The sequence below is a fragment of the Panthera tigris genome, chromosome B1, assembly GCF_018350195.1.
Source record: "Panthera tigris isolate Pti1 chromosome B1, P.tigris_Pti1_mat1.1, whole genome shotgun sequence".
NCBI classification, from domain to species: domain Eukaryota; kingdom Metazoa; phylum Chordata; class Mammalia; order Carnivora; family Felidae; genus Panthera; species Panthera tigris.
Window position 1 is genome coordinate 132,143,111 of NC_056663.1, and position 72,089 is coordinate 132,215,199.

Here is a 72,089-nt window from a genome sequence, read left to right on the forward strand (position 1 = left end):
TTTAAAAAAATTGTTTTCTTTAAGTCGACTGACAAAACACTCTTCAAACATGGATCCTTAAACAAGCTCTTGTGAAACAGAACTTGTTCCCAGTGTGTAGCTGTGGCTTCCTTAGTTAACCACCATGTGGAAAGTAATATGGTGGCTGTAGAACTATGGAAAGTCATCAGGTCACATAGAAATCAGTCTCTGTAAAAGGCAGAACAGAAAGTGTAACAAGGAAATGAAGAAGGAACCAAAGAAGCAAAAGATGAAAGTGCAAAAGGAGCAGAAGGTCACAATGGGCTGATTTGAGATGTGTTTGCTGCCTTATGTTTCCCAAAGGTTTGGGTTCCAGGAGATTATCCCCCTGTTAATAGGATTTTCAGTTAGCAGACTTTGTAAACAATAATCCATGAGTCTGTAGTGTTCTACAGAGTTGGCTTTTGGGACCCGTTTAGTGTTGAGTTCTCTCTTTACAGAGACCCAGACTGTTGAAAAAAATGAGCCTCTTCCAGAGAAAGCCCCTCAGTTGAACAAACGTTTTATAACAAGAGGTGCGAGAGTGAGAGATCATTGAAGATGGAGAATACAGGTGCAAAAGTCCCCCTCTGAACTCCCCAGCCTCCCTGTGGCCAATGGAAATGAGTCTCCACTCTGACTCTCCAATGTATGGTCCTACAGGGATGATGTAGTTTTGAGTAGATGATGAGAATTTAGTATTTCAGTTTACTCTATCTTGTTCAACTATCCCTTACTAAAAACACGTGAGAGTAAGTCTTAAATCAGTTTGCATGTATTTCTTTGTCAAAATAATGTTTATAGTTTTTCTGATCATAAAAGAAAAATTTAATATATAAACTTATGAAGAATGTAGAAAAACATAAAGGAAAAATCACACAGGCATCAACATAGTTTCCCTTCTAGTCCTTTTTGCATGTATACATTTACATACATTTCAAGAAAACTGGTATCATAGTTAATATTCTGTTTGGTATCCTATTCTGTTAACTCATTGTGTCCTTTCACCACAGGACGAAATTTTTTTTTTTTTTTTTTTTTTAACGTTTATTTATTTTTGAGACAGAGAGAGACAGAGCACGAACAGGGGAGGGGCAGAGAGAGAGGGAGACACAGAATCTGAAACAGGCTCCAGGCTCTGAGCTGTCAGCACAGAGCCCGACGCGGGGCTCGAACCCACAGACCGCGAGATCGTGACCTGAGCCGAAGTCGGCCGCTTAACTGACTGAGCCACCCAGGCGCCCCCGAAATATTTTAAAACCATTAAAAAAATTTCATTGTGTATCCCTACCACAATTTTTTCAATTTACTAATGAAGGATATTTAATATTTTCTGGATTTTCTCCATTATAAACTCTTTTTGGTTTTTCCTTTTTTTTTTAAGTGTATTTATTTTGTGAGACAGAGAGAGCGAATGGGGGAGGGACAGAGAGAGAGGGAGAGAGAGAGAATCCCAAGCAGGCTCCATGCTGCAAGCCTGGAGCTCAACATGGGGCTCAAACTCATGAACTGTGAGATCATGACCTGACCCCAAACCAACTGAGCCACCCAGGTGCTCCAATAAACTCTTTTTTGGTTTTTAAAATTAATTTGAATGCCACTGGTATTTCACCATTATTCATAAAATTAGTTGTTTTTAAGATATACATTCTTTATCCTATTTAGGAGTATATTACTTTCTGGTATTCCTTGTTTACTAATAATTTGAAAATCAGAAATTGGTGTTGAGTATTTTAGAGTGGCATTTTGCATTTTACCAGTTTCTCAGTCCAAAAATTTAAAGTCACTTGTGCCCTTTTTCTTTCTTTTAAAACCTCATATCCAGTAATCAGTAAATTTTGTCTATTTCAGCACACACATAGAAGCTGACCACTTCTCACCACCTCCTTCATCTGGATTATTAGAACAGCCTTCAGACCTTACCCTGCTTCTACCTTTACCAGACTACATTCTGTTCTCTAACACAGTAACCAGAGTCATCCTTTTAAGATAGTCTGGCCATCCACTTTTTGCTTACAATCTTTAGATGGATTTCCATTTTATTCCTTAGTCTACAAGGCTCTGTCTTTTATCCTTCCATTGCTTTGACTTGATCTTCTGCCACTGCCCATTTGCACATCCACCCAAATCATGTTTGTTTTTCTTAGTACATCAAATGAGATGCTGGCTCAGGGCCTTTCTACTTGCTATTAATTCTACCTGGAATGCTTCTTTCCTTCATATCTACATAGCGAGCTTCTTCCTCTTCCTCTGGATTCTGTTTAAATGTCACCTCTGTGCAGCCTTCTCAGACCATCCAATTTAAAATTATAATTCCTGTCATCCTTCCCTGCTTTACTTTTTCTATGTTTATCACAATCTAACATATTTTATCTCTTCTTTTTATCTGTATACTGCTTGTCTTTCTTCCATTGGAATGTAAGTTCTGTGAGGGCATCCTATGACGCCTGTGACAGTATATGGCACATAGTAGACAGTCAACAGATATGAACTGAGCTCAACCCAACTCAAATATTTGTTGAATAAATGACAATGTCATTGTTTTTTTATGGGAGTGGAGTTACTGATGTGATATATAATTAAATTTTATTGTATTAATTATTAATATTTTAATATTAAATACTTATTCGGGCACCTAGGTGGCTCATTCTGTTAAGCAACCAATTCTTGGTTTCAGTTCAGGTCATGATCTCTCATTTCCTGAGTTCAAGCCCCATGTCGGGCTCCACACTGACAGCATGGAGCCTGCTTGGGATTCTCTCTTTCTCCCTCTTTCTCCCCTTCCCCCACTCACTCTCTCTGTCTCTCAAAATAAATAAATAAGTTAAAAAATTAAAAGAAAATGAAAATACACCTCTATGTTTATTGAAGTATTATAATAATAGCCACGGCATAGAAGCAACCTAAGTGTTCATCAATAGACACACGGATAGGGAAAATGTGGTATATCTATCTGTATATATATATAGGTACACACACAGAGTTAAATATTACACAGCCTTAAAAAAGGATGAGATCATACCAGTTGAGACAACAAGACTGGACCTAGAGGGTATTACACTAAGTTAAGTAAGTTAGACTGAAAAAGACAAATACCATATAATTCCACCTCCAAGTGGAATGTAAAAAGAAAAAAATACAAATGAATAAACAAACAAAAAGCAGAATCAGACCTATGAATACCGAAACAAACTGATGGTTGCCAGAGGCAAGGAGGGTGAGGGGTTGGTCAAAATAAGTGAGGGAGAGTGGGAGATAACAGGCTTCCAGTTGTGGAATGAATAAGTCATGGGAATAAAAGGCACAGCATATAAGGAATACAGTCAAGGATATTGTAATAGCAATGTAACAGGACAGATGGTAACTGCTCTTGTGGTGAACAAAACATAACATATAAACTTCTCAAATCACTGAGTTTTATACCTCAGACTAATGTAACATTGTGTGTTAACTATACTCAAACTAAAAAAGGTGAAACAAATTTTTAAAGTACTTTTGCTGTGTTTGTAAGTCACGTTTGCCTTACAGTTTTCTTATTTTGTTCATTTTTTTAAAGAGTTTGATGTCAAAGTCATTTTGGCTTTATAAAATGAAGTGGACGGTTTACCATCTTTTCCATTACTTCCCAAACAGTGCGTGTGCATGCATCATGACAATCATCTATTCGTTGAAAATATGAGAGGATATACTAGCAAAACCACTTGGCAATGAGGATTTTTTGAGAGCTAATTCTTTGATAACACTTTCCAATTTCTTTCACGGTTAGTAATAGTTTCAGGTTTTAAGATTTTTCAGGATTTATATGTTTCCAGAAGGAACTACTTCAGAGAAATGTTCTAATTTATATTTATATAATTGTTTTTGTTATCATCTTACATTTTAAATATCTCTCTACCCAGTGCTATATTCTTATTTTCATTAGCAGTTTTCTTTACATTATTTCATCTTTTCTTTGTCTCTCTAAGATCTTTCAGAGGCTTCTCTATCTTATTGTTTTAAATAAAAATTGTAAAACAAAAATTGTTTAAATTCTATTACTGATCTATTAATCTAACAAAAGTAAAAATCTACTTAAAATTCAATATAAGTAGGGACTGTACATGCTATTCTAAACTGTCCCCATAAATTAATAAAGTATTGTCCATTTAATACAATAGTCCATTTGACTATTATCTAAAGTCAAAACCACATAATTTCATGTAGATTTTCTTACAGATATTGTGTTAACTCACTCATCATTTTTAGTTTTTCCTCATCTGGGTTTCTAGCCTTGAGATTACAAGGAGTTCTCCTTCCTTTCCAGATTTCCTCAGTAAGTTTTTTCTGAACGTTTATTCCCCATTTCCCGTTCTGTTTTCAATTCCCCTTTCCATGACTTTTATCCAGACCCATCTGTTTCTTCTCCTTTTCCTTTGGACTGTCTAATAACACCCATGATTCCAAGTGTTAATATCTTGACTAGCAGAGTTTACCTTATCGGAAGTTGTTTTTGAAACATGGGCTTCTGTGAAAGCATCGTAGTGTCTTTGAAACTGTTGCCATCTTGAGTACCTACTTAGCTCAAAGCAGGTACTAAACACTGAGTGAGGAGACGATGTTATGTTTCTTCTGAATTATAGCAATAACCCTTGGGTATTCTTTTTTTTTAATTTTTTAATGTTTATTTTTGACAGAGAGAGTGAGTAAGCAGGGGAGGGGCAGAGAGAGGGAAGCAGAGAATCCCAAGCAGGCTCCACAGTGTCAGCATAGAGCCTGACACAGGGCTTGAACTCACAAACCATGAGATCATGGCCTGAGCTGAAATCAAGAGTCAGACACTCTCAACCAACTGAGCCACCCAGGTGCCCCTAACCCTTGAATATTCTTACTGCTAGTCTTCTACCTTCCAATTCTCCCTATGTCTCTCACCCCCCTGCCACTCCCCATCCTCTAGCTGCAGTGATCTTTCTTAAGCTCTAAAATACATGTAGTACATTTAGGTCATTGACTGTCAGGCCCTCATTTGCTGGTTGGAACTATCTGCAGCTCCTCTGAATGTGTAATACCTTAAGGAAAATGGATTTTATTATGTTTTTGCTCTACCTTCAGCTCGAGTTCATCTTTTCCCTCAGAACTCCTATAATCTCGGTATTTATATTTTTATTACTGAATGTACCACAGTCACCTTGTATCTTTTGAATGCCTTTCTCCTTGACTAAATGATAGCCTTACTAAGGGCCAGGAGCATCTCATCTCTTCTCTCCTTTTGATTCCCATGGAATTTTGTGAAATGTAGTCATTCAGCAAGTGTTTTATCACAGAGCTGAATGTTTTGCCAAACAATCAGACATATTGCTCTGACTAGACAGATTGCCAAGAACAGATTAACTCTGGCTGTGAAATCAAGGTAGATATTGATAAGCAGAGAGATCTAGGAGGGTGAGGTTGGAAAGAGGAGCCAGCGTTGACATAAATGCCAGAGCCTGGAGCGATGTTTTCCTTTTGGGCACAAGGTGGCAGAATATACCCATTTGAATCATTGCATAAAAGGCAGCTTTGTGAGGCTGAAATTTTCTGCCCTATTTTGGAAATCTATGTTTGTTTAAAAAAAAAAAAAAAAAGCGAAGCAGTGCAGCTTGTTGGCTGAAACCTGTATTTGGATATAGTGCAAACCACAGTCTGACTGCAGGCTGTGGTCCTGGATCTCTGGTCCTTTAGTTTTGGGCTAAGCCCTCTATGTCAGGATCCCATAGCACTGCATCGAGGATGTTGAAACATTCTGAGTTTCCCTTAAATGGATGAAGAAAATCTGAACATTGTCAGTGTTTGAAATGAATATGCATATATACTGAAGCTTGGTGAGAGAAAGCAAAATTCATCCAGAGAATTGAAACATACAATTTCTCCACTAGATAGCAGACTGACGAACTTTGGAAACTCCTGCCTCTAATAACCCACCCAAAGAAAACCTTTATTTTCTCTATCAGTTCATTTTTTTTCTTTACAATGCCAACTGTTTTTCATGTGATCAGACCATTTGCATGTAAAAGTCTGATATAATTTGGGATATAATTAAAAAGTTGATTTTGGGGCACCTGGGTGGCTCAATAGGTTAAGTGTATGATTTTGGCTCAGGTCATGATCTCACCGTTTGTGGGTTTGAGCCCCATGTCAGGCTCTGTGCTGACAGCTCAGAGCCTGGAGCCTGCTTCAAATTCTGTGTGTGTCTCACTCTCTCTCTCCCCCTCCTCCCTCTCTGCCCTTCCCCCTCTCAAAAATAAATAAACATTAAAAAAGTATATTTCAATTCATTTATCTGCAAATTAAATTCTGATATAGTTTTCTTCATTCATTAATTGCTTCCAGTTTGTGTGTGTGTGTGTGTGTGTGTGTGCATGCACCAAAATTGTCTTTTATGTAAAAAAAAAAAAAAGCAAAGTGCTAGATATAGTTTATTCTGGAATTCTGATGTGACTAATTTATTAGATGGTATATTAACTCTTTCCATTGATATTGATTTATGTTATACCTAGAATTCTGATGGAGAATAAATGACAGAAAATATATAATCATTGTTTTCAGGTTCTACTTTCAGGTTCTCTTTCTTGCTGTGTGTGTGTGTGTGTGTGTGCGTGCGTTGTGTGTGTGCATGCATGTGTATATATATGGGTGTGTATATATCCACACACATACACATATTTGTATATGTGCATGAATATATACACATACTCTCTCCATTTGTGTCTATATATGCATACATTCATATATTATATGTATCTATTGTTGTGATATATGGCAGTACAGTGAATATTTAAGAATAAAGAGTCTAGAGCCTGGCTGTCAGTATACAAATCCTAGTTTACTAGTTGGAACACCTACTAACAGTTCTATGCCCCCAGTTTCCTCATCTGTAAAATGGGGATAGTAATGGTACCCATTACAATAGAATGATTGTGCAGATTAAAAGATTTAACAGAGCATGGCACATGCTATTATTATTTGTATGTGGAGAATCTGATTTATTCCATAGCTTATATTGCAACTTTTATTTAGTAAGAAACTGCCTTCTATCAACCTAATATGCAGTTTAGATTTTCTGAAGGCACCATAATGATGTATTGACATTGATGTTTTTCATTTGTGTTATATAGAGAATGTATAGTCATGGTTTCTGCTGTGGGGGAACTTACATCTTCAAGAGACAAGAGAAGTAATAGGCACCTTTTTCTTTCTTCTACCTCTTCTCACTGAGAAGAATGTCAGAATGCAGAGGTATATCAACTAGGAATTCTGTCACAGACTCTGAGTCTGGAGTTCTCTTTTGTCCAGCAAGAGAACAGATGCAGAATTGAATATAAAATCTGTCCAGAGAATTGAAACATACAATTTCTCCACTAGATAGCAGACTAGGACTGATGAATTTTGGAATGTCTGAGAGGAGACGAGAGCCCCCAAACACGAGTTTCATCTCCATATTTATTGAGCTCACAAGATATTACCCATGTGGTGAACGTGGAAGAAAAAAAGATTTTACACATGTGGACGTGAGAAAAACAATCAGACAGTAATCATTAACTTGTGTGTGTAAGAAGGAAAGGGTCTGGGAGGCTAGTGGAGTTTGTGATCAAAGTACAATAGTATATTGGCATCAGATGGACGGTAATTTCCTGCAGGTGATATAACAAGTTACTCGTGATCTCCTTACAATCTCCCGCTAGCTAACCTTGGTTGCTTTTGCCCCGTGGTGGCGGCTTTCCGCCCTAAGCTTTTTTTCTAACCTATTTATGTAAGTAGAACCTATTTCCCCACAGAATTCAATTCAGCTATCAACAACCAAAGAAGAAGGAGGAGAAGAGGAAGAAGAGTTGCTTAAGAAGAGAATTGTTTTATTCACAGAACAAGCACTCTGGAGGTAGGAAGCTGATGGAGCTGGTATCTCTGTGATTATTTTGTCCTTTTGTGTTAGAAAACCTACACTTCTGTATGTCTGTTTTACTGTCACACTTCTACCACACTCACGATTCTTTTCGCATGAAATATGTGGGTTTCCCCCCACAATAAGTACTTCTGTGACACCAGCTATGTGTCCTACAATTGATCTCAATTCTGACACTATCTACCCAGAGATCCATCAGATCCCACAGGTTCCATAACACTCTCCCCCTCCCCAATTCAGATGCTGATTTTCAAGTCCATGTTATTACCCATGCTTCTCACCTATTGATTATAAATCAGAGTTTTTCCTACAAACCCCTCACTGGGTTTGGTTAATTTGCTAGTTCAGCTCACAGCATTCAAGAAAACAGTTTACTTGCTGTTGACCAGTTTATTATAAAAGAACATGATAAAGGACATCAATGAACATCCAGATAGAAGAGAGGTGAAGAACTAAGTTTGTGGGGATGGACACAGACCTTCCATGTCTTCTCCAGGTAGGCTGTCTCCTGTCACCTCCATGTGTTCACCAACCTGAGAGCTCTGTGAACACCATACTTTTGAGGTGTTTATAGATAGAGGCTTCATCATATAGGCATAACTATTAACTCCATTTCCTGCCCCTTTTCCTTCTCTGGAGAATGAGTAGGGGGTAGTGGGGGGAGGACTGAAAATTTCAAGCTTTTAGTCTAGTCTTTCTGGTGACCAGCCCCTATCCAGGAGCCCACCGAGAGTCACTTCATTAAAACAAAGGCTGAGGAAATTGCAAGGAATTTAGAACTCTGTGTCAGGAACCAGGGTCAAAGACCAAATATTAGAACAAAACTATCTCCTAGTGCTTTTAGGAAATTTCAAGGGTTTTAGGAATTCCATGCCAGGAACTGGGGGCAGAGACCAATATGTATATTTTCTGCTATCTCATGCCTTTTCTTCATGGTCACAAAATGGCCTTTGCACCTCCAAACATCATGTTAATGTCAAGCAAAGGAAACTAGGGTAAGAAAGGAGGAAGCATGGTACTAGCTGTATAAGCTTTTCTTATCAGGAAGAGCAAAAGCCTTCCAGAATTCCACATCCCTCCCTTACCAGGTGGCTTGGGGCTAATTTCCAGAACAATGTCATAAGGCCATTAGCTGGGAAAGCATCTATATGAAAGATTGGGAAAGCAAAATAGGCTGGAAATGATTTATGCATCTGCCAAAGTAAGTTTTTGTCTAGGCTTTGCATTTGTCCTCTCCTCAGATTCTCCCTGTTCCTCTCTGCACCCCATCCCCTTCTTTGTCTGGAAGGAGGTAGAACTAATAAAAGTGATAACATGGAAATTTGTTTCAGGAACTAAAATTTGCCTTATAAGAAGTTATAAATGTACGACAGAGGAAGGGAGTGTAGAGAGACGTGAAGCAGGGTATCTTCGCTGCAGCAGAGGGGGGTCAGAAGAAGAAGGAAATGCTGGCATAAACACAGTGGGATTCGGGGAAAATGGTTGAGATTTACTCAAGGGATTAACTTCATAACACTGCCTTTGCCAGAAACAGAACTAATCTTGTTGCCTCTGAAATGAAGCACCACAGACAGCAGACTTTCTTATAGATTATTTAATTACAGATTATCATAGGAGAGAGATTGTTGATTTTCATATCTATAGAGCAAACAACAAAGGAAGGCTTTTGTGGCATTCACAAACTATTTTTAAATGACTCCTATTCCACAAATCCTTAATTTTTCTTCTTTAAAAAAAGCGTCATAACTTTGAATTTCTTACTGTGACCATTATGATCACAATAAATCTCATGAGGAGGCCAGGTTTCTTGGCTTACTCAATTGTCCGCTCTGCCCTTCCTCATCTGGTCTGCTCTCAGGTGACTCTCCTTTTTCATCCCATCATAGACGACTAGGTATTTGAACTTTCATCCTGCTGGAAACTTCTAGTGGGCTAGTCACCATCACTCTCACTGGAACTGCCACTATCAGATGAGTCACTACTGTCATTCTTTCTAGGAGGGCTAAACCTTCTACTGGAATGGGGTTTTCTATAACCCCAGGAGCCTTTTCTTTGTGGCACACCCTTATTCCGTGTAGAATTTTGCCTGTGGGGAACATAATGATTTCTTCTGCTGTGTGTTATTATAGTCCCCTCATTATTGAGGCCATTATGGGAACCTATTTCATTTTTAATTTCATTATCTAGATCTTGAGAAGGAACAAGCCGGCCCTGACTTTTGCCCTTACTGGGAAATCTTTGTTTTTCATTGGGGATTGCTTGATTCCTATTAGAATGCTCTGTGCCTTTTCTACTAGTACCTTTGCCATTTTTTGGAATTTCATTATAATTAGTACTTTCAGCTATATCACTACTGCCTTCCTTTTTTTTCTCTTTTGAGGGTGGATGAGGGTAATGAAACTCTACTTTTCCTTGGTGAGCATTTTGGCTGCTGGCATCTACTCTGTTTCCTTCTTTTCCAGGGAGTTCCTTAAAGTTGGTGCTACCTATGATGTCATTGCTGCCCTCCACTACTAGGCTTACATCAGCTGTGTTTGCTTCTTTCCTTGTTTCATCCCTGGTTCCAATGGTATTTCTGCCATTTTCTTCTTTTTCTGGGATCTCATTGTAACCTGGTCCTCTTGCATCGGCTTCACTTGGGCCAGAAAACTCTGTTTGAATATCTGCACCTTTTAGGTCAGGACCAATAGGTTCCTCTTTACCAGAAATGTCCTTAAAAGGTTGACCATCTCCACTGAAAGGAGAGATATCATTGTCCCCCCTCCCTTGAAGATCTGGGTAACCACTGCCTTCAAAATCACTGGGGATTTTTTTGAGTTTTGGGAGCTGTTTTGAATGGTCAGTGTTGTACTGAGTAAGGCGTGTGCTTTTGTTTTTAACTGGAATGTTCTGAGCTTGGGGATCTCTTTGATAATTCTTCCTATCTTTTGAGGGGACTTTAACATAATTCACACTTGCTGGGATTTTGCTTAGAACATTTCTGTGTTGGTTCTCTTTGTTTTCTTCTGCCAAGAGTTCAGTCACAGTCCCTGGCTCCATTATATGTTGCATACTATTTCTAAAAAGAGCTGTACCATATTCTTCTTGGTCACGTAGTTTGCTGATAGCATTGTCTCCATCATCAATCCCATTATTCCCAGTGGATTCAGGATAAATGTATCTCTTTTGGTCACTGTGGGCATTTTCTTTGTTATTAATAGTATCGTCTTCATTTGTTGCCTGTCTGTTTTCAAAAGGAGTTTGGGTTTTGCTACTTTGATTATTTTCATTGGCTCCAACAATGGACAAGCTTTTCTCTCTTTCCTGGACAATGTTTTCTTTAGGTGCTGGTTCTTGATTTCTTCTTTTACCAGAATTGTGATGAGCAATACTGTCTTTCTTCTTTTCTTCCTGCTAAAGTGTAATTTTCAACATAATGTTAAATTTTAAAAATTTAATAATTCTTAGGCAATTTAAAAAGAATTACCCACCAGATACTTAAAAGAAAAACTATTAACTCAATAGAGGTTTGTTGGTAGAGATAATTCTGGAATGGCCAAAGTAAGTTTCATGGACAAAGAATGAGCAAGGCTGGAAGGCTGGGTAGGATCCAGATATATGGTAGGAAAGCAGGGAGAATATTTTAAGAATAAGTGGCACATTTAAATGTTTGGAAATAGGAAACATCTGAAAGAAAATACGAATAAAACTGTGGTTTGAATGTAGAAATTCTAAAGAAACAAATAAGAAATAAATTTGGAAATGTAGATTAGGTCCTGATTTTGAAGGAGGACCTGAATTTAAGGAGCATATGCTTCAAGAGTGGTCCTCCTCAAACATAGAGACATAATTGATAAAATAAAAGAAATTGAAGCCATAGTTAAAATTTCAATGACAACATTGTTGTTGAGACAAAGACAGATTTAGACTAAAAGTGAAAAGTTCACTATTAAAATTTTTATGAGTACTGCACCAAATAGTAAGATGTTTAAATGAAAATTGGTTATAGTAATATTTTTAGCCAAAAAAAAAAGTCCCCATCTTGTGACTAGTAAGTCATTGCAAGTGAAATGTAGTTCATATTTTAAAAAGTAATTATTCTTTCTCTCTGCTCTTGCCCTGGTCTTCAGAGGTATTCATCTGCCTAAAGGAAGATTTTCTTTTCATTTCTTTTTTTTTTCCTTCTTGTTTTCAGAAAATAGACAAATAGATGAATCTAGGTGATACTAAGTTTTTGACATTCAAAGAATTTTCAGTGTTCCAAACCCAGTCATTGTCAGAAAAAAGGATTCATTAATTTTCTTTTCTTCCCTGCTTGTCATGCAATAAGCCAAATTGGATAGTCTAGATCAATAGTTCTCAAATTTAACATTTATCAGAACCATTTGGAAGTCTTACTAAAACAAATATTGTTGAAACCAATGGCCAGAGTTTCCTAGAGTGGGGCTCTAGAATTTGCATTTAATAACATTGCCCAGCTGATGTTGATAGCTGCTGGTCTGTAGACCACATTTGAGAACTACAGTTCTAGATCATAAAGTTTAAGTAATGGAGATCTGGACAAGGAATGTCCCTGAATGATAACAGAATGAAAGGAGAAAGTGGAGAAGGAAAATAAAGTGTTTATCCATATATCTCAATTTATCCTTCTTTTGGGCAAGTCTGCAAAGATGCTGCTTCACAGGCTGTATTTTACCAACCTGGGGTACAGCCCAGTTGCAATAAGCTTGACAGAACAATGTGGTCAAAAAGAGGGGCTGAGATCAACTTTGCCCATGCCACTCAACAGTTTCCCTGTGGCACAGGCTAGATATGGAAGCATCTGCAAGTCTGTTCAGGAGCTTTCCAGAAGGTGTCACTGTGGAGGGAATGAGGTGACTCTAAAAGGAGCAATGTAGACGGAGCATACATGTTATGGACTAAAGTGAGTCATACTCAGACATAGAGGGGTCTAAGCCAAGAGAGGCTAAAACACTACTGGGCCCCAAATAAGACTGTACTATACTGATCCTAAGCGATGGTAGCCAGAGACTTCATCTTAGGATACAAGCAGGGTAGGAAGCACACAAGTGGTCAAGCAGCATTGCCCACGCATGTCTGAGGATTCCACGTCTTTCCCTCCACTATGGTGTTACCCATGTATGTTCATATGGTATATGGTATGTAGGGGGTATGTATGTAAGCCATATCCTACTGTCTCATATGCCTGTATGCCACCTTAGAAAAGGAGGGAGAGTGAGGATCTGAATGTTTTTATCCAAAAGAAACTAAAATACTTAAAGAACTATTACAGTGATTTAATAACCTTAAGTTTAAGCAGGTTGAATTGAAATTAATTTCTGCATGCTCCCTCCTCCCTTCCATTAACCCATGGGTAGGAGCTCTTGAGCAACAGAGCAGTGATAGATGAAACAAATAACATACTTTCTCTTCACCTCAAAATCGTAGCGTAAGATAAAATTGACAACGCCATGACATAGGCCTTTGAACTGGTAAGTAATACAAAATGAAGAATAAGAGATATTTATTGAGGGGCTGGAACATGTAAGAAATTGGGCTGAGTGCCACATGTTCTAAGCAATACCTGATGACTTATGGAATGGCAGAGACAATAGTCCTGCAGGGGCATAGAGGGTGGGGGGTGGAGGAGTGGGGGAGGGACCTCATTTCCAACTGGGGCTCTCACAGACTTACAAAGTGCTGGAGATCTGTAGAGCCTGAGCCTCTAGGGCAAAGAATTTGGATTTATTTTGCAGAGAATGAAGAGTTAGTGAAGATTTATGAGCAAGGGACTAACAATAAAAATCAGCGTTTAGGAGGAACAGCAGTAAGAAAGAACAGTTAGGAGGATGCTGCAATGTCCACACCTGAGATACAATCACTTGGATTAGGGTAATGCCAGATGAAAACATTACAAAGAAAAAACCTTCTGCTGGTGCCCAAATAGAAGAAAGGTTAATAACGATAATGGGCTGAAGTAGTGATCTGTAAAAATGAAGACAAGAGAAAAAAATACTGGCTTTACTTTTAGACATATTGGTGTTGTGAAAATGTAGAACCTGAGCTTGAAAAAGCAATATTCAGTTGGAGATAGTCAGGTATCACAGCCTTTCAGGGTAACCTAGTACCAGTCCTTCCTGGCTTCATGACCTATGGTCAGCTCTTCCCTCCTTGAACACTTTTTGGGCTAACTGCTTGTTATGTTTTATGTGAGATCTTTTCATTTATATTCTAATTTTCATTATATTCTATTTTTTCAAGTTTTTTTTAACCTGCAACTAGTAACAGGTATTTTTTCCTAAAGCAATAATGATTAATTTATTTCCTCTTTCATGTGCAAACTTTCTAATGTTTTGAAAAGTTAAGATTTCCTCCAAACTCACTGCTTTCTCTTCTCCAAGTTGACAATTGCAGTTGTCAATTATTAGGTCACTATGTTCAGTCCTGTCATCTTACCGTGGATCTCCTTTAGCCTGTGGGGTCCCAAACAACCCCAGACTCTGATATAGCCTGAGCAGCCCAGAGCACACAGCATCTAGTAGCTTCCTTGCCCTGGCAGCAGCCCTGTTTTTACTAATGCAGCTTAATTTTGTCTCTCCCGCCCCCTTTTTTTGGCCACCACTTCAGTCTGTTGGCTCTTGTTGAGCATGTGGACATTTTCTTGGATGTATTAACTAAATATGTGAAAATACATGAGAACTCCCAGATGGAGGAAAACAGTGTAGTCAGCTGGAAGCTTGCCCTCACAGAGCAAGTGTGTAGGGAAGATAAAGGACATCGAAAGCCCACATTCAGGGAAACCAGGATAATGGGGAATCACATTTAGTGAAACAGGAGGCAAGAGGTGCCAAATGGTCTTTCTTGATCCCTCAGCCAAGCACTCACTGAGAGTAGGTACACTATGCAAAGAGCACGGGTATTTAAGATTTTTCTATGAGGAAAAAACACAATAGAAACAAACTTTATAGTGGATTATTTCTGGATAAAAAGTACTTTAAACATTTGACTTATTTTAAATCATTGAGTCCTAGTTTTACGTGGACATTTATATTTTCCTTTGCAATCAAGTTCATTTGCTCATTGTGAATATAGCTATTTGAGTTAAACATGTGCATTAGCAAATCAACAAATTATAATAATCTCTTCTTATTTTTTTTCTCTCCCTACTGTGCATGGGAAGTTTTGTTTTCTTTTTGGTGCTATCAAGCTTTAAAAACAGTAGCAGGTATACTAATTGTGTACATTTCACGAAAGACTGAATAGAGTTCTTTTATAAATGAAAACGTGAAACAACTTTTAAACTGTGGAATGCGATGGTCAATCATTTTTACATTTGTTATGTTAAATGACTTCTGGTTGCATCACTGACCACATGATGGTTCTTGTATCAGTGGGCTGGAGATTTTCTATGCTCTGCTTTTCTCTCTCCATTCCCTGGTTCATAGTATTCTTTTTGTGGAGTTTTGTGGAGAGTGTCCTATATCACCTACTTGTTTGCTCAAATTCTACTCATCCTCCAAGGCCCAGCTCCATTATGTCCATTACGTAGCTTTCCTTAAACACCAGGCTAGGAACTGATCTTTTTCTACTCCAAGTCCCTAGAAGCATGGTTTTGGGGGTACTATTCCCACAGCACTTTGCATATTCTGTCTTGAGTTATAATGACTTTTATGAGCGCCTTTTTTTTTTTTTCTTGTCTAACTCTAAGTTCCTGGAGAGAAAGAGTTAACTTTTCTCAATTATTTTATCTCCCATAGTATCTTGCACAACAGGAAGAGCTCAACATATATTGATTACCACAAATAAGTTTCAATTTACTCCATATAACAAATGTAACAGGCAGTTAGTCTTAGAGATGCTATCTAAAGAATAACGAGCAGAACAAAATAACATTCTGAATAGAAACTACTACTTTCATGAGAAACGAAACCAGATTTGGAAACAGTAAATAGTCCTTTTGCTGATGGCATTTTAAGCTGTTTCCAGCTCTTTGGCCAATGAATCTGCAAGAAGGGACTGAATGAAAAGAATTATTGTCCCACTCCAGGGACAAGGCCCTTATTCTTTCTTTTCCAAGCATCCTGACCCAGATGGACTTGTCAGTGGAATGAATTTAAGGGGAACTAAAGCATGTCACTCTTTAGTCTAAAATGATTTCTCTAATAGCCATCTAACCTTACCATTGGAGCATATGATAGAATATGCTCAGAAACTTTCCTTATAAAAGACCAGGTGTTACTCAGAAGCAATAAGAAAAAGGCACAGGCATTGGGGGTCCACAGTACCACATCTGCAGGGGTAGGTCCCAAAGCAGGGCAGGATTTGGGCCAGGGCAGGAGTGAACCATCTGTGTCAGGAAAGCTCTGGAACACAGAGTTCTATAGCAGAGATGCTTAAGGAGCCAGGGACTGTGGGAAAAGGACGAAGGCACCAGCCATAGACAGAAACCCAGAGTAATCAAAAGTAAACTTGTCTCCTCTATGGTTTTCCCCTAGGGTTTGTCCAGAGTTTGGCACATGATAAGGAACTTCACTCAGAGATTGAGCTTACCTTTATGTCAGTGTGATTTTTCCTCCCAGAAGATGTGTAAACATACTTAAACATGTAATACCCATGTTTCTCATGGTGGCCTTTATACGTTATCTACAAAGACATAACATTATATTAAGATGTGTTTATATCATATTAAGTTTTCTGGTTCTCTTTTTGGTTGTACAAGACATTCTTTAACTTAGGTGAAGTCAAATTCTGCCTCTGACAAATGGTAGTGCTTCTTATAACCATAGGAGAGCATGTATCAGCCAGCTTCTAAGGATAAAACTTGTCCCTTTCTTTTCTACATGCCTGTAAATCTGTTTTCCCTAAGGATGACTATCAGCTGCGCTCGCTCGCTCTCTCTCTCTCTCTCTCTCTCTCTCTCGCAGGGTGTATTAATTTTATTGCCAAATTTCAATGGAAATGGAGTCTTTGGAAATATTTTCAGGTGGAGGGCCTTGTAAGGATTAGGTGAAATGCAGGTTTTACAGTATTCATGTCTGATGTCTAACTGGAAAAACTCACAGCATGAACATTCAGGCTCTCTTATGTTTGCAGCATTTGCCTTTGTAATTTTCAGCTGAGATAAAGGACAGAAGATTGTTAGGTCCTAGAACAGAATTTTCTGAGACTGCTGTGAGAAACCATGGTAGGCTGCAATTTGGTGACATGAAATGCTGAGGGTACTTGTTTAATTCTCTGGATGCATATGGACAACTAACCCCACATAAACATAAGATTTGTTAACTCCCCGCCCTTTGCTTTCTCCCTCATTTGTTGTTTTGTTCTCATGTACGTGTGTGGGGAAAATAGTTTGCTAATAATACACCAGAAGTCTTACTCACTTCTCCCTCTGAAGAAAGAAATCACAGTGAAGAGAAACAAATCCCAATTCAGAATGTTTCTCTCTTCTATCACACATTGTGTGAATTAAGTGCCAAAATTACATTGTATAATTTTGCATCTCCATTCTAAGTGCACAAGAATATTTTGACAGTTAAAAATTTCCTCTCATGACTTTTTTCTTTACAGAGTTGAAATAGGTTTATTTGAGAAGAATAATTCTGTTTACCCTCTGTTCTTCCACACAGTCTTCCTTAGTTTTCTCAGTCTGTGGTTGAAATGTCTGGAAGGGAACAAAAAATAAAACTTCACCAAACATTCATTCTTTCATCCACTTGTGCACACAATAATTGTCTCATTTATTTTTCTCTGACTGGGTTGTACTATTCAGTGTGGAAAATCACTCCAACCAAAGAAGATGCATACATTACAGTCATATTTATGTTAGTCCTTGCAGAAGAGGGAGCCCGTATTCCTCCTCCAGAGGGAGACAAGGCCATCTCCATTATACAACCATATTCAGGCACAGGAGCATTGCCAGGCTGGGGGAGGGGTGCCACTTCCATGTGGAAGCACGGATGTCTCCGATATCAACTGAAAAAGAAATTTTCACTGGCACATGGAGAGTTGTTCAGTATCAGTGAACCGAAATCAGAATCTGATAATGTGGATTGTATGTGTGTATTGATTGTATAAGTTTAGTAATTGCTGTATGAACAAAGAACTGATGTTGCTAATGGTCCAGCAAGAGTAAAACCATAGCACTGTATGTAAGGGTTAGGATCACACCCAGGAATGGGACTTTGTTGTTGCCAGTCACCTGAGCAGAGATTTCTTTCAGGGAAAGGAAAATGCAGTGGCCTACATATCGGGACAAATACTCTCTCTTGATCTGATATGAAAGTGTTCAAAGATCTTGAGAGTACCTGGGGTGAGAGGCAGCTATTGAAGTGCAGAAATGCCAGGAACTAGAAAGGAATAGCTCCAGGCAGCTTGTTCCAGGCTTTGGGGCTAAAATTTAGGTGTCACAGGAGAGCATTCAGAAGAGGACCTGAGAATTTTGGAGCAAGCCTGCTGTGGAAGAACAGACATAATTCTTTTAGTCCCAGTATTTTTATTTTCTTATTTATTTTTGAAATTCCTAGGTTATCTCAGATTTGAGAAGAGGAACCAATGGGTGGGATTAGTTTGTGTTTAAATGCATGTGCTAAAGTGGAAGCAGGCATCATGGTGGTGCCAGTCATAGAAGAGAGAGAAACCCTCAAGAGAAAGATGAAATAAAAAGGTCCTATCTACCTAGAAAGTATTCTTCCTGAATAAACTTTAATGTTCTATATTTTTCTGCAATAAGATCTAGGCAATTATCCTTTCGGATATTGCACTTCTGCTCTCTCTGGGATGACCTCTACAAACTACATTTCCCAAGCTCCTTTGCCATCTGGGTTCCGTCTGGGTTTGGATGATGGGAGGCCTAGCTTGAGCTTGAAGGGTAGAAGGAGAGCGACCAAGGCTCTCTCTGGGGTTGCATCTCTGGGATGGACATACCTCTTTTGTGGTCCTATATTTGTTGCCCCCCCCCCCACTTAGGGCACAGAGAACAGCACCTCCTTCCTTGTTTCTTCAGCCCAAGGGGTGCTAGTAGCTTCAATTTTGGGTTGCCTCACCACCCTTGATTTGCTCTTTCTCTTTGTCCTATTACGTTATAATTATCCTCCAAATAAAATCCCTCTATTGAACACCCACCCTGTTGTGGGTTTTATTTTCCTGACGGGACGCTGACTGATAAAATTATCTTAGAAATAAATTCAATACTTTACTAACAGTGTGCTATTGGCTTGGCTCCAAGGCAGATCTGCCTAACATTCCATTACATGCTAGAAACAAAAATAGCTTGTCAATAATACCAATATTTACATAGCACTTTACAGTTTGTAAGCTATAAAATTTATATCTATATAGGCAGTAGAAGAAACAAAGTTGCCTATGCTTAAAGTGGTGGTAGTTGTCGAAGTGAAGAAGATATTTTAACTGAAACCTCAGTCTCAAAGTTCCAGGGTTAAAATAATAAATTTTTAAGTGGCCTGCTATATGCAAAAAAATAATAATAAGAGGAAATGTTCCTGAATTTTACATGAAGTACCTTCAAGGCATATTTTATAATTCAATCCATTATTGACATTTTTTCTTATGTTGGTTCTTCTATTAGCCTGTGCATGTAAATTTACATCATTGTATCATTTCTCAAAGGTATCAACACTGTGAAAATAATTCTGAATATGAGGCTACAGAAAAGAGAAACCTAAAAATGAGATGGGTAGATATTAAACAAGAGAAAAAAAAAAACCAACAGGTTGGGGTATTCGGCATCTTCTTATAGAACACACATACGCATGAATTAAAAACTATACTTGGTAAGATAGAATACTTTAATATAGTTCATGATAACCAAGAACTTACAACAAAGTAACTTAGAGTCTTTGTAGTCTACTGCATGTTGATGAATATTAATTGAATTGCATGGCCCAATAACCATCTTTTCTCCCATTTTCAAGTTTTATTTTTGAAGGAAACCAAAATGTCACCCCCAAAATATGCTTCTTTGACATAAAAATTATTTTGAACTGGGGGTACCTGGGTGGCTCAGTTGGTTAAGCATCTGACCCTTGACTGGCTCAGGTCATGATCTCACGGTTCATGAGTTTGAGCCCCACGTTGGGCTCTGTGCTGATAGTGCAAGATCCTGTCCCCCTCTTCCTCTGCCCCTCCTCTGTGCTCGCTCTCTCTCAAAATAAATAAATAAACAAAAAAAAAAATTATTTTGAACTGAAGGCAATTAAGAAGTAGAAAATGCAGAATAAGTTCCCCTTTTCAGCCTCAAGGCAGGAAACCAATTCTCCTGTTACTGGAGATAGACTCTTATCAGTTCAGAGATGGCATCAGAAGAATCCACAGGAAATTTTGTTAAACTAACTTAATCCTCCTCATTAAGGAAGATAAGGACTACCTAGCCCTTGTTGGACTACTAACCCAAACCCCTTTGTCTTACCAAATTTTCACAAATTGTTTGTCTAAAAGGTATAAAGGCTTCCTGCTTTGGTCACCTCTTTGGGTCTTCTCTTGTGAAGGCTTCCATGTGCATGTAGAAATTTAATAACATTTGTGTTCTTTTGTCCTGTTAATCTGTTTCTGTCAGTTTAATTTGCTGACTGAGCCACAGACCCAAAGAGGGTTGAAGAAAACTTTTTTCCCCCTACAGTTTGAATCTGGATTGTAATTCCAAAACAGATGTGAGTGACTCAGTATATTCTAATTTCTGATACCACAATCTATTATTAAACAATTGAGGTAATTGCTCAAATGAGATCTATATATCTGGGAGAAAACATTACATTTAGCCATTCATAATTACAAATTTTGTCTCTATGTCCTTGCTGTGAGCCTCTTTCATCTGAAAGACGCATCCCTCCCTTCTTCCCCCACATTCACTTTGCAATTCTCCCACGCTTGAATGTGGCCTTGTAATGGAGAAGGCATTGTGTCTCCCTCTGGGAAGGGTGCTGGCTCCCTCTCTTGACCAGTGGTAACTGGATTGATATTGACATAACATTTACTGGAAAACGGTCACAGGGTGCCATTCCATCTGTTCCTGGGAATATGTTGCTCGAAATAGATTTGTCCTCAGCTGGCGGGATTGAGCTGGGTCAGCAAGACCCACTCAACCCCCGTCATGCCTAAGCACATGCCTCTGTGGTGATGATTGAGCTGAGTTGTGTGGATTGGGGCTGGCAGATGTCTATTTTAAGCAGTATAGCCCACCACAGGACTGTGAAAGGATATGTGCTAAGAGGGGCCATGCTTTCCTCAACTTCTGCTGTCCTCACTAGATGGTATGGTTCATGCTCATCACTGGATTACCTAACTGGTCACTCACTTGCTCAAGACCTATATTTAAGTACTTCCAGCAACAGGATGACTACTTATTTCCATGCTCTCCAACTGGAATGGTTGCTCTGAAAAGCTAGGATGCTTTTCATACATTATCTAATTAGTACTGTGTCTACACTATAGAAAATATTGGTAGCACTCAGCATTTTCACAAGATAATTTAGTCACATCCTGAGTACCCATCTGGGTGAATCAGAGGGAAGAAAAGATACAAAAGGAAATTGCAGCTCAATTTATGTTAAACCTAGGGGTCCTTTTTCCCATTTTTAGCCTTGCTGATGAAGTGAAAATCATTAGCAGCATTTCACAGTGTTGGGGTGTTGCAAGAATTACAGGAAAGGTCTGGTTTTTTTCCATTACCATGTATATATATACAAAATTTAGTTGGTCAGCCTTAACAATCAGGTCGGGTTTTTTTTTTTTTTTTTTTTTTTTTTTTTTTCAGTTTTTAGTAAAATATTGAGAAGTTCTTTAGCTATAATTTGGGTCCCTGCTCATTTACTGATTAAAATTAGCTGATTTGAAACACTGTGGCTGGCTATTAATTTTCTCAAAAACAACTCTTTTTGGCATTTCTTAAAAGGCAACATGTTGACATTTTGTAATTTAGCACATGTTCATTGAGGTCCTCCTTGGTGTTAGACATTCGTGTCAAGTGCTGTCTGCTTTCTGTTTGCTTGGTACTTTATTACAACTAAACTAAGTAGGGGTTACTAATTTAAACAACATGCTTTAAAAAAAAATAGAGCAAGAGATACTATGATGCATATAACTGAATTGGTAAATGCTTACTGGTGCTGCCCAGGTCACGCTGAAAAGAAGGAGTCCCAAACAAACAATTTGCATCTTCGAGACTCTCTGCAAAAAGACAATAATATTTTACCCTAAAGCAATGCCAATTATGAGCTGCAGTCCTAATAATAAATAAAACACAAAAGTATACACAAACATCCAATTGTCCATTTTCATATTTAAAAAAAAAAGTACAATTTATATCCAAGTGTAGGTACTTTGAGAGCTTTCACATGTCTAATTATTATAATGTCAAAATGAAAACTGTCCAATGCTATTAAAACAAGTCAGTTGATAGAAATGAAATGTATATATATGCGTGTGTGTGTGTGTGTGTGTGTGTATATATATATATATATACACATACACACACACACAGCAAGTAAATATATATATATTTATTTATATATATTTATATTTATATATTGTTCTATTGTCAGCCCAAACTTTTCCCTTTTGTTTTTAGAGAGAGATCATTTAATTTGATTATTTGTTTAATTCATAATAATATTAAGTTAGTGTAACAACTCAGATTCCTCACATGAGGGCCAGCATAGCAGGCTCCACTGTGAGGAATAAACTCTTCTCTGCTGCCAGGATGGTCCCCCCAATATAGGTCCTTATATTCATCAGCAGTATATCTGAGCAAGTAGCCATCTGTGGGCTCCAGAGTGAAACAATTTACGTAATCCTTATATTAGTAGCTAAAATGCATTAAACTCTAAAACGAGCCACCACTGTCCTAAAATTCTCTATATATTCAATTAATTGAGCCTCAAAACAACCCTATGAGTTAGATGGCATTACTATTCTTGTTTTAGATTAGGAAATAGACCCAGAAAGTCAAATAAATTTGCCCCTGAATTCCCAGGGGGCAGAACTGGGATTAGTACCTAGGCAATGTAACCATAGAGACAGTGTTCTTAATAAAGAGTCTATGCCATCTTGAGTAAGTTTTTATTCTTTCATCTTATTACAGAAAAATCTACATGTAGTTGATTTAAAGGCAAACAATAATTTATATTGAGCTCAAAAAATTATGTTTGAACATTACCATTTAGCTAGGGATAAAGGTACATGTTTACACTTTGGGGAATATAGTCAGAGGATCTAGTGGGCCCATTTAACTCAAGTAGCCATTATTGAAAAAAAAAAGTCAGTATAACTGTGGATTACTAATCTGTTGATTTTTAATGAATATTAAGTATTTTTCTGACTACCACACAGAAATATAGCAACCAATATGAGAAATAAAAAAATTTACACCAGTCTTTGAGATTTGGGAAAACACTTTTAATGGGAAAAATAATCTAAACACTGTGCAATCTTTAAACATCTCAAGGTAAAAATTTTCATTTGGAGAAATAATGTAACTATTAAATATATTCTAAAATTCTAGGCTATTCTTTTCTAAATTAATACAATTTTCAGGATCTTAATTCTAGCTATAATTTAGCCATCCAAGCATTTTAGAAATCAGCACAAGTCATTTATCAAATGACTTAATGCTGATCAGTAAAATATCTGCACAGATGAGGTTTAAAACTATGCATATGATCGCATTATCCTTATTCTGGTTTGTAAGTGAAGGTATAGAGTAAAAGCAGAGTCTTTGAGTTATTGTGCGTCTCGATAATGCTAACACTTAAACCAAAGAGGAAGTTGTACCAAGCCATCAATTTTAGTTGATAATATCCAGAACTTGGTAACACATTTTATATTTTATAAGCCAAAGCACTAAATATTACACAGTTATGCTGAGTAGGGAATACTTTCAGTATACATTTATTTTCAAAAGCAATGTCCCTACCTGGATGGCATTGATCTTGAAAATGTAAACTACATTATAAAGCTATTTGCTATCAAGAATATCAAGAGAGCCAAATTACCTGGTATCTTTTACCTTCAGAATACCTGGCTTCTTCCACAGGATTAGTAGTCTCTGGGCAAATTTTGCTGAAATTTAAAGTTTGTTAGAATTCCCAATGGCCAATCAGCATAGACTCACTTAGCACTAACAAACAATTTGTTACCAGTGCCCACAGATAACCATAGGGGGCAAAGTAATTTTAATCTAAAAATGTTTTTGTGGTGAAAAGCTGCTATCAAATGTTCCAGAAAGTAGGATAAACAGAAAATATAAATACCCCAGTTTGGTGTATGATGTTGTCAAGATAATTAAAATTGATTTCAGAACTATTGAATAGGACTCTCTGAATAACTAACAAGTGCATAAGTGGAAAACATCTTAGCTATCCTTTTGTGTAGAAAGTTTATAATTTCAATTCTGTCTGAATTAAATTTAGCAACATTCAACAAAAATGTATTGAGTGCCTATTTATGTGACAGACACTGGGGAAACAGCAGTAAGTGAAGGAGCAGAAAAAATCCTGTATTCTTGGAGCTTATAATCTGGTGGGGAGGCTGACAATGAACAAGACAAATAAGTAAAATATATAGACAAGTCAGAGAAGAGATGACAAACACTGGGGGTGGGGACATGGGGACACTAGATTGAAATACTAGATAGGGAGTTCCTGGGAAGGCCTTACTGAGAAGGTGACTTTTGAGTAAAGACCTATAAACATCTAACATCTAGGGGGAGAAGAAGAACATCTAGGGAGAAAAAAGAGAAGAGGAGAACCCAAGAGACAAGAGCCTGCTGACTTCTTCCAGACACAGAAAAGATGGCAGTTTGGCTGGAAAGACTGAATGAAGTCAATAGTGGGAAATGAGGTCAAAAAGGTAGTTGATGGCAGATGACATAGGGCCTATAGATCATTGCAAGGCTCTTGACTTTACCCTCAGTGAGAAGGAACCCTTGGAGGTTTGGGGCAGAGCAGTAACTGAAGTAAGGAAAGGCAGAGATGGGCTAGGAAGCTCTTGAGGAAATCCAGGAAAATGATGATTAGGACTTGAATCAGAGTGATGACAGAAAGGATTGGGGGAACTGGTCAAGTTCTGGATATATTTTGAAATTAAAGCCAATAGGACTTGCTGACATACCAGATGTGGACTATGACAGAAAATCAATAATCAAGGATGACTCTGAAGGTTTTTGTTTTGAGCAACTGGAAGAAGGAAGTTGCCTTTATAGGGGAAACGGCAGAAGTGGTTTTGGGAGAGACGTTGAGAGTTTGGGTTTGGATATGAATGTTATAGAATGGTCTACTTAGGACATTGACTTTCTCCAAGAAACAAGTAGCACACCCATATTAGAATAAACCTTTCTGGGGAAATTGCCTGCTCACCTCTTTTGCCCCATCTGTCTGCCAAAATAATGATTGCAATAATTCAGGCTAAAAATATTATAGTACCTGGAAGGAAAATTTACATTCAAACTACATGTGAAGCATCAATGAATGATAATGTAAGAATTATTTAATTCAAACCAAATGATAAGAATTATCTTTGGCTAAACACAATTTTAACAAACTATAAATTATATATAATGAGATTTAAATAAACTCCCAATTTCTCCTAACTTCCCAAGCAGACAAAAACCAAAATAAAACAAACAAAACAGCCCTTGGATAGCTTTAGCTGAGAGAATGGTGTCTTTTCTAGTTTAGGCTGAATCCCTATTTTTGTTTTGTCCAAATTCTGCAGATCCTTTTTGAGTGTCTGGATCTGGTTTTTGAAACACTTGCTAGGACTAGAATTTAGGCTGTTGGGCTGAAGCCACTGTTGATTCACTACCATTCAACCATGGATTTTAGAATATTTGAGTATTGTCACTGACGATGGGGACATTTAACACTAGTAGCTTTGGAGTCAAACAGACCTGAGTTTAAATACTGACTCCACCACTTGTTTGTTATGGTCAGTGGCAACTAAATTGAACTCTTTGAGCCTCAGATTCTTTGTCTGAAAATGAGGAGTATAGTAACAAGCTAAACTTTAATTGAATGATTACTATGATCCAAGCATTATTCTGAATATGGTCCGTTAACTCATGTGACGTTTGCAGCAACTCTATGATGTAAGTGCTGTTATTATCATCCTGACTTTAGCAATGAGTCATAGAGCAGTTAAGTGACTTGCTTAGGTTCACATATGTAGCAAGTATAAAAAGCCCGAAAGGGAGGTTTGAAAATCACTGCACTATACTATTTCATAAGGTCATCATAAACATTAAGTTAACAAATGTCTTCAAGATGTGTAGCCAGGTACCTAATTCGATATTAAATGATAAATGATGGCTACCCATTTAACCCATTCTTCCTATCATTAAATAATCTGGTACTCAAATGACATTTTTCTGTATCTCCTTTCTGTCTTCTGTTTATTTCCTTACCATGTCTCCTTGTATGAATTGATGAGAGGAACAAAAGCAACGAAACATTAAAAGAAATATTAAAGTTGAAGCTTAAGAGGATCTGGTGGGCTACTTCTCTAATCATAAGTTATAATGACCAGAATTTCAGCAAAGTGCAAATGATTTGGGTGATATAGAAGGAAGCTAACAAGGAAATAGAAGTAAAGAAAAGGAAATGACAAGCAAAAATGTACAGTCAACCTCAAGACTGATATTAAGCTGTATAAACAGTAGACAGATGTGAATACCACTAAAATGCTCATTTTAAGGGCACCTGGGTGGCTCAGTCAGTTAGCATCCAACTTTCTTCTGCTCAGGTCATGATCTTGCAATTCACGGGTTTGAGCCCTGCGTGGGGCTCTGTACTGACAGCTCCGTGCCTGGAGCCTGCTTCAGATTCTGTGTCTCCCTCTTACTCTGCCCCTTCCCTGCTCTACCTCTCAAAAATAAACATTTTTTAAAATGCTTATTTTAGGGGCGCCTGGGTGGCTCAGTCTGTTGAGCGTCCGACTTCAGCTCAGGTCATGATCACGCGGTCGGTGAGTTCGAGCCCCGCTTCGGGCTCTGGGCTGATGGCTCAGAGCCTGGAGCCTGCTTCGGATTCTGTGTCTCCCTCTCTCTCTGCCCCTCCTCTGTTCATGCTCTGTCTCTCTCTGTCTCAAAAATAAAAATAAACGTTGAAAAAATTTTTTAAGTGCTTATTTTAATATTCTATTAAAGGAATGAATTATTCAGGATTTCTGTAATAATTAGCAAGTTTGCAGTGTTTACAGGTTTTACATTCTTCTATAATATTAACTTTATACTTTTTTTTAAAGTTTATTTATTTATTTTGAGAGAGAGAGTGTGTGTGAGTTGGGGGTGGGGAAGACTGGCAGAAAGAGAGGGAGACAGAGAATTCCAAGCAGGCACTGTGGTGTCAGTGCAATCCTGACTTGGAGCTCTAACCCATAAATCCTGCAATCATGACCTGAGCGGAAGGGAAGAGTCAGTCGCTTAACCAACTGAGCCACCCAGGTGCCATGTATTAACTTTATACTTTTGAATGATGCAGATAAAAGAGTAAGCACCTGGTACATGCCTCATGTATGGTGCAGCCTTAGAGAATGTTTGTTGGCTTTTCACTGATAATATTTTAAGGTTTCAGATATTTCTTAAATGCGCTTTTTTTCATTGACAGTTTGGTTTAATTGGTTTGATTTCTCCATCTGACACAGTACTCCCATTTTTATATGTTTAAACCTTAGCCCTCATAATGGTTTATACAACGATGCAGAGTTTTGAACCCACATTTCCCACAGAACTTAGGGACGTCTACCAGAGGACATGTGACAATATGCATCCTAGTATTTGGAAACTGATACTTCTCTCTCTCTCTTTTTTAATGTTTATTTTTGAGAGAGAGACAGATAGACAGAGACAGGGACAGAGCGTGAGCAGAGGAGGGGCAGAGAAAGACGGAGACAGAATCAGAAGCAGGCTCCAGACTCCAAGCTGTTGGCACAGAGCCTGGGAAAGGGGTGGGGAGGGGGGGGGGGGGGAGGAGGCTTGAACTCAGGAGCCTTGAGATCATGACCTGAGATGAAATCAAGAGTCAGATGTTTAACCAACTGAGCCACCCAGGTGCTCCTGGAAGCTGATACTTCTCTTAATGAAGGAAGAAATTTTAGTGAAAAAAGAAAAAGTGTAATGCCCAATAGATGAATCGTCAAGCAAAAAAATATGTATAACACCATAAACGAAGGACGTCGATGACAAAGGCTTAGGTATAATCTACAAATAAAGTTAGTTCTGCCATCAGTTATTTCTGCAATAATGCCTTGAATCTACACTGTATATTTTGAATATATTCAAATAGTTTGTATTTCGCAACAAGTGTTTTTAATTCTGTTGTTGATTTTTCATGTTTCATTATGCCCCCTTTAAGAAATGCCTCTTGTTTTTCGTAATTGTATCTTTTACGGCAAAGTTGCTTTACGGTCAATTAATTATGCGGCGAAATGCCTGCGGCAGAAATGCTTGCGGTAGAGAAGCTGGAGGTGAAACTCTCTAGAACCTGTAAGGTATTTCTCCTTAATTTCCCTGGTGGGAAAATGTTTAATTCTATCTAAATGTATGTTTTCAGTGAGAGAAAATTCATTGAATTTTAAGAGAAAATTTAAGAGAAAAAATTTGCTTAGCTTGCGGGGCCTATTGAGTAAACTGACAATAGCTAAATATATATCCTCCCAAGTTAAAATGAATTCAAAGCCTCAAAAAAAAAAAAAAAAAATCGGGCCTTAAATTTAGAACCTGCAATTGACAAAAGAAGGGGGGGAAAAGAGCCTATTCTGGTTGTAAGGTTGCAGAGAACAAACTGTGGCGGAAAAAACGAGAATGATCATTTGCTAAAGTTCTGTGAAGTAGAAATGTTAATTCTACCCCCTTGACTTGCCCCTGAGTTAAGCTTGAACTACAAAACTAATGTAAGTTTACTAAATGTTTTTGTGTCGTAAACAGTTTTGCCATGACGTTTGGTAGGAACGAATAACCAAAGATAGAGAACAGCATTCTGTTTTTTTTAAAAAAAAGAAAAAGAAAAAAAGGTTGTCCTCACACCATCTGTATTTAACTGGAAAACAAAACCAAACTTGGAAGCAATAGAGAAGGGCAAAAAATCTTCACTTGGATTTTCTTCTGGTTTTTGGCTGAGGGCTCAAGAATGGACACTTCCACAGATGATGCACGTAGCCTGGCTTTCCTGGGTCACGCTGACCCAGAGTTGCTCCTTAAAGAGATTTTAAGATGAAAGTAGTCCGTGGGACGTGTTTCATTTTGTGGTGGCTTCTTCATTTCTTACACATCAGTTGAATGAGAGCAATCATATAAAATGTTCACTAACTAGGCACCTATGCTGTCAGTTCCAGCTATGGGACCCTTACCCAGGAGTAAGGTTTTAATTGTTTTGTTTGTTGTTTTGTCCTCCCATGTATTCTGGAATGTTACACCTATCTTCCCTGTATTTGTGCTCTAGGCTCAATTGTCTTCATTTATATATATATATAATTAATATTATAGGAAATGGTTTTACCTTCTGGGATCTTGGTCCCCAACTTATTTTTAACACTATTCTGCAACACATTTCTCTGTATCATAGGCAGTTAGAAGTCTATATATTATATATATATTATATATATATATATATATGATCTGTATTATATTCATATATATCATAGAGACAGAGGAATGTACATATAGTAATTCTTTATTTCCTAACTTATGTACACAGCAAATATACATTACACCTCCAGAATCAGTGGGGGAGTCATTACAGTGTTGTGATTAGAAAAGAGGGGCTCTTGTTGAGTAATTTCCTTTTTAGCATATAGCTAGACCCTTAAAGATTTGTTAAGGCTTTAAGCTTTTCATAGAAGTATTTAATCCCCCTTGATCTTCAGAATAGAGTTCACAATGGGTGTGCTGGGAATCTTACCCTGTGTTTAGCAGAAGAAAATGTTTCTGTTTTAAATATGTTCATTCATGTGTATATCAATATTCATCCTAAGTTTAAAAAAAGGTCACTTTTTCTAAAACATCACTTACAACCAACTTTCTCATCTACCCTAAAATTATTTTTATTTTTAGCTTTTATTTTTTTTCTCTCAGTATTTGAGAATTTCAACAGAAGTACATAAAAATTTCAGCCAGATATGGAACCACGGAGGGTCACAGGACAGCGTGAAGCGAGCTGTGTTCATTTCTCTAGGCTTTGTTTACTCATTCAGCTATTACTAGCAAAGAGAAGACATGTCAATATAATTTACTTTTATTTTTATATTAGAAAGATGTCTTATTACACCTTAAAATGTAACTCAGAGGATGTAGTTAAAATGTAATTATAATGATACCAGCCTTTTCCTTCAGGACATGGTGACATTGCTGGAAGTGGCTGTAAAACTTTGTTGTGTTACCTCAAGGGGGGAAATATCTCTCATTCTGAAAATAATGTTTTTCAGAGGTTGCCATTCTGTTTTTCCAGACTAAGAATCTTCTTAAGAGACAGAACATGGCAACATTTGCCAGCTAGTTACTCATTTCATCGGACACGTACTAATTTTTTTTTTTTTTTTTTACCAAATTGAAGCATATCTAGTCTTCTCAGTTTTTAGTTTTAAACTTTGTGTTTATTTGCATGTGTTATTTTAGCTCTTCTCTCGTGACTTTCTTGACTCTCATGAACCCAGATTTTCTCTGTGTTTGTCAGCTCCTGTTCCAGTTATCTATTACTATGAAAAAAAGCACCTCAAAATGTAATGGTTTATTAAATTTTTTTTTAATGTTTATTTATTTTTGAGACGGAGACAGAGCACTAGTGGGGGAGGGTCAGAGAGAGGGAGACACAGAATCTGAAACAGGCCCCAGGCTCTGAGGTGTCAGCACAGAGCCCTACGCGGGGCTCAAACTCACGGACCGCGAGATCACTCTGAGCTGAAGTCGGCTGCTTAACTGACTGAGCCACCCAGGCGCCCCAAAATGTAATGGTTTAAAACACCACTATATTATTTTCATTCAAGGTTCTGTATGGTGATTTGGCTTAGCTATGAGGTCCTCACTTGGAATTTCTCATTTGGAACGTTCAGAGAGGGGAAAGTGTTGCAAGATTTTTTTTTTTTTTTTTTTTTTTTTTTACCTCAATACTTGGAGTTCCTTGTCTCGCTGCTTCAAAGAATGAAGAGGTGGACACAAAATAAGCAGCAGGCAAAAGTTTATTAGAGTATAAGATCAGAAAGTAAGAATAGTACAAAAGTTCTCTTTACAGAGAGGGGGCATTCAAAAATGAATGCCTGTGGCAGTAGGCAAGAGTCGTTGTTTTATAAGGTTCTGGTCAGCCCTCCCTTCCTTCCCACCCCTTGTTCTTTCTCAGGTCCTACCCTTATTGGCTTGATAGCTCTGGGTGCTGGGTTGTCAATTCCTGATTGGCCCGATTCCATTGTACGAGGGATGGCCTATGGCCATATCATTCCTTGTGGGTCATATGTTTTATGGTCTACTAATATTTTTAGTTAGGTCTTTTGTCAAATTCCTGAGGGAAAGCTGAGGGGGAGTAAGTGGTGTCTATTATATTCTTAAGAGGAACATTCCTCCTGAGGAGGTTTGCTTTGGTCAGACACTCCCATTATTGTTCCAAAATAAGTGTTTTTCCCCACCCAGGGACCTCAGGTCCTAAGGTCTTTCCCTCTTTCCCTCTCTGCCTACTGAATTGAATCTTTTCCTATCATAACAGTGTAACATCTTATCCAAAGTATCCAGAGACTTGACTAAGCTGCCCATCCAAGATGGTGCCTTAATGTTTCTCCATATGACCTCTTTCTGGTAGAATAAGCTAGACTTCTTACATGGTGGCTCAGTACTTTAAAATACTCAGTGGGCTAAAAACTCATTAACTGATTTTGTTGACCTAAGAATAAAAATTGCCATGCAGTTTACATTCTCTTACATTCTGTTCTCTCTCAGGAGGCCTCCTCTTTCTTATATTTCATGAGTTCCAGGGTCTCAAGAGCAGAAAGCAGAAGTTAGGCTAGTTTTGTGAGCTAATACTAGAATTGTTTTGGAGTCATTGTCATTATATTGATCAAAGCCATGAGATCCAAGGGAGTACAGAAGTAGTTTCTGTGCCTTGATGTAGAGGAGTGACAATGTCACACTGCAGATGAGCTTGTAGAATGAGTGATAGTATTAGAACCATTTTTGGAGAATACAATATGCCTGCATCAGTCTCTGATAACAGTGTAGGTACTGAGCATTCAAAATGCATTCATTTCGTCTGAAGCCCTGCAAACTAGGGGAGCAGATAGCAGGAGAAGGCAGATATCCCAATTCAAGAAGCCAGGTAAGACACAAAGGCTGCAAATTTCTTCTTCCTCTGCGTTTTGTTCTATTCTGGCCCTCAATGGGTTGGATAATGCCTACCCATTGAAGAAGACAATCTACTTTACTGCATCCACCTCCGTAAATCTCATTTTAGGTTAGCTGATGATAATCTCATCAGCAAATACCCTCACAGACACACCTAGAAATAAAGTTTCATTTGGGCACCCCTGTTGACTCAGAATTAACCATCGCTGTATTAGAATTGATGATAACCCATTCTATACAGCATAAGTCATGGTTTACATTGTGCTGTTGATTTTTCATTACTGTCCTACAGCTAGAATCAAAATCCAGCTTTCCTTCAGCTAAGGGGTGAGACATAGCTGATAATCTGCCACAAACTTTCAAAAAATAGTATAGTGAAAAAAAATTATCTTTAAATATTTTTTTATCAAAGATAATACTTCTTGATGTGTTTAGATTCAGGAACTGTCAGAAGCATTTTGTTTAGTAGCTGCACAAAGGAGACAACTCACAGATTGCTGGATCAAGCACCAGAAAGTTTACTGAATTTTTAAAATAGAGTTTGAAATAAAAGACCAAACCTCAAGTTAAAAAAAAAAAATAGTGAATTCACTAAGTTTGTTTGTAGCCTAAGTGATTAACAGTAGCTAAATTTTAAAATTAAGCAGTTCTTCATGGTTATGACTTTATATAATCATGTAAAATAGGAGTCAGCAATCTATGGGCTGTGAGCCAAATCTGTTCCATCACCACAAATAAGGTTTTATTGGAACACAGCCATGTCTGTTTGTTCACATACATCTCTGGCTGCTATTGCTGCAATGGCAGATTTGAGTGGTTGTGGCAGAAACCATAGAGACTACAAAAATACTATCTGGTCCTTTACAGAAAAGGCTTACTGACTTCTGTTTACAGAAAAGTTTATTGACCCCTGACTAATATAGTGAAGGTTGAATTTATATTTTAAAAAGAGATAAGACAAGTTCTGTATACACTGATGGGGGTCTTACGTTTTTGACTCTCGGAGTCATAAAATTCAAGGGGAGAAACCTGAGAAAAAACAGAGTAATTTGCCTGGCAGCTTTTATTCTTAGACCAACAAAAACAGTTAATGAGTTTTTAACCCACTGAATAGTTTAAAGATAGAAGGACAGAAAATTTTTACAAATATTTGCATGTGGATAAACAAAAGGTCTGAATGATTGCTTCATGGTTTCCCTTTAACTAGTATTGATTCCTTTTTTAAAGTGAGACTCCTATTTCCTGACATTAGATTATCCTTTTCAAAAAAGTGTGTTTACCTTTTTCTGCTTTTCTCCCACTTTAGTTATTTATTCTCTTGGTCATTCAGAGAGATTCACTTTGCCCAGGTATAGACTTCGTTTATTTTTATTTGCTTTTATGTTGTGTTTTTGTTTTTGTTTTTTTTTTTATGAAAGGAATCCAAATGGAAAGAAAGTCAAAGTTTTTTTTTTTTTTTTCATTTTAGGAATAGTTTCTTGAATGAATGAATGAATGAAAGAGAAAGAAAGAAAAAGAAAAAAGAGAAAGAGAGTGGCTCTTGAAGCTTCTAGAAACAATTATTTTGAAAGCAAAGCTTTAGTTCTGTAAGGTGAGAATTTTGTGAAGAGAAGAAAACGTAGTAGAAAATCAACAGGATCAGCCATGAAAGAAACAGGGTGTAGAATAAGTCACAATAATAAATTGAAAACGGGGCATGGGTGATATTCAGTGCTCCCACAGATTAAATATGGATTACCTGACTGCCAGCTGGGGAGGATATTGACTGAGGCATCATGATGAAGGAAATAAGGAGGACTTGAAATGAGGGAATGAGACCTAGAATGACCACAGGGAGAGGGACAGAGTCATCTCGAAGAAGCAGCTGCCCTCTGGCCACACGAGTAACCATAGACCATCCACCCCCAAAGTGTGGCCTATGCTGAGAACACTTTCAGCATACCATTGCCTGGTGAGGGCCCACATGGCTGCCAGGCATCATCTTGCAGAAGTAATCTTCTTCATGCCCTTTGTAAGCTTATCCAAATTCCCCTGTGTGGCCGGCCTTTTTAAAATGGTCCAAGAAACTCATAAGCCTCCCTAACCTTGGGTTCTAGAAGAGGTGTGTAGGGGAAGAGCTCTGTGGCCACTTCCTGACAACCGGGCATGTCTCCATATGCACCACGTGCAGTCTACCTGAATGTTGGCCCGGTGCCCTGTGATTCCTCCTAGAGCAAGGAGCAATGAGCAGCCTGGTGCAGAAATGCCAGAAGCAGTTCCTCTCCCACCTTTCCAACTAGTGGGAGTTGGTCAGAAGGCCATTTCTCATCCATCTCCATAGTTTCAGTTGAGCATAGGACTTTCAGCCTCTAACCCTTTGGGGCTCAACTGCAGATTTCTTTGTAAGTCTCTCTGCTTGGCCATAGGTGAGAGTGGCTCCTCAACAGCAGAATGACCTACTACTGATGTTGTTTGTCATCTGACCACGCTGGTTCAGTGTCATCCTATGGGATGAGAAATACAGAGATCTGATACTTTGATGATCCTGCTTTTGCTCTCTGTAAAAGTAATAAACTGTTTGACTCTATTTGAAGTCATTATCTTCCTTCTGGCTGAATCCATGGAACTGTGACATGCAAACCTAGTAGCTGTAGCTGAGATCCTCATGGCCCTGTTACGATTCACACTGCCTTTGGAGGGAGTGCCTGACAGCATGACAAGGGACAAAGTGTTGTCCTATTTTCACAACAGCATGAAAGGATATTTTCCTTATTTATGAACAGTCTCTGTTCTCAAAGAAATCCTTCTTTGATCACCTGAGCATGATGTGAAACCTGTAAAATTACATGTTCTTATTAACCCCAAAAGACAAAGGAGTAAAAACATCATTAGGTTTGTTATATGTACTCTTATCTAAAACTTAGTCTTCTGATTCCCAGTTAAATTCACTTATCTTAACAGGGTGACCTTGGAAGCTGTGAGAGATATATGGGATGTGGACCTTGGAGCAGTTTCTTTTCCTCCACTTACCAGCTGCATCATCTCAGGCAAGTTACCAAATGTCTCTGTAACTCCATTTCCTTACCTGTAAAATGTAGTAGATTTTTAGTAATTGTGAGAATTAAGTGAGGTAATATATGTAAAATGCTTAGAATAGAACTTGCACACAATAAGTGTATAATAAGCATTAGCTACTATATTAATCAAAATAGTGGTTCTCAAACTTTGAGGTGTATAAGAATCACCTGTCCACTCCCAGAACTTTTCATTGAGTTGGTCTTGGGTGGTGCTGCAGAATTTGCATTTCTGATGCTGAGGCGCTGATCTGATGACTATACTTTGAGAACTACTGAGTTAGGATGTAATTTGCATGTAAATAACAGAGATCCATAATCATAGAGGCTAAAAGAAAACAGTTTATTTGTAGAGGTAGATGTCCAGGGTTGGTATGGTGTAGACTTTTCTATCTCGTTACTTTGCCATCCGTGGATTATTGCTTCATGCACACTGTCATAGATGACTCACCATCATTGTTGAATTTCGCCAGTAGAAGAGAGAATTTGGAGAAAGGGGAAGAGAATAATACTTCTCTTTAGGGAGACAACCAAGAAATTGTACACATCCAAGGTATACATGGCCAGAACTTGAATAACCACATGTAGCTCCAATGAGAGTGAAAGAAATTGGAATTTACTCTGTAGCCACAGGTCCAGCTTAAAAACCTGGGTTCTCTTACTCAGAGAAAGGAGAACAGATATTATGGTCATCTATGAGCTTTGCCACTGCTACAGACTGGTTTCTACATTTTAACAGCAGCAAAAGAATTTTTTGTGGATAGGAGATTATAAATATACAACTTGATTTTTCCCTCAAATACAAACATAACTTATTTAACTTTATATCTTTTCTCTATTTAGAGGGGTCATTTGACTGTTTCTCAGGGGAAGGATGGTCTTTCCCTGGGAGGAATAAAAATGTTCCCCCTTTTTCCTAATAATTTGGATTTTCATCATCTGCCAGATGGATCACCAAATAGGTACTATCAGGGAATACAGAAAATAGAGCTATTGGTGGGAAGGTGAAGGGAATTTGAAGCAAGAGGCCAGGGAGGCTAGCTAGTTAGGATGGCAGAAGGAGGTGGGAACTCTACTGTGATCCTAAGCAGGAAACATTGAAGAGGGGACCTTCCATGAAGAAAATTTTGCATGATATTACCGAGAGAACTACTGTAAAGGGGCATTGTTGGGATGCCTAGGAGCCATGGTAAATCACAGCTGTCATCAACCTACCCTCTGGTCTTCATCCAGGAACACCATATTGCCTTCATCTAGGCCCTGGGTACTTAGTTGTCTGTAGGCCTCACCATATGAATACACACTCATGTTGGTGTCTGGGCTAGGCTGTGAATCTTTCCTCTGCTGCCTTCTCTGAGTGAAAAATCCCCTACTAGTCTAAAGGAAACTCTTTGATGTTTGGGGCAGTGGTGGCATTAAAGTGGGCTAGCTCAAATCCCTGAGGTAGAAGAGGATGGAGCAGACACCCCCATTACATATGTCAGAAGCAAAGTGAGAAACCATAAAAGAAAAGATTAACCAATTTTGCTATAAAAAAATGAATAACTTTGACATATTGGTAAATAATTCACAGATTTCAAAGATCCTTTCCAACTCTAAGAGTTGATGATTCTATTGATATATTGAGGTAGTTTGTGACAGTAAGTCACAAATAAATAGTAAAAATTACCTATATTGTCTAATAAGTATTGATTACACTGTTCCCACTGTTCCCAAGGAGTCACTCTTATCAAAAGCTTTTGCTTTCAGGGGCACCTGGGTGGCTCAGTCGGTTGAGCGACCGACTTCAGCTCAGGTCATGATCATGGTTTGTGAGTTTGAGCCCCGCGTCGGACTCTGTGCTGACAGCCTGGAGCCTGCTTCTGATTTTGTGTCTCCCTCTCTCTCTGCCACTCCCCCACTAATGCTCTGTGTCTGTCTCAGAAATAAATGAACGTTAAAAAAAAAAAAAAAAGCTTTTGCTTACAAAGATGCATTAGGGTAAGAAAAAAAATGTTCTAAAAGACCAGGTAAGTCTATAACAGTCAGATGTACCTAAGTGTTAAGATGGAGAAAGGATGGGGAGTGGAGAGGAGAGAGATGATGATCCTGAGCACTTCATTAACATGTTGGACTCTGAACAGCAACCTACTGAGTATACTCCATGTGTGGGAGATGAGGTGAGGAAGTCTAGAGAAGGATATTAATTTACTCTCAATAACACCGTTATTCAAGCCCATCTAACTCTAGAGCTCATGCACTTTCCACAATACCAAGCTGTCTGTCTAAAAACATACCAAAAATGTGTGAAGATCCTTGCTTTGAAAACATTCTTTAGGGCTCAAGTCATAAAACATGGCTGGTTCTAAGATAATTGTGATATAGAACAAAGCTCATATTTCAGCAGTGTTCTCATCATTAGAGATTTCCTACTCACTTATAGCTCAACATCCATTACTGATAAATATACACTAAGGAGTGTAACATAATGGTAAAGAGCAAAAATTCTAAAGCAAGTCTGCTTTGTTTTACCCTCAGCTTTGTGACTTGTGACCTTGTGCAAGCTGTGTCTGTGTCTCTCTTTGTGCCTCAGTTCCTTCATCAATAAAATGGGGGAGAACAAACATACCTACCTGATAGAGTTTTGTGAAGATTAACTGAGTTAATAATCAATGATATTATTAGAGTAATTGGGAAAATTTGAATATGGTCTGTGTATTACAAAATGCTCTCATAGCAGTGTTTAGTTTCCTGAGAATGAGAATGGTATTGTGGCTGTCTAGGAGAATTTCTTATTTTTATACTAAATGCTGATATATGTAGGAGTGAAGCATCATGATGTTAAACCCTTTAATGGTTTGGCAGAGAAGTTTGTATAATGAAGAAAGGCACACAGAAATAGAGCTAATGTAAATATAGCAAAATGTTTTAACCATTGATTAACCTAGGTGAAAGTTATAATAAGGCTGTTCATGTATTAGCTTTCCAATTTTTCCAAAGGCTTAGAATTTTTCAAAATAAAGAGTTAGGAGGAGCACCTGGGTGGCTCAGTTGGTTAAGTGTTCATCTTTGCCTCAGGTCATGATCTTGCAGTTCATGAGTTCAAGCCCTGCATTGGGCTCTGTGCTGACAGCTCAGAGCCTGGAGCCTGCTTCAGATTCTGTGTCTGCTTCAGATTCTGTGTCTCCCTCTCTCTCTGCCCCTCCCCTGCTCATGCTCTGTCTCTCTCTCAAAAATAAATAAACATTAAAAAATTTTTTTAAATAAAAAAGAAGAGACAATTAGTTGGTGCATGTAATGCCTTATAACTGTTAGCTGTCAGACTAAAATCACTTTGAGGACTGGATTCTTCATTTCCATATGCCCAATGTCTAAACATTATCTGGTCCAATAACAAGTGTTCAGTGCATCTTGTAAGTGAATAAATAAAAAGATGAATGATGTTTGTATTCTTACTCCTTACCATTATCAACTTTTCTTCAGTATATTTGCTTTCAGGTTTAAAGTATGAATTGTAGTTAAGGCTTTGCATACCAGCCCTCTTTGGTGTGTGTGTGTGTATGTGTTTGTATGTGGATGTGTGCATATGTGTGGGTGTGTGTGTGTGTGTGTGTGTGTGTGTGAGAGAGAGAGAGAGAGAGAGAGAGAGAGAGTTTTCTACTGCATCCATTCCCTACCCCATTTAAAACCTAAATCAAATAGGAGTAGGGTTGCCAGATATGAAATAGGATATTCCATTGAATTTGAATTTTAGATAAATAATGATTTATTTAGTATAAATATGTCCCAAATAGTTCACAGAGGTCAAATTGTGCACGGAGCATGCTTACTTCTACTAAGGAGTTTTTCATTGTTTATCTGAAATTCAAATTTAACCAGGTACCCTGTATTTTTGTTAAATCTGGCAACTCTAATAAAAGCCATTTCTTCTCCTGATGTGTATGGTTGACCATGCCCGCAAGCATGTCAAAATATTAGTTATGTTGATTTATCCATGATAGAATACTTCTAGTTCTTCTGAGTTTTAAAGCATAGTAGAAATAAGCTTTTATCCTTTAGCTCAGTTATTCCCCACTGGTCTCATATTTTTCAGTTCTGAATCTCTCATTTTTTCCTTAATTATAAGATATGGAAGATTGCATTTTTTATTTATGATAAAACCCATAGGTAGAATATACATAAAGGTCACATAAACATACATGAAGATGATAATTAAACACAATATACAGAGTTGGATAGGCAGTGTGATTAAAGAACTACATATTTCGTTTATAGTGTCATTAATGCCAATACATAGAAGCACTTCTTGCATGAAAAGTATGTTTTAGCAATTAATAGTGCAAATACGTTAAAAAAATATTTATAGAACTACAACCTCCAAACATTTAATTGAACTCAATCTCATGGATTGGTTTACCACTTGATAAATGGCCCTGATTTATAATAACCCTTCAATAACATACCAGGGAAAAGCAACAAGAAGCCCATTACTCGCAGAAGCAATTACAGAAAATTACTTTGGAACAGTAGCACCATTCCACATTATAATATGCACATTTGTTGTATTGCACCTTCCTGAGTTGAACTTTGAAAATGGTAGCCACACAAAATGCCAGAATGAATGAATTCATCCAAGGCTGGACTTTCACTGGTGGTAGTAGTAATCTTGACCATCATAGCTGTCATAGCTGCGCCCTTTATAGTAGCTGTACTCATCCTCATAGGCTCGGTAATTATCGCCACGAGGTTCTCCATTCTCGTTTTCATAGACTTCATATCCATTGTCATATTCATTGGTGCCTGTTTGTTCATACTCTTCCTCATATCCAGTGGTGGTGGCTTCCCTAGATGGTCGGATGGTGGTCCCATAGAGCTCTGGTGGTGGGGTTGTAGGTTGAAATCCACCATTTGGAGAGGTTGTAGTCGTGGAGCCACCATTGTCCTGCCTTCCAGCCATTGTGGTTCCTTCTGCATTGACTTCAGTGACACTTTCTTCTTCACCTTCTCCATTGTTTCCATCACTGCTGCCATTGCCATTTTCTACCTCTGTGCTGTTGGTGCTGGTGCTGTTTATGCCTTGTTCATTTTCATCCACTTCTGATTCATTTTCTTCATTTTCTTCATCTTCCTCTTCTTCTTCATCACTTTCCTCCTCTTTTGTAGCCTTTTTTGTATCCCCAGCCTGTAAGGAAAAGTTTAAAAGGATCCAGATTTGGTGTGAAAATGTAAAAATTTAAGACCATTATTTCATCCAACACAGGCTGTACCTACAGCCTTGTTTCAGATGTATTTTTGAATTGAAGCCAGTTTAACTTACAAAAGAATTGGTGAGTGTTTTAAAAATTCAGAACTAGTACCTTTGATGGGTGTTTTAGAAATTCAGAATTAGTACTTTCGTCATTGGGTTTTGATAGAGAAAATGTACTTGATAAATAAGCTTTCCTTGTGGGAGATGCTTCCCATAGCTTTGCTATTCACTTTGTCTGTCTTGGAATCCTCTTCCCTGAAATGCAGTGGTATCTTTCAGGACCTTTTATCCATTGCCAAGATGCTTGTCCTTAGTCTTCTGTTATAATGTGGAAAGTCAGTGTAATAACATGGGAAGAGAATTTGCCTGGGAAAAGATATTTCCTTACTTGTAAACAGGGAAATTGAACCTGCTCTTGCTTTTTCAATGAGTTAATGAAGGTAATGTAGAACACCTGTGTATAGTGTCAAGCTAACCTTAGATTTCAGTAAAGAAATGAAATCAGATTTAACATTTTTGAGGAATTATTACCTTTTTGGGAAGTTGGATTGCAGCTAAACCTATGTTCCCTGTTCCAGGTGTGGTCTCCTCTCCATAGCCAGGTGTAGCAGAAAGGGTGGTGTTCTCAGCCTCAGATTCTTCATCTTCATTTTCATCAGAATTTGCATTCTCTTCATTGTTTTCTTCTTCATTTGAAGCTTCCTGGTAAAGATATCCAGAGCAAGAAAAGTTAGTTTATTTGGAAGAAAACTCAAAATTTATTGGAGTCATGAGCCATTACTGAGAAAAACGTATTCCTCAGCCAACTCATCACCTAATGTTAACAATTCTGCTTCCTCTTATGACATTTGCACTTCTCACTTCTTAGAACTCAACTCAGAGTTATTTCATTCTACTCACGTCACTATAGTCTGTTTTAGATATTTCTGTATTCTATTTTATCAATTCAAAAATGTTTGTGTAATAATTTCAGCATATCTGACTACATGGTATTTTATTCTACAGGCTTTAGGCTCTTAAAGTCTTACCAATACTATTATAACATGGTAGTAAATAAATGCTTACATTTGCTGACAAATAAGCTGAGAACTTATACCTGTTACTCCTTATAGCAGCCTTGTAAGGTAGGATTATTGTTCTCTTTAGAAAGGGAAAGTGAGGGACGCCTGGGTGGCTCAGTCAGTTAAGCGTCCGACTTTGGCTCAGGTCATGATCTCACAGTTTGTGAGTTTGAGCCCCGCGTCGGGCTCTGTGCTGACAGCTCAGAGTCTGGAGCCTGCTTCAGATTCTGTGTCTCCCTCTCTCTGTGCCCCTCCCCTGCTCACGTTCTGTCTCTCTCTGTCTCTCAATAATAAACATTAAAAAAAAAATTGGAAAGGGAAAGTGAGCTCAGAAAAGCTAAATAACTTGCTTAAGGTCTTATGCATGATGAAGCTGTATCTTTCTAATAAAAAAACAAAAAACCCCAGCCCTTTCTAATGCACTATGATGTTTTTGTTGAGGAAGAGGATTTATGTGAATTGTTCACACTACACCTAGGATATTTTTTCAGAAAGGAATTTTTACGGAAATCCCCCTCTTCAAACAAATTGATTGCATTTCTTATTTACTACCAAAAAGAAGTGAATATATTTCATTTGCTTTCAAGTGTATTTAGAGAAAAGAACCATATTTAATTCAAAATTTATCTGGCAGTATATAAGCCAATTTTGTGTTGTATGCAGTATTCAGAAGATTTTAGACATTTGACACACAATCAATTTTTCTGTGCAGTGAAGAAGCTAAACACTCCAAGAAATTTTTAGTGGTTATATTATGTTATTGCATGATTTTTAAAAAAAATTAACACTCCTCAAGTGAATGTTTATTATAATCTTACTAATCTTACTATATAACCTTATTGAACATTTTATTCTTTGCCTTTATGTTGTCAGGCAGTTATTTGTTAATTGAGTTAATCTCCCGATGTGATTCATAGCTAATATTAAAAGTCAGGGATTCAGGGGAGCCTGGGTGGCTCAGTCAGTTAAGCATCCAACTTCAGCTCAGGTCATGATCTCACAGTTCGTGGGTTTGAGCCGCACACAGGCTCTGTGCTGACAGCTCAGAGCCTGGAGCCTACTTCGGATATTCTTTCTCTCTCTTTCTCAAAAATAAACAAACATTTAAAAAAGTCAGGAATTCATACAGAGAGTTTATTTACTTTAAATAAGTACTGGAAAATTGAATTCATTTCAGTGTATCTAATCTCTTTAGATGATGACATTAAGATAAGTTTTAAGACTTTAAAACATGGATAAAGAAGATGTGATGTGTGTGTGTGTGTGCGCGCACACACACACACAGCTATGAAAAAGAATCAAATCTTGCCATTTGCAATAATATGAATGGAGCTAGAGAGTATTATGCCAACTGAAATAAGTCAGTCAAAGACAAATATCATATGATTTCACTCATATGTTGAATTTCAGAAACAAACCAGCACAGGGGGAAAAAAAGAGAGAGAGAGGCAACCCAAGAAACAGACTCTTAACCATAGAGAAGAAACTGATGATTACCAGAGGAGAGATTGGTGAGGGGATGGGTTATATAGGTGACTGAGATTAAGGAGTGCACTTGTAATGAGCATCAGGTGTTGTATGGAAGTATTGAATCAGTTTATTATATACCTGAAACTGATATTACTCTGTATATTAACTAATTGGAATTTAAATAAACACTTAAAAAAAGATAATGCACAGATTTTGAAACAAAGTGGTAGAAGAAAAAAATGTTTATATAAAGAAAAAAAATAAACACAACCCAGGTTTAGCTTGCCTTATTACTAAAATAGAGTGGCTAAAGAAGAATATGTTTGTTTCATCAAATTTGTAAATTCCGATGTTTCAATAAACTCTTGGGGCTACTAGAGTCCACCCCTAAACAGTCTTTAAGCCAATTGTGTCAAATATCCCACAAACCCCATACTGTTTATTTATTCATGTTTATGCTTTATTCCAACAGACTAAATCTTTCAGGGCAGGAGGAGGAAAGATTCTTAGAGTAGAACATATAATTTGGGTCCTGTACCATCTTTTTACACGTGAAAAACCTGAGGTCCAATGAGATAAATGGCTCACATGAGGTCAAATAGATGGTGGTTCACTAGTGGCAAGGTCATGAGTAAAGATCCAGACTCTCAAATCATGAAGTTCTACATTTTCTCCTACAATGCCCTTTCTTTTCTAGATACTTTCTTTTTTTTTTTTTTAAATATAATTTATTGTCAAATTGGCTAATATACAGTGTGTACAGTGTGCTCTTGGTTTTGGGGGTAGATTCCCATGATAGATACTTTCTTTAAGGATATGATGTTGCAATGAATTAAGAAGGAAAACAGGTCAGTTTGTTGATGGGTATTAACTTCAAATATCTTTTTGAATAGAAAAATTAGTATTAATGTTTTAAAACTGTTATTAACCCACTAGACTGGCTAAAATGGCTGAAAGACACAACTGTTGGTGAGAACGTGGAGTAACTGATATACTAATAGAGGGAGATCACAGTGCATTTGCTTTGGTTACATCTACTTAGGCTGAACATATGCATACCTTTTGGCCTCCAGAAATAAATGCATGTGTTCACCAGAAGGAGTACTAGAATGTTCATAGCAGCTCTCTTTGGTATAGCCCAAACTTGGAAACTTCCCCAAAGGCCCATCAACAAAAGCATAATACATTGTGGTATATTCACTTCATAAGATACTCACAATGAGAATGAATGACTTAGAGCTGTAGAACGATATGGATTAACTTTTGAAGTTGGGAGTAGAAGATGCCACGCAAAAAAAGAGTATATGATACATGATTCTATTTTTATAATATGCAAAAATGGGTGAAAACTGTTAGGATTCAAAATAACAGTTGCTCTTGGTGGGTTTGGTTAATGAGTAAAATGGAACACAGAGCATATGCTGCTTTTTGATATGGGTGCTTTTTGAAACTGTGTGTTCAATTTCTGAAATTTCAACGGTCTGTATACATATGATAATTGTGTTGTATATATTATATTTTTATAAAGTTTTTTTTTAAAGTGAGGCTGAATAGTTTAGAAATGGAAAAAAAACTGTGATCATCATCAGATAGAAAATATGCCTAAGCACCCTCTAATGTGAATACCATTCCTGGAGACTCTATGTATTTAACCTGAATTGCCAATGAAATTTTAGGGAAGAAATGGGGAAAAAGGAAGTTCTAGAATCTCTTCATGATAGAAGCCTTCGGATTTATGTATCCACTTTTCTATGATCACTTTTAATGAATGATGTTTGGAGTATTTATTCCTCCGAAGTTTTCAAAACTAAACTACAAATATTTTTTGGGCACCATATATCGTAGAAGAAACTGTGCTAAGCAGTGTGAGGAGCTATAAGGAGGATACAGTCTGTTTTTCCCCAAACTGGAGATGAAACCTATGGTCTCTTGCCCTCTGGGACGTTAGGAGTTTGCAGGTAAGTTTTGGGAGGATAGTAAATGTTCAGAGATTGTTGACAAAATTTTGAGCATGTGTGATTTCATCATAGTTTTTAAACCTTACTGTCCTCGATCCTCAACCTCCATCATAACAAATGAAGAACTATTGCCAAAAGGTATGCAGTCTAATTGGGAAATCTACCTGGCAAAGCAATTTTGCGATCACTGTACAGCAAAGAGCTGTAGTTAAATAGATTACCCCAGCTTAGTTCTTGTGTAAGATTACTATATGGAACTCCTGGCAAAATTTTGTGGGATTTAGTAGGTGGCATTTTTCCTGGTACTGGCTTGGTATTCTTGTAAGGTCTTCCCTTAAGCTATTAGGGTAAATTATAGTACTGGAAATGATACTTTTATGGTTAAAAAAATAAAATCAAACGAATTATTTGTCACTTTTAAAGTTCCCATACCATTTTGTTTTCAAGATAGCAGATGTTTATCCATGATCCATTTTTGACTGTCATTGCCCCTTCATAAATAGCACTTAAGAATACCTGAATTTAGAAGGTCCCCAAAGCAGTGGATAGCTATAATTGACTATCCAGGAAAATGTACCTAATTAGTATGTTTTCTTGAGCAAGAGTGTCAGTTATAAACAGGTTAGCACAATTTCCAAGGTATACAGATGAATTTTAGCTGTGAACTACACTAATTTGAGGTACTATGGAGGACTATGTATAGAATATGTAGTACTATATGTACTTATACATCTTGAGTATTTGCCTTTATGTAAGACCATAAATTTTATTTTTAGACAAAATGACATATGCAATTCCCATTTAAAAGAATAACCATACTTGGTGGGTCAAGAAAAACAGATGAATCATAATAATATTGTAGAGGATATAAGATTAGCTTTTCATATACTACCCACTTAGTAAGTTGAGCTTAAGTTCAGTCCTTAAAACAAGTATTGCACTGAGTTTAGGTACTTGTCTTTTACCATCCTGCACTATCCACCTAAATATAAATGATCCTCCCTTTTCTTTTTATCAGAATGTACATTTCTTCCAACTTATAACGGAGACATTTTTGTTTTTGTGCACCACTTATAGGTAACTTGAACGCCAAATGCAGTAGCATTTTAAACAGGTCATTTTAGTTTATTCTAATTTAAATAATATTCTCCTTGTCCAAAATAGAAGACTGTGGGTAGTTGGTAAACTGGCAATGGCTTGTTTGCTAAGTCCAGACTACAGTAGACTAGTTTCCTATTTGTTTTCATGCTGCCTGGTTTGTTTTGAAAAATCCTGCAGAAATTCCTTACCTCTTCGTCTTCCTCCTCTTCTGAACTGTCACCGTCTCCGTTTTCTTCAGATGAGTCACTACTGCTCTAAAAAAAAAAAAAAAATACATCTATATATATATGAATTCATACATATATGAATATATGGGTACATATATAGGTACACATACATTCAACACAAAAGGAGATTTCCTGCTGATTGAATTAAGATAAAATATTCACAAATATTTACTGAAACTAATTAGTATTGCCATCTTGATTTATTTCTCATGTGAATTTAGTTCTCATGTGAATCTGAGAAAAAGATATGAAGAGATTGGGAATATATAAAATGAGGTTGGAGAGAAACAGGTGCTTTATAATCAAGATATGAAATGAGGTAGGCATTTCAACCCCAAAAGCATAGGAAATATGTTAAAACATTTTGTATATAAAAACTAGAACAATGAATCATGGAATTGCCTATGTCTGCAAGGACAAGATGATTATCTGATTCAATTTATTTTACAGAGAAGGAATCAAGCCCAGAGCTGTTTTGATTTCTCCAACAGTTCGAGGCAAATGAACTAACACACAGATCACATTGTTTTATTTCCTTTATAAAATATAAATGAAATGATGATTAGGGTTGTTATGAAATAAAAGTTGTTACTGAATGGTTCTCTTAAATAATGAGCTCTCCTGATGAATTTAAATTAGAATTTGACTTGAAATTAAATTTGCATATAATTTTTAGTATCTTTCAGTCTAATTAAAGCTAATCCATAAAATAAGCCTCCCTCTATATATAAATGGGATTTTATATATATGAGGTAAAAATTCTATAAGAGCAAAATTAATTCACTTCATTTAGGAAAATTACAGAGTGCCGTGCCTCTAAAGTGCTCAATATTGAATGAGAACATTTTAAACCAAGGAGTCTGTATATAAAAATATAATTATAAGTTAATGAGCTTTGCTACTTTTTAAGAGGAAATATAAACCTAAACATCTCTTACCGAGACTTTAAAACAGAGGAGACTTTTTATCTTCCAATGATAAATTGAATTTTCCCTCTTTTTCTGCAACTACCCCTAATGGCACCAGGTAGATAAATGGATACCCAACTTAAGATTCTGTCATTTTTAAAAAAAATTTTTTAATGTATGTTTATTTTTGAGAGAGAGAGCGTGAGCGGGTGAGGGGCAGGAAGAGAGGGAGACACAGAATCCAAAGCAGGCTCCAGGCTCTGACCTGTCAGCACAGAACCCAACGCAGGGCTTGAACCCACGAACTGTGAGACCATGACCTGAGCCGAAATCTGGCACTTAACCAACTGAACCACCCAGGTGCCCCAAGATTCTGTCATTATCTGCCCTGAAAATCTTAGTTTTGATTCTGATGATCCAATTAAGCACTCTGGGTGTTAGAAAACAGAGATGCAGAAGAACCTCAGGATTAGGGATCAGACATGAGGAAGCACTCGTGTGTCAGTCCTGCTCAGGGCTGTCCCTGTATGGCTCATTCTTCACGTGGCCATGCCATCCACCCAAGAAAAGAGAATTATTTGTCCTCTTGAGCCAAGAATAACTAACCTTGGGTGGAAAAGAGAATAATTACATCTGCTCTTCCACTACCATGACCTTAAGGGTTGTGCTTTCCTAGCCCAGAGGGTGAACAAAACATAATATTACATGTAAACTATTTCTGTTTGTTAGTTAATAGAGAGGGCAGCATATTTCTGCAATGTATTTTGTCTCGGTGGGAGTGTTTGAATCTTTTTATAGGTTTCCTCACCTCTAGCCTTCTTGCTATCCCAACCACTCTTCAGTTAGTGTCTGCAGTGAGAACAATTTTAAAACTTCATGAAATCTTCCCTGAAACCTTGGCATTTTCTTTTTTCCTTTCTTTCATTTATGCTTTATTTCCAGTTTTTAACGAAGTCATATTCTTCTGGAAGTCAAATATATATATGACACATATATGTATGTATGTATATTTTACCATTACTCCTTTCAGCTTCTATCACTCCCATTTATTCAATCCCCAAATTACATTTCAGACATTGTTTTGAGAATGAGGATAGTAGTAAGAGATGAAGTTGGAAACATAGGCAGTCTCCCTGTGTCAAGCACTGTGATAGCTAAGATAAGTCCAATAAAAGAAATATAAAGTTTCTGCCCTCTAAGAATTCACACACAATTCAAATAATATTTGAATCCTGAAAGAAACAGTTTCCTCAATTAAAAATGCTTAGGGTATTAAGCTTATTTATACTTCCATCTCTATAGCTAAGCGGATAGATAAGCAATGGGTAGATTGTTGACAGCTTTGAAATTAATATGACATATTTCATGGAAGTTGGTATTTTAGAAACGATTATATATAAACACATATTTGTTTGATTAAAACATTAATTTCAAAGCCGGTACAGCCAATGCATTTTGTGATGACAATCTGGGCACCAAATACTTGATAGACTTAAGAGAATAAATAATATAGAGCTATGGAAAATATATAAGTAGACATGTAAGGGAGAAAATTCTGGGAATCAAACTTTGCAAGTAGGAGAATAGATCATAAATACTAGGTCAGACTGATGGATTAGGGCATACATTTTATTGGATACTTTTTAAATACAACTATTTTACAAATTCTACATTATTTGAGATGAATTTATCTGTATATAATTTCTCTAAATTTTTTATATTAAAGATCTACCTAAAGATCTTTGAACTTTGAATTTATCAGGAATGAAAAATATAACCTCTCCTAATATCTTTTCGCTATAGATATTTTAATTGGATCACATTTATATTTCTACAAAAATTGATAGTTGGGAATATCTCTTAAGTACCTGATATTTTAGAAAAATTGAGGAGCTATTCAGAAATTTAAATTTATTACCATTTCCATTGAGTTTAAAAAAGAGAATGAAGCACACATTTAAATGAGCAGTGTTTATTTGTGGGCCTGAGGTATACCAAAGAATGGAAGACAGTTCTGAAAACCCACAACTCTTGTATCATCTATGCTCATATTTCTGTGGCCACACACATTCCATAATTATTGTGGTGCTATAAATACTTTAAGATTATCATTTCCTATCATTGTATGATTTGGAAATGGGTTAGCCCAACATATGGTAGGATGCTCTGCCAAGCCACTGTGCTGAGGCATCATTTTCAGCATCTTGACTGCTCTTAGTGTCCCAGGAATCCTGGGTCAGATGTGCAAAATTGGTGCCCTGAACCCAAACCGTATAGTAATAAAAATAGCACAATTCTGGTTTGTCAAATATTTTAAATCAATACCACACCCTCCAGTTTTCAAAGGCCTTCTTCGCCGGTAACCCATAAAAAGAGAAATTCTTATTTTTAGTATTTGTTATTTTCTTTTTTGTTTACAAGTTTTAAGGATGTTTTTCTCACAAGCTTTTAGTTCACTTCATGAATTTTTTTCTCTTTCCTCTGCAGTTTTTGAACCATGCTTCCATTATAGCTAAGCTTCAATACTTGGCATACTGCTCTAGTGACCAACACAGGTCAGAGGTTCAGAAAATCCTCAGCAATCACGAATGTTATTTTAAATTGTCTCTGCTGTTTATGAAATCAATTTTTTCCTTACCAATTAAAGGACTCTAAATTATTAGGTCTAAAACAGCTGTATGACAGTATTGACTCAACTATAGTATGACAGTTAGTGGCCTTATCACTGTCTTAATTGTCAACAACTGGTAAAGTTGTCCATTTTGTCAGTGTTAGCCAAAATACCTGAACTCTATGTACCAAGGTATTTGCTTTTATTATATCATTCTAGACTGGGCCCAAATGGTTTTATTCTCTGTGTGTGTATCTCTGCTTTAAAAGAGAACTTAGGAATAAGTTGTTTTGTATTAAAAACAAACTTTTTGTAGTAAGTCTTTCTGGCTGAATTTTAGTGAGAGTTGAATTTTGGCATTTTGTAGTTAAATTTGATTACCTTTAAATTATAATGGGTGAGAAAGAAAATTAATTTTTATACTTACCTGAACTGGAAATCGTTTTAGAGGAGGATAAAAGTAGGCATTCTTGTAAAGGTAATATCGTGGCCTGTACTTAAAGACCTGCATAAACAGAGTAAATAATATATTCATGTTTAATATGCAATAAATCTAGAGTAAGTATAGTCAGACCAAGAAAGTATGCTAAAATTAATTACCCCATTTTCTTCAGAATCCTCTAATTTGGCTCTTCGATGCAAATTTTTCATCTGTTTAAAAGAACATTTAATCATTACATACATGAAAAGACAAAAATGGAAATAACTATAGGTTTTTAATACAGAACTTACTGAGAAAGCACAGGCCATTCCCAAAATGCTGAGCAAAATTAAAGCAGTCTTCATTTTGGTGAATGTTTCTGGAATTAATGAAGCGGTAAAGTTAATATATATTAAAACTAAGAGTATAACTTTTTTTTACTCATACTAGAAGAACTATTTAATTGGTTTTTGTGTCTGTCCAGTTACAGTTTTGACTAAGACCAAATTTCTGGCTTTTATTTCAAAATTGTTCCTCTTTGTTTTTAAGTGGTAGAAAACTGACTTTGTTTAAATAATCTTGAATTCCATATTTGGTTTTATCTATCTATCTACCTATCTATTTATTTTAAATTTTATTTCTTTTGAGAGAGAGAGAAGGAGTAGGGGAGGGGCAGAGAGAGAGGGTGAGAGAGAATGCCCAGCTCATGGGACATGGGGGCTCAGTCTCATGACTGTGAGATCATGACCTGAACTGATATCAAGAGTCAGATTCTTTCTTAACTGACAGAGGCACCTAGGAGCACTCCATATTTGATTTTAACCTATCTGCTGTGATTTGTCAGTGGCAGACCATTTCATTACTGTAAGGGGCTTGAATGCTTAGTGTACTTCACGTTGAGCAAAGAGGCTTCCTAATATCATTGACATAGGAATGTCAGCTAAGGAATTGAATTGTTAGTATATGATCTGTTTTGTTTATAATTAAAAACTAAGTAAAAATTGAATACATTTATATGATTGCTTTTACATCAGTGATTGTACAACGGGTTTTGAACTATGAGTTTTTTTTTTAACATGAGAAATAGGAACTGTTTTCCTGTGGTTACCTTAGAGAAAAAAACTTTCTTTTTTTTTCAGTGTATGAAATCCATAATACTATTCTCATAGCATGTAGCACCAAACAGCCATGTCTAAGAGTGATTCTATGGGAAGAGCTCATCAGACTTTCACCTTGGGATATCAGGGGAAAATTTCCTCAAATTAGGTTGTTCTCCAGCTCCATTTAAGCTTTCCATCACTAGTGCGGGAGACTATCACAGGATGGATCAAGGGCTCTTCAGGGTCAGGGCAATAGGCATCATGGAGACGTCAATGCTATGGAAGGATTGATTCTGAAATGCAACTCTCAGAATGGGAGTAGTTCCCACACAGTCCTGGGGTTTGCAGTCATACAGAGATCTCACTTCTACATAGATTCCTCATAAGTAAAAAGAGAGGGATAGTGAAATCATATTCTACTTTAGTTTTATTCTATTTGATAAAATCCTACTTTAATAGAGGTTGAATAAACTTAGCTGAAAGTCTACTAATACCCATCCACTTGCACTGACATATACATTTAACTGAGAGTGCTTAACTGAGAGTGACAGCTTTGGCAACATTTTAGAAGCAATATGTAATGGTGGTGGCAAATTCCCCATAAACACATTTGGAAAAGTAATATTTAAAATGTATGAAATCCATGTATTCTGTATTCTGAAGTTTGATTTTGCATTTTGTCATTAGCCAGAATTTATGGCATCCTTACTGAGTATCTGACACTAAAACATTACACAGAATAAGACTTAACTTGAAGAAGGTGTCTTGGGTCCTAAGTCACACTCGATTTGTGGCAGACTGGGTCTTCTGATTTTGATGCCTATATACTTCCTCATAGTTCTGTCTAATTTTAGTAAAATTCTTAGTGACCACACCACGATAAAGAGGCTTTTCCCCAAAGGGGGCCTATCTGTATAAGATGTTTTTATTGCTATTGGGGTGCTTAAGTAATACTTCGAACTTTTGTCACCCATGGTCAGACTCACCAGCAAGTGGGAAGATTATTACTCTGTAGCTTTATGAAAAGAGTTGGAATATTTATAATGTCTTAACTTAAAACTTAAGTATATATAACTGTATACAGGGTTTTGATTACATAAATTTCTCATAACAAAGCATAAAAACAACTAGATGAAAACATAGTACGAATAGTATAAAAAGAACCAAGTGATTCATGTAGGCAGCAATTGGCTACCTACATAAATTTCATTTTATTTACTTTATGATTCATAAAAAACAAAGACGTCTATAGTGACCACTACTAACCCAGACAACAATTCAAACATTCTTAAAGGATAGTTTTGAAAATCTAATTATAAGTTTTCATTGGGAAGAGTATGATAAACTACCAGCATTATTTATTTCTCTAGTGTTGATGTATTTTTCCATACTGATTTTAGAGATACGGGATATTAACACTTGGAAACCAGATATATAACATATTGAAAAGATATTGTATGTAATTGAAGTATAGATTAGGCATAATTTATGGAGAAGTCTGCCTACATTGAGGCAGATTTAGAAGTGAAAAATAGTATTTCAGTCAGCTTATCTTGAATACATCAGAATGAGGAAACAGTTATTTGTGAGATGGAGAGATAGAAAGTAGTTTTATAGTTTACGTGCACAATATTAAAAACTTATTTACATGCATAGGTTAATAAATTTAACCTTTTGGAAAGAATCTAAAATCTGAGGTACTAGTTTAATGAGAAGCCAGTGTTAAATTACATACAAATTACCTTCTATACAATGCAGTAGATCAGCATTTAAATAAAAAATTCAAAGCCACGTCCAGAGATCTAAAATGTGGAGTGTTCGATTTTAAGAAAATGAAGTCGTCATATTAAATCTTACCCTTTTGCAGTTCTGGAGTGAGGAGACAGGCTAACAGGAGTGAGTGACACAGATTGAATATTTCCTCTGCTCTCTCACTCACTCATTTGCTTACTGTGACTGGCTATAAACTCTTCCTTGCCTTCTAACAGCCAATCACTGTCAGGGGCAAGTGATGTCAGAATGTGGATTCTCACCAGAAAACCCCCAAACTTCAACACTTTTTCAAGACACGGGCTCAGTTAAATAAACATGAAATGTGGTTCTAGTGCCAAGAGGTTTGCATTGTGGAATTTAATTGAAGGTTAAGATGAAGATGAATAGTTTGAGTTCTGAATATATATAATAATACACTAGATATGAATTAAAATAAATAGCAAAAGATTTAACCATTTAAAAATTTTATAATCATACAAGTTTTCAGTATGTTGAAAGGAAAGGAAACTTATTGTCATCAGATACAATCCTGTATTATTAATTTAGTAAAAAAATCAAATAATAAAGTGAAGGAGCTGATGAACAGTTAATATTTTAATATCAATATATTTTTTCTAAAATATGTTTCAGTGACTCATAAATTAAAATTGCTGTAATTAAAAACAACCCCATAAATTTTGTTCAGTTTACCAAACCTTGAATTATTGAGCTTTCCACTGAACCAGGACAGTGGAGAGCCAGTGTTCTAGGACATGAAGAGCCAAATATAAAAAAGATCTGGTCCCTGTCTAAAATTTACACAGTTTCATAGAGAGACAGACTTATAGCTGTAAAACACAACAATGAAAATATCTACAAGATTTAGAGATCAGAATAGGAATTTGCTAGGTTATCAATAAGGGAGAGGTTATCAATAAAGAAAAGGAAAGCATTCTTAGGAATAGATTTAAAGGATACAGAAATGAATGAACATAATTAGACCAAAACTATCTAATATTTACTGAGTGCTCTCATGCTATTTCTGTGCTATTTCAGTCATCCCTCACACATACAGAAAATAATTCAGTTAGATTATCCCATTCTGCAAGTGAGGTAAGTGAGGCACAGAGATGGTATGTCCTGGGTTGCATGGCTAGAAAATGGGGGAATATAGAGATCAAAGTCAAGTCTATTTCTAGAGTCTACTTTTAATCACTATAGATCCTTGTTGGCACATTCAGAGGGCTTCAGTGATTCAATAAACTGGAATATAGTGAGTAGAAGTCATGAAGATGAGGGTGGTTGAATAGACAAAGACCAGATGATGGAGGGGACTCTAGGTTGCACTAAGGAGTATGGATTCCACTGTGGAAAAGAAAATATCAAAGGGTTAACGCAGAGAAATAATATATTTAGATTTGTAACTTAGAAAAATCTTTTGTTGACAAGGCAGATCTGGGTTGAGGAAAGCAAGATAGTTAGGGAGGAGTGGGGCTCCAAGAAACTTTTCTAGTGATTCAGGAAGTCAGTGTGACAAAGGTCTGAACTAAAGCAGGGGCCATGGGGGTGGAAAGGATGGAACAAATGAGAGAGATGTCAAATAGATAAAATTGATAGGACTTAGTGAAAGTAAGAGAAGTGGAGAAGCCTAAGATGATTTCTGAACTTATGCCTTGGGTAATTTTGTGAGTGGCGGGACCATATCTCATATCATACCTAGCATAGTAATTGGTATATTATAATCATTCAGTGAGATGTTAACAGCTTATGATATAATGAAAGGAGTAGAGAACTGCGAATGAAAAGACTGGGGGTTTGTTCTTGATTTTACCACTGTGTGAAATACTTGACTACAATGAGGCTTCAATTTAATCCATTTTTTAAAAATAGGGCAATTTCGGGGCGCCTGGGTGGCTCAGTCGGTTAAGCGTCCGACTTCAGCTCAGGTCACGATCTCGCGGTCCGTGAGTTCGAGCCCCGCGTCAGGCTCTGGGCTGATGGCTCAGAGCCTGGAGCCTGCTTCCGATTCTGTGTCTTCTTCTCTCTCTGTCCCTCCCCTGTTCATGCTCTGTCTCTCTCTGTCCCAAAAATAAACGTTAAAAAAAAATTTTAAAAAAATAGGGCAATTTTCAACCAAAAATGAACCAGTCACTGTGTGCCTCTATCACCTGTGAAGCATTCTTGCCAAATAAATGGACTTGAATCTGATGAAGCCTCTCTATGTACCAGGTGAGAGAATATACTAGGCACAAAAGAATATGTAAAATGACACCACTAGGGTGTATTTAGCAAAATCCAGAATGTGGGAAACGTTATAGGACATATTACCTGGTTTATATTTTATTAGCAAGGAAAATTTTAAAAGAAGAAAGGGAAAACTATAGATAAAAAAGACTTCAGAGTCATATCTAGAGAAATTATGAAACAATTGGAGAAATGTTGAATGCTCACCATTTTATGGTATTATAAAATTATTGTTAATTTGGGGGGAATAGTATTGTTCTTTTTTTAGAAAAAAGTCTAATTTCTATTGAACTCATATATTTAAAAAGAATTTAATGTTTGTTTATTTTTGAGAGAGAGCATGAGTAGGGGAGGGGCAGAGAGAGAGAGGGACACACAGAATCTGAAACAGGCTCCAGGCTCTGAGCTGTCAGCACAGAACCCCATGCGGGACTTGAACTCACAAACTGTGAGATCATGACCTGAGCTGGAAGTCGGACACTTAACTGACTGAGCTACCCAGGTGCCCCAAACTCATATTTTTTAATTGAAGTATAGTGACACACAATATTACATTTGTGTACATTTGTACAACATAGTGATTCAACAACTCTACCTTATTCTCTGCTCACTACAAGTGTAGCTACCACCTGTAAGCATACAATGCTATTACATTCCCATTGACTGTATTTCCTAGGCTGTACCTTCCATCCCTGTGATTTACAAATTCCATAACTGGAAGCCTGTATCTCCCACTCCTCTTCACCCATTTTGTTAATCCCTCCATCCTCCTCCCCTCTGGCAACCATCAGTTTGTTCTCTGTATTTATGGGTCTGTTTGTTAGTTGTTTTGTTAGTTTTCACATATAAGTGATATCATGTGACATATATCTTTCTCTGTTGGACTTATTTCACTTAGTATAATATCTTCTAGGTCCATCCGTGTTGTCACAAATGGCAAGATCTCATTCTGTTTTATGGCTGAGTAATACTCCATTGTGTGCATATACCATATCTTCTTTATCCATTTATCAATGGACACTTACCTGTTTCCATATCTTGGCTATTGTAAATAATGTTGTGATGAACATAAGAATGCATATGTCTTTTCAAATTAGTGTTTGTTTTTCTTTGGGTAAATATCCAGTAGTGGAATTGCTGGATCATATGGTATTTCTATTTTGAATTTTTTGAGGACCCTCCATACTGTTTTCCATAGCAGTTATACCAATTTACATTCCTACCAACAGTGCTGTAGGGTTCCTTTTTCTTCACATTCTTGCCAACACTTGTTATTTCTTGTCTTTTTGATACTAGCCATTCTGACAGGTGTAAGGTGAGGTCTCATTGTGGATTTGATTTTCATTTCCCTGATAATTAGTAATGTTGAGATCTTTTTATGTGTCTATTGACTATTTGTATGTATTCTTTGGAAAAATGTCTATTCAGTTCCTCTTGCCCATTTTTAATTGGATTATTTGGGTTTTTTTGGTGTTGAGTTGTATAAGTTCTTGATGTATTTTAGAAATTAACCCCTAATTGGATATATCATTTGTTAGTATCTTCTGATATTATTATGTGTTAAAAAGAATTGTTATATTTTAGAAATTCATGGTAAAATATTTATGGATAAAACAGTTATCTGTGGGTGTGGATGAAGATGAAACAAGATTGACTATAAATTGATAATCATTGAATTGGTGATAGGTTACCCTAGGGATTCATTATACGGTTCTCTTCACTTTGTGTATGTTTGAAATGGTCTATAAAGTTTTTTTTAATGTAAATAATTGAGTCAAATCTCTAATCCAGTCAGACTCTACCTATTAGTTGACTAGATATATTCATGCATGGTCATTGGAGCATTTTTTCTAAGGAGTCGTGCTAGAGAAAAAATAAATCACAAATCCTTATTAATTCTACTTTTGATATAATCAGGGTTGTCTCAACACTTAAAAAATTTTTTTTCTAATGTTTTTATCTTTGAAGGAGAGAGAGACAGCATGAGCGGGTGGAGGGTGGTGGCAGAGAGAGAGAGGGGGACAGAGAATCTGAAGCAGGCTCCAGGCTCCAAGCTGTCAGCACACAGCCCAATGCAGGGCTCGAACTCATGAACCGTGAGATCATAACCTGAACCCAAGTCGGATGCTTAACTGACTAAGCCACCCAGGTGCCCCTCATCATCACTTTTTGTTGCAATCTCATTGTTTTGATAATCTTTACTTAAACTGGTTGTTATGAGTTGATTCTCTTAGATGACATATGAACACACATTCATCTCATTGGCATGCCACAACCAAATTGCACTGTGTGGTGAGTCATTTCTGGGGAAACCCCACATTCATTGTGATGTATCCCTCTTTTTTACATGCCATATATACTCGCTTGCCAAATCCTGTTAACACAACCTCCACAGTTCTTTAGAATCCAGACTTCTCTCTCCTTTCTTGTCCCTGTGTTTGTTCAAGTCCTCATTACTTCTTGCCAGGTTATAGTCAGAATATTCTAATTGTGGACATGTTACCTATTTCCCCTTCCAAAATATTCTGTGATTCAGGATTTAGAATCAAGGATTGAGGTAGAGTCCTGGTGCTGTCTCTTACTAGCTTTTGACCTTGGTTAAAACTCTCTCAACCTAAAAAGTCTGACCCCGACTTTCTTTTTTATTGTTTATTTGTTTTTGAGAGGAGCAACCAAGTGGTGGAGGTACAGAGAGAGGAGGACAGAGGATTTGAAGCAGGTTCTGCACTGACAGCAGAGAGCTCATGTGGGGCTTGAACCCATGAACCGTACGTAGCTCATGACCTGAGCTGAAGTTGGACACTCAACCAACTGAGCCACCCAGGCATCCCCAACTTTCTTTTCCAGTATCATTTATTACTTCCTGCCTGCTAGAATACATTGCAAGATGGTCTATATAAGGCTTATGAATAACCAAGTCTAAAAAGTAGATAAATACTATTAAAACATATTTTCATGTGAGGTCTCTTGGCAGCTCTTAATTGAAATCTTAGTAACTAGAATTTTCTAGAATAAAGGATAAAATTTCCTCCCCTCCAGTAGAAAAATGCTGAAATCTTGGCTATGCTAACACTGTATTTATTACTATACCCTTCTATTATTTCTTCCATATCCACTCTTTCTCTGAAACCAAAAGGTAGTATCTGGTTTAGACACCAACACTCACCTCTACAATACTCTTCTCCTGAACTGTCTCATTAACAGCCTAATTGCTCTTTGATGTTACATCACTAGAAACCTTTTCTAGCCAGTCCTTTTATTTACTTACAGTATGCATTATGTCTTCCATCCATGCTTACCTATTCAACCTTAGTGGAACCTAGTTGGAAAACCTAATTTTTCCATTAATGAGTATCTGGATTTAGGACTTTATACAATCAGTCAATTGTTGTCACTTACTGAGCTCTTTTAAGCCTGGTGGTAGGCAATACGACAGGTTTTTTGTTTTGTTTTGTTTCCCCCCCTCAGAGTTTATAAACCAGTCAAGCTCTCCCTCCCTACTTACTTCCCAGGCTGCCTCTGTTTATGTGGAAGTCCAGTAATGCTTTTCCTAACCCCACCCAATATTCCAATAAAACTTTCATGTATTCCATAGCCAGAAATAACAAATGCCAAACTCGTACCTAATATAAATTCCTGTTTAAGAAGCATCATGTTCTCTTACTATAATATTGTGACCTCATGTGGTAGTGGTGGTGTGCCTGTCATCTGTTTTTTATTGTGAGCTTCTGGAGGGCAAGGAGTATATCTTTTTAAATTACTGTATATGGAATCAGGGAAACCACATCTATGGCTATTTACACAAGACTGGATGTTCTCATAGAAACTGACATCAGGTGAACATTGATTCCTTGCCCTTTCTAAAGAAAGGTAAAGGTTGACACATAGATTCTTCTCTTTCCTGTCTCCAGGGGAAAGCTCCTGAATTTGTTTTCCCTATCCAAATCTTCTTTATTCAAGATTTGGCTGGAGTGAATAATAGTTAAGTCTTGCTGGATCTTTCTATAGCTTTCCCAGCTCTCTTTCTCTGTCTACTATCTACTTTTCCCTAATATCTTTCATTGGCATTTGATTTTCAAATCTCTTTAATAAAACAAAAACCTCCTTCATATATACACATTCCCATCCAGCTACTCATGTATTTCTCTCTTCTTCACAATTAAGTTTCTTGAGAGTTGTCAACTTTTTGAAAAATGTTTATGTTTTTTTAAAAATGTTTTGATGTTTGTTTTCGAGAGAAAGAGACAGAGAGTGAGCAGGGGAGGGGCAAAGGGAGAGGGAGACACAGAATCTGAAGCAGGCTACAGGCTCCGAGCTGTCAGCACAGAGCCGGGCGTGAGGCTCAAACCCATGAGCCATGAGATCAAGACCTAAGCCAAAGTCATACGCTCAACTCACTGAGCCACCCAGACACCCCTATTTATTTATTTTTGAGAGAAAGAGGGAGGCAGAGAGAGAGGGAGACAGAGAATCCCAAGCAGACTCTCCGTAGTGAGCACAGAGCCCGATGCTGGGCTCAAACCCACAAACCATGGGATCATTACCTGAGCCGAAATCAAGAGTCAGATCCTTAACCAACTGAGCCACCCAGGTGCCCTGAGAGTTGTCAACTTCTAATGACCCAATTTCTTTTTTTGTTTGTTTTTTTAAAATTTTTTTTAGTGTTTGTTTTTGAGAGAGAGAGAGAAACAGAGAGTGAGGTGGGGGCCAGAGAGAGAGGGAGACACAGAATCTAAAGCAGGCTTCAGCCTCTTAGCTGTCAGCACAGAGCCAGAGTGGGACTCAAACCCACAAACTGGGATCATGACCTGAGTCGAAGTTGGACATTCAACTGACTGAGTCACCCAGGTGCCCCTAATGACCCAATTTATTCACCTTCTCATTTCTCAACCTACTGCAATATGGTTTTTGCCCCCACAACTTTGTGGAAACTTGTCTCATAAAGGTGACCGATATCTTCATTTTGGTTAATCAATGAGTGCTTGTTAGTTAACTGGAGTGAACACTCTCAGTCTTTATATTCTTTTGTTGATAGCAATTGATGCCACTGTTTCCTCCTCTTTCAAAAGCCTGTACCTACCTACCACATGCATGGTACTGCATTCTCTGGTCTTCTCTTCCTCCCTGCCTACTATTTCTCAACTGCTCTTAGTGTTACTCTTTCTCTAGCTGTATTTTAGATGTTTTTGTTTTCAGGTTTCTGTCCTTGTCCATCTCCTCTTCTCATTCTCCAGTCTCTCTTGATGATCTCTTTCATTCCCATGGCTTCACTTACTCACTTGGTTTTTAGTATTGATATTCCTCCTATGCTTCAGGATTGAATATCAAACTTACACCTGATCTTAGCCAAAGAGCCAAGAAACGATGAATATCAAACTTACAATAGAAATCTCTACCTGGAACCTCCAAAATTACCTCAGATTGCCAAGTGTTCTTCCTCCTGTTTCTGTTCCAATTGCTCAAGCTAGAAATCTGGATGTCATTCTTATTACCTATCTGTCCTTTACCTCTTGCACCTCAATGTAGTCCTGTGAATTCCTGACAGTTCCACAGCCCTCAAATCTTACTTCAGTCCACCCCCATTGTCACTGTTCTCTTATTTGAGGCCACTGTTGTCTTGCCTGGGTTAATATAAGAACATCTTTACTTTCTCTCCAGTCTGCTTTCCACATCATGGCCAAAATAATCTGTGCTTAAAATATTCCATGGCTCTAATACCTTCGGTATAAAATTTACACTCAGTGTCGCATAGAAAGCCCTTCAATTTCTGGCTTTTGCATAAGACTCCAGCCCCACCCCTTACACTTTCTTGCCTCACACTAAGATTAAGTCATACTAAAGTATTTCATTTCCTTTCCTCTGCCCCAGGTCTTTTTCTGGGAGCCTTTGTACATGCTATCTTTGTCTGTCTAACTTTGACCTGTCATTCACGACTCAGTTCTGAAGTCATATCCTTCAGAAAGCCTGTCCTGATTCCTAGGTCCACCTTGTCTGAGTTGCCTCTTTTGTATTTCCTAGCACTACTATAATAGTCCTGACCCTTCTTTATTGCAGCTGGTTGCTTATCATTCTTGCTGTCTGGATAGATTAGGAGTTGTTGAGGACAGGGACAAGGTCTTATTTACCATTGTATCTTTAACCACTCATCACAGTGCCTGATGTGGGCATTTATTCAATAAATGTTCTTGAAATAATGGCTGACTAAGAATGAATGAATGAATGAAAGACTATTATAGTGTTTTATAATTTTTTTCATTATTGCCCATTAAGGAGAACATTTTAGTTTAAATTAATGTCTCCCTAAGGAGAGAAATTAAATACTAAGGAATAAGATTTTGTTGGAAAGAGTTGAACTTTGAAGGGCCACATACCATTGTAATATCTAAGAATGAGGAAGGGAATCTATACTGATTTCTAGAAGGCTGTCATGTCTATATCTATGCCAGCCAAAGTTAAGGAATTCTTTTCTATATATAGACAAATTGAGGGGTAATTTTGATCTTGCTCTTTATTTAATAATTTTCCTTGACTCTCTTCATGTTTTTAGCTAGAAGCAAATTTCTACTTCCAGAGTACAGTAACAGTAAGCCTTCTGTTGCATGCTATTATCTAATTATTCAGTTACTTGTGAATAACCTGATTGCTTCATGAATGTTCACTTTGTGGTGTTAAAATGACTATGACCAATATGTCATTAAAATACCAATGATATATTGGTATTATATATACCAATATATACATATATTGTATATATATGTATGTATATATCTGTACCTATATAATTTTTATAAAATCACATTCTTTCATGAAAAACTGAAAAATGTGTTCTCAGACATCATTTCAGAGATTTCACAATTGCACAATTGACAAACATAGCCTTTTAGTTACTAGCTGGGTTGTATTTTTGGTATATCTTAGGTTTTTCATCGCCTCGGACCTTCTGCAATGATCTGCAATAATAACAGTTTGTGATTCCATGGAAAACAAATCACTGCCAATCTTTAGTTGTGGTCTCGCTGTAATTTTGTATGAGATACGGCTTATTGCATTACATCAACCATAAAGGTTGCAACATTCATTGGAAATCTGAGACCAGGTGACCATTTAGTGGACTTGTATTGGGATTTACTTTGATATTTTTTGCTTAAATGTGTCTAATGTGGATTCTTAGGGATAAGAATGGCCTAGCACATTCAATGGCCTAGCACATTCCAAGCAAATTTCTTCCTTTGGAAGAATAATTTATGTATGTCTCATTTTCTTGAAGCTGGTTTATTCCCCTACCTGAGTTTTTATCTAGATTTTCAGTCCTAAAAATTTCTGATTTTAGGGTTTTTTCTTTTTTTTCTTTTTTTTGAAATTTTCTAGTTAATTCATCAATTTTTCTCTGTTCCCAAATGACTTCCTGTATTGCAGTCATAGTACTGCACATATAGAAAGAACTTATTAAATATGGGGTGACCGGGGGCACCTGGGTGGTTCAGTTGGTTAAGCGTCCAACTTCGACCCAGGTCATGATCTCATGGTGTATGTGTTTGAGTCTGCCTTAGGCTCTTTGCTGACAGCTCAGGGCCTAGAGCTGCATTGGATTCTTTGTCTCCCTCCCTCTCTGCCCCTTCTCTGCTTGTGCTCTGTCTTTCTGTCTCAAAAATAAAATAAAACATTAAACAAAACTTAAAAAATAAATATTGGGTGACTGACTGAATGAATGACTGATTTTCTCATATATGACCCTTATTATTGAAGGTGTAGTTTTCCTACAGTGTCAGAATTTGAACTGGGATATGGGTTCCTTCCTCCTCCTAATCTACCTACTTTTACCCTAAAGAATAAAATATCAGTTATTTAAGTTCAAAATTATAAATGCCTAAGAAATCCATTTCTTAGAGGGATTTTTAAATACAAGATGGTTATACATATATCTTTATATTCTCCTGGCAGAGCTATGTCTCTCCTCAATTTATATAAAAAAATTATTTTTAGAAAGGGGGCATTTGTTGGAGAGATAGAAAGCTGGGGAGGGGCAGACAGGGAGAGAGAGAATCTTAAGCAGGTTCCATGCCTGGTGCCAAGCCAATGCGGGCTTGATCTCACAACCGTGAGATCATGACCTGATCTGAAATCAAGTCAGATGCTTAACTGACTGAGCCATCTAGGTGCCCCTCTCCTCTATTTTTAAAATCTAAAAAATTTTTAAACAACTTATAATAAAATTAGATGGAATAAAGTGATGATGAGTTAAATTATAGACAAAGTCAGAAATAAAATGAAGCAGATTAAGCAAAAAAATATAACAACTCTGAAAACGGTCACTCTTACCATGAAAAATGTTGAAATGTCTACCTGTGCTGGCAAAATCCTCCTCTTGGAAGAACAACCTCTATATGTAAAAAATGTCTAAGTTTTTTTTTTTTTTTTAGATAGAAGTATCTAAAAACTTAGGAATAGTCATTTCTTGTTAGAAATATAAAATTAAATAACAGCCCAAATAGGCCAGATTCAGTATTCTCATAGTATAAGGAAAATAATAAATACAATTATGAGCTGGTGGATTGGAGAGCCCATTAAAATTCAAGTTTTGTAATCCAGTTCTACAATTTTAGAAAAATCTGTTAAAACACATGGAACTCCATACTTTTCTTTAAATCTGATGAGCTGGCATCAGCTTCCCTTGATGTTGTGGCTTTACATCTAGGGTGGGGGGTCAAAGTATTTGCCTACAATTTCAGGCTGATTCAAAACCAGAACGAAGTCCTCCTTGTAATTATGTTTTCCTGTAATAGCTCAAAAGCTCCTGCTCCACATTCAAGCTCATACTTTGTTAAGGTACATAGGCAGACAGGAACTTCTCTCTCATGGTGGCCAGCACTCCTTCCACCACAAAGACCGATTCTGGTCTCCGCGGGTGGTGGCTTGTCACTGTTTGACACAGTAGCACCAACAGAAGCAAAGACTCTGCCCATTTACCTTAACAAAATATGAACTTGAATGTGGAGCAGGAGCTATTACAGGAAAACATAATTACAACATGGATGGAACTAGACAGTATTATGCGAAATGAAATAGAGAAAGACAAATACCATATGATTTCACTCATATGTAGAATTAAGAAACAGAACAGATGTACATAAGAGAAGGGAAGGAAAAATAAGATAAAAGCAGAGAGGGAGGCAAACCGTAAGAGACTCTTAAATATAGAGAACAAACTGAGGATTGCTGGAGAGGTGAGTGAGGGATGGGTGAAATAGGTGACAGGGATTAAGGAGAGTACTTGTATGTAGGTGTTGAATCACTAAATTCTGCACCTGACACTAATATAACGCTGTATGTTAACTACCTAGAATTTAAATAAAAACTTGAAAAAAAAATTGGTAGTAGATTCTATTCAGGACTAGAGGGGAACTTCACAAAAGGGCAGATTATTTAGAATAATCAAATCTAAAGGACTGTAAAGAAGGCAATGGAGTGTATCAAATGAGGCACTGGGTTGCAGGGGGGTGACTGTCCAGCTTGGGGCCCCATGGGGAAGTACAAGCATAATACCAACAATAGCTAGGGCAGCAGGGGTGGAGGTAGAGGGTAGGAACAAAGATGATGACAGAAAAAGGTGGCTCTAATGGAGAAATTAAACATCTTACTGTGCCTAATCATAAGAAAGGCACAAAAAATTCAGAACTGAACAAAACCGTTCTATGGCACTAGTGGGAGAAAATGTGTTTTTTGCCTCATTTGTTTTCTAAAGTGAAATTCATATTCCGAGAGAGAATGGTTAACGCAGTCTAGACATTTATCCCAGAATATGAAGAAAGAAAGATTACAATTTTCTAAAACACATTTTTGCTAAGCAATAATATTCCATTACTACCTCTTCATTACTCTGTGTACCTTTTTACTTACACTTTAATATAACTATTTAATTTATAGCTACATTCAATGTGATATGGCTAATATACATTCAGTGTTATGTGGCTAATTTGTCATTCAGTATACAGTAAATGTAAAAAACATTTTAAACCCTCATGAGGTAATCTCTATATGTCAATAACTCTAATTTATTCTTTATAAAAACCATGTCACAAATGGTATGTTTTAATGAATGCCTTTGATAATGATGTAAAAACCATCTTCTTCCTACTGAGCCACTCAGTTGGTGAAGGAATCAACCCCAACTTGATAAAGTAGAGCAGAATGAGTGGTGGTGTTCTTTGATCAAGGCAGAATAATTCTACGTTTTCCGGTGAACACTCTACTCTGTGTTACCTTGTAGTGACTTTTCTTCCACTATTCTGATTTTTATCCCATAGATTTGTTTTGTCTTCTGTTGAACTTTATAGAAATGGAATTGTATAGTAAATCTTTCGTGTCTGACTTCTTTTGCTGTGCTTAATGCTTTTTATATCCATCAATTTTGAAACATAAATTAGTAACTCCCACATTGCTTATAACCCAGATCAAGAGAAACTACTCAATTTAGTTCTGTGCTTCCTGGCAGCCAAAGCAAAGAAGAAGATATGAGGAAAGCAAAGAAGTCTGTAATAGAACTCCTGAAGTTAAGATTAAGGTGATCCTCTTGGAAAATTAAATTTTTTAGAAAAATTATAAGTTCAACAAACCAACTTTTCTATGATATTTATATTTATTTCAAGGCAGTTTTAACAAAATTTGAAATACCACATTCTTTCATAAAATTATTTTGGTGTCTTTACTCAGCTGGTGTTGTAAGTGTATGTTTAGCATAACTGTTGTATAAATCCAGTATTGATTATAGCTCTTGGGGGGAACCAACAACAACATTGGCAATGACAAAAGCTAAACATATTGTAGGGATAGACAAGCTTCCAGAGTTTTAGTTATATAGTTTAAATATACTCTGTATCTTTCTGAATCCTCTTTCCCTCTCGCTGTATAATCATATAATATATGGTTGGTTGTTGGATATTTAGGTTATTTTTAAAATTTCATTGTTATATATAATGACTTGAAAGTCTTTTTACATTTATATTTCTGACAGAATTTCTGACCATCTCCTCAGTAAGGATTCCCAGAAATGGAATTACTTCATCAAAAGTTACATTTTTAAGTTCTCAGATTTGATTATTAAATTACTTTCCACAAAATGTGAACCAGTGTAAATTCCTACAACGTATGTGGCCATGCCTGTCATAGTTAGCAGCATTAAATATTACTAGAGAAGGCCCTCATTTTAAGGCCCTCCACTTTTGAATAATTATATAATAGCTATTCTGTATACAGGGGCTAAAATCCTATATTAAAAATTGTATATATTTTATATAAAAATTTATAATTTATATTTTAAAATATTTAAGTATATAAAGAATACCTTCTCATCAAACTTAATACCTACTTTTTGCAGAAATTGTTGAATTCTCTTCATTTTGACATTGCAAGAAGAAAGACAGTATATGAGCAGGATGACTTTTCATTTTTAATTTTCCAAATAACAAACTTTGTGCCATCTTTGAGCCTGTGGAGGCCTGCTGGAAATAGGACTTCTAAATGACAAATATGTCTGGAAGGCTGTGGTCCAAGGCCATTTTCTCCCCACTATAAACAGGATCTCTGGAACCAGTATCACCTGGACTGCCTCCCCCTTGGTAATTGACATGTAGGACATGTACAGGGGAGTGCTTGTTGGGGTAATATTTATAAGTGGAGGAGGGAAGCATGATTGGCCAGATGAACAAATTGAGCTGTGACTCAATTACAACAGAAATCTCAGCCAATTGTACAGAGAGCTCTGAAGCAGCCATGGCCCTTCAGAGTTGCCTGGAATGAAGGTAAGGGTTCTGAGTCTTTGTACTCAACTCTTTGTTGACCAGTATTTGGATATGGGCTGCCTGTAGTTGTGAGTGTGTAATTTTGGATGAGTCATTTTCCTTCATCTGAGAGGGATTTCTTTAGAGGGACTCAGCAGTGAGCTGTTGGCAAGCAACATTCCTGACAGCTAAGGAATGAATGCCGTAGATCTGAAGGAAGAAGGATGATTAATCCAGAAGGAAACATGGAAATACAAGTAGTGATAAAGAACAAGGGAAAGGTAAATACATGAATAAATCTAAAGTAATATTGACTATAAATAATAATAATGACAACAGTGTCTTACAGAGTTCAAAATATATATAAAATAAAAATGCATAATACTACAAAAGATGGATAAGAAAGAAATGAATGTAAAGCATTCCAAGGTCCTGATACTATCTGCAAAGGAGTAAAAGCACCAAAATTTGATAGCAAAGAACACATTTAAAAATTTTTTTGATGTTCAGTTTTGAGAGAGAGACAGAGACAGAATGTGAGCAGGGGAGGGGCAGAGAGAGAGAGGGAAACACAGAATCCGAAGCAGGCTCCAGATCCTGAGCTGTCAGTACAGAGCCCAATGAGGGGCTCCGACCCACAAACCACAAGGTCATGACCCTGAGTCGAAGTCGGGCGCCTAACCGACTAAGCCACCCAGGTGCCCCTCAAAGAACACATTTTTATTGGGTGTCCACTTAGCAAATATTAAAAGGTATATAACTAATTTATAGATGAGAAAAATGGAATTCTAAAGAAATACTTGATCCAAAAGAGGACAGGAAAAGAGATAGAAAGGAAAATCTATCAATGAGACAAATAAAAAAACACTGAAAGGATAGTTATAAAACTAATACAGCAGTAATTATTTATTAATGGAACAAACACTTTTTTAAAAGAATGTTTATTTTGAGAGAGCATGTGTTGGGGAGGGGCAGAGAGAGAAGGAGAGAGGAATCCCAAGCAGGCTCCATGCTGTCAGCACAGAGCTTAATAGGGGCTCAATCCCATGAACCATGAGATCATGACCTGAGCCGAAATCAAGGGTCAGACACTCAACCAACTGAGCCACCCAGATGCCCCCAAATACTTTTTAAAATTGAAGTATACTTGAGGAGAAATAGTGTATTAGTTTCAGGTATACAGCATAGTGATTCGACAATTATATAAATTTTGAAATGTGTTTTTGTCACCATACAAAGTTATTAACAATATTACTGTATTCCCTATTTTGTACTTTATATATCTTATTTATTTTGTAACCGAAAGTTACCGATAGATTATTATTCAGCCATAAAAAGAATAAAATATTGCCATTTATGACAACATGGATGGACCTAGAGGGTATTATGCTAAGTGAAAGAAGTTACACAGAAAAAACAAATACCATATGATTTCACTTTTATGTGGAATTTAAAAAAGCAAAACAAAGGAACAACACAAAAAGAGACTCTTAAATACAGAGTACAAACTGTTGATTTCCAGAGGGGCAAGGCTGAAGGTGGGGGTATGAGCAAAATATGTGAATGGGATTAATAGGTACAAACTTCCAAAGTGGCTGCACCAATTTACATTTCTACCAACAGTGCATGACGATTCTCTTTTCTCCACATCCACGCCAGCACTTGTTGCTTATCTTTTGATGCTAGCCTTTCTAACTGCCGTGAGGTGATAATGGAGTAGGCAATTAGACTTGAGCTGGAGGCCAAGTCAATGATAAATAACCTCCGCAAACATAAAGAAAAGACACTTATATACCAACGGTGCACTTTGGGACTTCCTGTTCTCCCTTCCTGAGAGTGTACTGTCCTTAATAAACTGCTTTGTGCTTGCTCCCTTTCTTCTGGCTTGGCTTTAGTTGATCATGGATCTTCACATAAATCTTCTGTGGGGAATCCAAGAAACTAAACCTCTCTTCACACAACACAGACTCTCCTACTGGTAACAGTGATATCTCATTATAGTTTTGATTTTTATTTCCCTGGAGGTTAGTGACATTGAACATCTTTTCATGAGTCTGTTGGCCATCTGTATGTCTTCTTTGGAAAAGTATCTATTTAGATCCTGTGCTCATTTTTTAATCAGATTGTTTTCTTGGTGTTGAATTGTATAAGTTCATTGTATATTTTAGATATTAACCACTTACTGTATATATCATTTGCAAATATGTCCTCCCATTCAGTGGGTGGCCTGTTAATTTTGTTGATGGCTTTCTTTTCTTTGCAGAAGCTTTTTAGTCTGATGTAGTCCCAGTTGTTTGTTTTTGCTTTTGTTGTTCTTGCCCAAGGAGACAGATGTAAAAAATTATTGTGTAGCCTGATGGGTATGAGTCTACTGCCTATGTTTCTTTTAGGAGTTTTATGGTTTCAGGTCTTACATTTAGGTTTATACTCCATTTTGAGTTTATTTTTTGTGTATGGTGTAAGAAAGTGATCCAGTTTCATTCTTTTGCATATAACTCTCAACTTTTTCCAGCAATGACTTCCTTTTCTCCCATTGTATATTCTTGCCTCCTTTGTCATAGATTAATTGGTCATATAAGTGTGGGTTTATCGGGGCTCTCTATTCTGTTACATTGATGTGTGTATCTGTTTTTGTGACAGTACCGTACTATTTTGATTATTGTAGTTTTGTAAAATAGTGTGGAATCTGGGAGTGTGATACCTCCAGCTTTGTTTTTTCTCAAGATTTGTTTGGCTATTTGGGGTCTTTCATGACTCCATACAAGTTTTAGGATTATTTTTTCTCATGAAAATGTTATTGGTATTTTGATAGGGAGTACATTGAATCTGTAGATTGCTTTGAGTACTGTGGACTATTTTTTAAGAATATTTTCCAATCCATGAGCATGGAATATCTTTCCATTTATTTGTGTCATCTTCAGTTTATTTTATTGGTGTCTTCTAGTTTTCAGAGTTCAGGTCTTTTACCTCCATAATTAAATTTATTCTTAAGTGTTTTATTCTTTTTGGTACAATTTTAAGTGGGAATGTTTTCTTAATTTCTCTTTTTAGTAGTTCATTATTAGTGTACAGAGAACATATTTTTGTATATCAATTTGGTATCCTACAGCTTTGCTGATTCTGTTTATTCATTCTAATAGTCTTCTGTGGAGTCCTTAGGGTTTTATTTGTATATTATCATGTCACTTGAAAATAATGACAGTTTTACCTTTTTACCAATTTGGATGCCTTTTCTTTCTTTTTCTTGTCTGATTGTTGTAGCTGAGACTTCCAGTAGTTTGTTGAATAAAAGTGGCAAGGGTGGACATCCTTGTCTTGACTTTAGGGGAAAAGCTTTCAGCTCTTTACCACTGAGTATGATGTTAGCCATGGGTTTATCATATATCGTCTTTATAATGTTGAGATACGTTTCCCCTATACTCACTTTGTTGAGAGTTTTTATCATGAATGGATGTTGAATTCTGTCAAATGCTTTTCTGCATCTATTGATATAATCATATGATTTTTTAAGCTTATTTATTTTTGAGAGAGAGAGAGAAGGAGAAAGAGCATGAGTCAGGGAGGGGCAGAGAGAGGCAGACACACAGACTCTGAACCAGGCTCCAGGCTCTGAGCTGTCAGCACAGAGCCCTATGCAAGGACTTAAACCCACGAACCGTGAGATCATGACCTGAGCCGAAGTCAACTTAACCAACTGAGCCACCCAGGTACCCCAAGATGATCGTATGATTTTATCCTTCTGTATATCAGTTTTGTATCCTGCAGCTTTGCTGAATCCATTTATTTTATCCATGTATTTTATTTTTAAAAATTTTTTAATATGAAATTTATTGTTGAATTGGTTTCCATACAACACCCAGTGCTCATCCCAACAGGTACCCTCCTCAATGCCCATCACCCACTTTCCCCTCCCTCCCACATCCCATCAACCCTCACTCTATTCTCAATTTTTAACAGTCTCTTATGGTTTGCCTCCCTCCCTAACTTTTTTTCTTTCCTTCCCCTTCCCCATGATCTTCTGGTAATTTTCTCAGGATCCACATAAGAGTGAAAACATATGATATCTGTCTTTCTCTGTATGACTTATTTCACTTGGCATAACACTCTCCAGTTCCATCCATGTTGCTACAAAAGATCATATTTCATTCTTTCTCATTGCCATATAATATTCCATTGTGTATATAAACCACAATTTCTTTATCCATTCATCAGTTGATGGACATTTAGGCTCTTTCCATAATTTGGCTATTGTTGAGAGTGCTGCTATAAACATTGGGGTACAAGTGCCCCTATGCATCAGCACTCTGGTATCCCTTGGGTAAATTCCTAGCAGTGCTATTGCTGAGTCATAGGATAGATCTATTTTTAATTTTTGAGGAACCTCCACACTGTTTTCCAGAGCGGCTGCACCAGTATGCATCCCCACCAACAGTACAAGAGGGTTCCCGTTTCTCCACATCCTCTGCAGCATCTATAGTCTCCTTATTTGTTCATTTTAGCCACTCTGACTGGCATGAGGTGGTATCTGAGTGTGGTTTTGGTTTGTATTTCCCTGATGAGGAGTGATGTTGAGCATCTTTTCATGTGCCTGTTGGCCATCCGGATGTCTTCTTTAGAGAAGTGTCTATTCATGTCTTCTGCTCATTTCTTCACTGGATTATTTGTTTTTTGGGTGTGGAGTTTGGTGAGCTCTCTATAGATTTTGGATACTAGCCCTTTGTCTGATATGTTATTGGCAAATATCTTTTCCCATTCCATCGGTTGCCTTTTAGTTTTGTTTATTGTTTCCTTCGCAGTGCAGAAGCATTTTATCTTCATGATGTCCCAATAGTTCATTTTTGCTTTTAATTCCCTTGCCTTTGGAGATGTGTCAGGTAAGAAATTGCTGCAGCTGAGGTCAGAGAGGTCTTTGCCTGCTTTCTCCTTTAGTGTTTTGATGGTTTCCTGGCTCACATTC

The 72,089-nt window shown here is 37.0% G+C and overlaps 2 protein-coding genes across 2 annotated transcripts; both read right to left on the reverse strand.

The window, feature by feature from the left end:
• Positions 1-9,847: 9,847 nt before the first annotated feature.
• Positions 9,848-23,922, reverse strand: MEPE (matrix extracellular phosphoglycoprotein). The gene is made up of 5 exons (XM_007074697.2): positions 23,899-23,922; positions 22,010-22,075; positions 17,502-17,555; positions 16,445-16,537; positions 9,848-11,308 (listed from the first exon to the last, which is right to left on the reverse strand). Exons 2-5 carry the CDS (start codon positions 22,061-22,063, stop codon positions 9,848-9,850), a joined length of 1,662 nt encoding a protein of 553 aa, XP_007074759.1. The 5' UTR covers positions 22,064-22,075; positions 23,899-23,922.
• A 15,505-nt stretch (positions 23,923-39,427) lies between these two features.
• LOC102952675 (integrin binding sialoprotein) lies at positions 39,428-53,275 on the reverse strand. The gene is made up of 7 exons (XM_007074698.2): positions 53,217-53,275; positions 50,571-50,638; positions 50,439-50,489; positions 50,266-50,343; positions 46,281-46,346; positions 41,034-41,204; positions 39,428-40,436 (listed from the first exon to the last, which is right to left on the reverse strand). Exons 2-7 carry the CDS (start codon positions 50,622-50,624, stop codon positions 39,900-39,902), a joined length of 957 nt encoding a protein of 318 aa, XP_007074760.1. The 5' UTR covers positions 50,625-50,638; positions 53,217-53,275; the 3' UTR covers positions 39,428-39,899.
• Between the last annotated feature and the right edge of the window lie 18,814 nt (positions 53,276-72,089).

Coding starts and splice junctions, on each gene's coding strand:
- MEPE (XM_007074697.2), bottom strand. CDS start 22,063: ATGCAAATTGTTTGTTTGGGACTCCTTCTTTTCAGCGTGACCTGGGCA. Junction 17,556..22,009: donor GCGTGACCTGGGCAGCACCA/GTAAGCATTTAC, acceptor GTTCCCTTCCAG/ACATTTCAACCACAGACTGA. Junction 16,538..17,501: donor ACTGTGTGGAAGAACAGAGG/GTAAACAGAATT, acceptor ATGTCTTTGTAG/ATAACGTATAAAGGCCACCA.
- LOC102952675 (XM_007074698.2), bottom strand. CDS start 50,624: ATGAAGACTGCTTTAATTTTGCTCAGCATTTTGGGAATGGCCTGTGCT. Junction 50,344..50,438: donor AGGATTCTGAAGAAAATGGG/GTAATTAATTTT, acceptor CTGTTTATGCAG/GTCTTTAAGTACAGGCCACG. Junction 41,205..46,280: donor AAGAGGAGGAAGACGAAGAG/GTAAGGAATTTC, acceptor TATCTTTACCAG/GAAGCTTCAAATGAAGAAGA.